This window comes from Rutidosis leptorrhynchoides, chromosome 2 (assembly GCF_046630445.1).
Source record: "Rutidosis leptorrhynchoides isolate AG116_Rl617_1_P2 chromosome 2, CSIRO_AGI_Rlap_v1, whole genome shotgun sequence".
Classification (NCBI taxonomy): domain Eukaryota; kingdom Viridiplantae; phylum Streptophyta; class Magnoliopsida; order Asterales; family Asteraceae; genus Rutidosis; species Rutidosis leptorrhynchoides.
Window position 1 is genome coordinate 375,314,393 of NC_092334.1, and position 72,089 is coordinate 375,386,481.

At 33.9% G+C, this 72,089-nt stretch overlaps 3 protein-coding genes across 3 annotated transcripts; all 3 read right to left on the minus strand.

Moving 5' to 3' along the window:
- Positions 1 to 21,498: 21,498 nt before the first annotated feature.
- On the minus strand, positions 21,499 to 25,604 carry LOC139892074 (uncharacterized). The gene is made up of 2 exons (XM_071875108.1): positions 22,940 to 25,604; positions 21,499 to 22,007 (listed from the first exon to the last, which is right to left on the minus strand). The coding sequence occupies exons 1-2, from the start codon at positions 25,602 to 25,604 to the stop codon at positions 21,670 to 21,672; spliced, it is 3,003 nt and encodes a 1,000-aa protein (XP_071731209.1). The 3' UTR covers positions 21,499 to 21,669.
- A 1,838-nt stretch (positions 25,605 to 27,442) lies between these two features.
- On the minus strand, positions 27,443 to 33,933 carry LOC139894456 (actin-related protein 2/3 complex subunit 2A-like). Its single transcript, XM_071877767.1, has 10 exons — positions 33,627 to 33,933; positions 33,168 to 33,234; positions 32,885 to 33,092; positions 31,419 to 31,588; positions 31,236 to 31,313; positions 30,224 to 30,356; positions 30,049 to 30,140; positions 29,733 to 29,789; positions 28,200 to 28,268; positions 27,443 to 28,114 (listed from the first exon to the last, which is right to left on the minus strand). The coding sequence occupies exons 1-10, from the start codon at positions 33,686 to 33,688 to the stop codon at positions 28,079 to 28,081; spliced, it is 972 nt and encodes a 323-aa protein (XP_071733868.1). The 5' UTR covers positions 33,689 to 33,933; the 3' UTR covers positions 27,443 to 28,078.
- Positions 33,934 to 39,267: 5,334 nt separating this feature from the next.
- LOC139888996 (uncharacterized) lies at positions 39,268 to 39,906 on the minus strand. Its single transcript, XM_071871972.1, has 2 exons — positions 39,709 to 39,906; positions 39,268 to 39,597 (listed from the first exon to the last, which is right to left on the minus strand). Exons 1-2 carry the CDS (start codon positions 39,904 to 39,906, stop codon positions 39,268 to 39,270), a joined length of 528 nt encoding a protein of 175 aa, XP_071728073.1.
- Positions 39,907 to 72,089: the final 32,183 nt, after the last annotated feature.

Below are 72,089 nucleotides of genomic sequence, written 5' to 3' on the forward strand. Positions count from 1 at the left end.
ACGATAATGAAATTGTGAATAATAAAAGTGCGATAAAAAAAACTTGCGATAATTAAAAAGTACGATAATTAAAAGTGCAATTAAATACAATGACAATAAAAATGCGATAATTAGAAGTGCAATTAAATATAAAATAAAGGAAATTAAATATGAAATAAAAGAATTATGCTTATTTAAACTTCCGTAATCATAATGTTTGACGTGTTGATTTTTGTTTTATGCCCATGGGTTAATTGTCCTTTGTCCTGGATTATTTAATATGTCCATACGGATTTGTCCATAATAGTCCATCAGTCATAAATATAAAGAGCGAAAGCCTTCGTCAAATTATTCTTATTCCCGAAGTCAAATATTCCAACTAATTGGGGACTTAAACTGTAACAAGATTTTAATACTTTGTTTAATAATTACACCAGGATGTCGACTGAGTGTAACCCAAGGTTTTAATATTTTGTTATCAATTATACCAAGTGTCCTTGTACATAATTTCACCCCTGTTTTAATTATTCTAGTGGCTATTAATCCATTCTCGTGTCCGGTTAAATGAACGATTATTCGTACATATAAATACCCTGCCCATCGTGTCCGATCGAGTGTATATGGTAATTTATAGGGACGCCCAATTGTAAATCTTTATATTAACATTAACAAACTATCATTTAGTTAAACAAATATAAAGCCCATTAATAGCCCATAGTCTAATTTCCACAAGTGTCGTTCTTTTGTCCAAACCCCAATTATGGTACAAAGCCCAATTACCCAATTTTAATAATTAGCCCAACATCATGATTACTTCGTTTTAAATAAGCATAATAATAACTTAGCTACGAGACATTAATGTAAAAAGGTTGAACATAACTTACAATGATTAAAAATAGCGTAGCGTTACACGGACAGAATTTCGACTTACACCCTTACAACATTCGCTAACATACCCTTATTATTAGGATTTAAAATTAAAATTAAAATATAAATTATAAATATATATATATATATATATATATATATATATATATATATATATTTTACGTATGAATGAGGAGAAGAAAAGATTAAGAGTGTGAAAAATGATCAGAATTCGGTTGGCTTTATAGGGATTTTCGACTTTTGGGGCTCCGCGACTCGCGGCCAATTTTGCCTTCAAACTCCGCGAGTCACTTGTAAATAGACTGAGTGTATGTTAGCAAATGTTAATTTTATATTTTATATATATGTTAGCAAATGTTAATTTTATATATATATTCATACGTAAAATATATATATATATATTTATATTTTAATTTTAATTTTAATTTTAATTTTAAATCCTAATAATAAGGGTATGTTAGCAAATGTTGTAAGGGTGTAAGTCGAAATTATGTCCGTGTAACGCTACGCTATTTTTAATCATTGTAAGTTATGTTCAACCTTTTTAATTTAATGTCTCGTAGCTAAGTTATTATTATGCTTATCTAATCCAAAGTAATCATGATGTTGGGCTAAAAATATATAAATTTGGGTAATTGGGCTTTGTACCATAATTGGGGTTTGGACAAAAGAACGACACTTGTGGAAATTAGACTATGGGCTATTAATGGGCTTTATATTTGTTTAACTAAATGATAGTTTGTTAATTTTAATATAAAGATGTACAATTGGACGTCCTATAAATAACCATATACACTCGATCGGACACGATGGGCGGGGAATTTATATGTACGAATAATCGTTCATTTAACCGGACACGGGAATAGATTAATAGTCACTAGAATTATTAAAACAGGGGTGAAATTATGTACAAGGACACTTCGCATAATTGATAACAAAGTATTAAAACCTTGGGTTACACTCAGTCGATAACCTGGTGTAATTATTAAACAAAGTACTAAAACCTCGTTACAGTTTAAGTCCCCAATTAGTTGGAATATTTAACTTCGGGTATAAGGATAATTTGACGAGGATACTCGCACTTTATATTTATGACTGATGGACTGTTATGGACAAAAACCACACGGACATATTAAATAATCCAGGACAAAGGACAATTAACCCATGGGCAAAAAACTAAAATCAACGCGTCAAACATCATGATTACGGAAGTTTAAATAAGCATAATTCCTTTATTTTCATATTTAATTGCACTTCTAATTATTGCACTTTTATTTATTGTTATTGTATTTAATTGCACTTTTATTTATTGTTATTGTATTTAATTGCACTTTTAATTATCGTACTTTTTAATTATTGTAATTTTATTTTATCGCACTTTTATTTATCGCAATTTCATTATCGTTATTTACTTTACGCTTTAAATTAAGTCTTTATTTATTTAATATTTTATATTAGGTTTTAACTGCGACTAAAGTTTTAAAAATCGAAAAACCGGTCATTAAACGGTAAAAACCCCCCTTTATAATAATAATATTACTTATTTATATATTTGTATTTTTATAAATTAAAACTAATATAGCGTTAAGCTTTGTTTAAAAGATTCCCTATGGACGAACCGGACTTACTAAAAACTATACTACTGTACGATTATGTACACTGCCTATAAGTGTTGTAGCAAGGTTTAAGTATATCCACTCGATAAATAAATAAATAACTTGTGTAAAATTGTAGCATATTTAATAGTATTTAGATGTAAAAATTAAGCTATTTCATATACACCTCTGCGCACATCAACGATTATGACTGTAAGATGGAATATCATCCTTGCAAGGCAAATGTAGTTGCCGATGCCCTTAGTCGAAAAGACGATGTTAAACGTGTTCGTGCCTTAAACCTGAAAATCAAATCAAATCTTATATCACGAATTTGCGAAGCTCAACTGGAAGCTATTAAACCAACACTTATCGAAGGTGAAGGACCTATAGGTTTTGAAAACTAACTCCAAGTGAAAGCTAATGGTACACGGTACTTTGGCAACAGAATTTGGGTTCCTTACTTCGGTAATCTCCGTGAACTAGTCTTGGATGAAGCGCATAAGACTAGGTATTCTATTCATCCGGGTTCCAGTAAGATGTACCACGATGTGAAGGAATTCTACTGGTGGCCTAACATGAAAACCGACATTGCTACTTATGTTAGTAAGTGTCTCACTTGTTTAAAAGTCAAGGCTGAACATCAAAAGCCTTCTGGTCTGTTGACACAACCCGACATTCCACAGTGAAAGTGGGAATGTATCGCTATGGACTTTATTACTAAATTGCCCAAGACTTCTAGTGGAAATGATACTATATGGGTCATAGTAGATTGTCTTACTAAATCTGCTCATTTCTTACCGATCAAGGAGACCGACAAGATGGAAAGATTGTCACAACTGTATATCAAAGAAATTGTCTCTCGTCATGGTGTTCCTATATCAATCATATCCGATCGCGACAGTAGATTCACTTCCAGATTCTGGAAATCCTTACAAACTGCTCTTGGAACTCAACTCGATATGAGTACTGCTTATCATCCGCAAACCGATGGTCAAAGTGAACGAACCATTCAAACATTGGAAGATATGCTTCGCGCTTGTGTTATCGACTTCGGCAAAGGCTGGGATAGACATCTGCCTTTGGTTGAATTTTCTTATAACAACAATTATTACTCTAGCATTAAAGCTGTACCTTTTGAAGCTCTATATGGACGGAAGTGTAGATCCCCTCTGTGTTGGGATGAACTTGAGGACAGACATTTAACTGGTCCTGAAATTATTCACGAAACTACTGAAAAGATCGTTCAAATCAAGCAACGTTTAGAAACTGCCCGTAGCCGACAGAAGAGTTATGCTGATAAGAAATGAAAGGACATTGAATACCAAGTTGGAGATAAAGTCATGTTGAAAGTATCCCCTTGGAAAGGTGTTGTCCGTTTCGGTAAACGAAGTAAACTCAGTCCACGATATGTTGGACCTTTCACAATCACTGAAAGAATTGGTCCCGTGGCATATCGATTAGAACTACCAACCGAACTCAGTCAAGTACATGATGTGTTTCATGTCTCAAATCTTAAATGGTGTATTGCTGATGACACTCTCGTTATTCCTTTGAATGACATTCGCATTGATGATAAAATGCACTTCCTAGAGGAACCCGTAGAAGTCATGGACCGATCTGCTAAACGCTTAAAACAAAGCACCATACCTATTGTTAAGATCCGTTGGAATTCACGACGTGGCCCCGAGTATACCTGGAAACGTGAAGACCAAATGAAACAGAAATATCCCCATCTCTTCTCAATCGCTGATGCATCCGAGAAGTCTACCTAAAACTTCGGGACGAAGTTTTTATTAACGGGGAGGTACTATAACAACCATCACTTTTCGACTTCTAAATTTACTGAATTAACCCTAGGGTTATCTGCCTGACTATATGTATTAAGGGTTGTTATATACAATTAAATATTAACCGGATAGTAATTTTTAGTCAACAATGTACGCTTAAATAAATAATATATTATTAATTTATATAATTTGACATAATTTAACTAAGTATATAAACTTTGTATCACTTTTATTATTTAGTTAATGTATTATATATTTAACTATATAATAAATCCAATTATATATAAATGTAATAATATTTACAAACTTACTAAAACTATAGTTTAATAATTAAAATCATAATTATTGTTAAAAATACAAAATACGGAATTATTTATTATTTTTATGCAAAATTTGTATTTATTAATTAAATAAAATAAAAAAAATATTGACAAATATTCTTGGAAAAGGCACTAAATCAATTTGTTTATTTATATAAAAAAAATCCTTAAAATAAATGAATTTAAAAAAAATAAATAAATAAATAAATAAAATACTTTTTAATTAAAAATTATAATGGAAAAACTACTTTTATTATTTTATTTTGTGCATTATCCCATGACCTAACATTTAATACTTTTGAATTTTAAAATCCCATTAAAAATTAAAATATTTCTTTTTCTTTTAATTATTTTATTCTTTTTACCTAATTTTTTTCAAGTATAAATACCCCTCATTTCTCATTCAAACTTACACCAAAATTTCTCTCATTCTCTCTTTGAAGAATTACTACTAGTAAGTATTCTTTTCTTACTTTTTACTTTTTACTTTTTACTTTTTACTTTTTACTTTTTACTTCGGTTTATTATTTTATTTTTTACCAAAACATGTAAATAATGTTATAAATTATATGCAATTAAAAATAAAATAAATAACATGTTATAATTAGTAATATATGTTACTAAAAATTATAAAAGTATTTTTATGAATTAATATATATATATTGGAATTATAATTAAAATCGAATTAATGAATATATATGTATATACGCACCTAACGTGAAGGTTATAATTAAAGATAGCGTACAAAGACTACAAACATCACCGCTACTTGTGGCCTAGGGTGATCCTTGTTACCATTATGGGACGCTTGTGGATCTCGAATGCCAAGACTTAGATTGTGGTCAAGAGATCCTGGGCCACTCGGTAACAATAGATCATTCGAGTGACTTGCATGTTAGCAACGAAGTTTGGGCGAGATTGTACAACATCTTTATTAAGAATTATAACCCGAACATTTTTAAACTAGAATCTTACTATAAGTGGAAGCTTTCCATAAATAGTAAGTTTTCAAAAATAGAAACTTTTGAGAAATAGGAACTTTTCTCGAAAATCGTCACTATCAAAATAGTTGCTATATTAATAAACATACTTTATGTCAGTTAGACATTAACTAATCAAACGTTATACCTCTAGGTTGATATCCAGATCACTTACTTGCTTTACTTTCCTTCTTGCGTGGAATATTCAACCGCTATTTAAGGTGAATTCATAGCCCCTCTTTATTTCTAGCAAACTTACTTACTTTATTTGGGGTGAGACACATGCTGTTTTTTACTTTTTACAATTTAGACACAAGTACCAAACTGTTAAACTATGCTATACCCGGCTATGTCCGACTAAGTCCCTACAGTGATATTTTTAATTGCTGCTGCATGCTTAATTATTGGGGGTAGGCCTATCGGGAGTAACGTCCCCAATACATTTGACTAAGTCTTTGTATTACTTGATAATGAAATTAAACCGACAAGGACAGACACAACTTGTCATGGGGCAAACTTGAACATTTAGTCTAAATATCACGCTTTGGCATAACTTTTTGTGACGATCGCTCCAAATCCATATGGACGAACACGTCATTCATTGATTTCATTGCGAGGTATTTGACCTCTATATGATACGTTTTGTAAGCATTGCATTCTTTTGAAAACGCACACCTTAAATGAATATTTAAAACAAAGGTTTTCGACATCTGATGATTTCTACATATAGACAATCACCATAAATAATAGTTTACAACAGTATTTTCGTTGACAATGCAGTCAAAATAAGATACATGGTGATGATTTGGTGAATGCAACGTTTCCTTGAAAAATATGTCATGTAAGACTCCATGCACATAGCTTGTCTAACATCTAAGCAAACAGCGGAAGACTTCTAGGAAACCTGAGAATAAACATGCTAACAAGTGTCAACACAAAGGTTGGTTAGTTCATAGTTTTAATGTTGCGCATAATCTGTATATAAAGGTGGATCACAAGATTTCAATTGTTTCATTCAGAAACGTTTATCAAAATATTCTACGAAATTGAGCACCCTGGTAACTAAACTTAACGTATATATAATTTGTACCCTTTGTATAATCATCTTAATAATACACGCAAACCAATGTTTACGCTTCTCAAATAGCATACGTCCGTTAAAAGGCTAGTGCTCTAGCTCGGACGGGGATATCAAGCCCTATGGATCCATATACTACTACTCGCGCCCACCAGTTTTTATAACCGGCAGTTACTAGTTACCAAAGCTAAGGGATTTTCGGTTCAAACTCGGTGTAGAATTTAGTATGTACTTGTATCCATTGCGTTTAAAATAAAGTGCATGTATTCTCAGCCCAAAAATATAGATTGCAAAAGCAACTAAAAAGGGAGCAAATGAAACTCACGCATATAAATATTGTAAATCAGTTAATAAAGCATTTGTATGTATTCTCGGCCCAAAAATGTAATGAGTAAAAGGGGATCAATGAAACTCACCTTAGCAACATATAAAGTCGTTCACCAAAATGTGATCGAAACACGGATTACCAAATAACCGTAGATCTCAACATATCAATATTGAGATTCAATATTGTAGAAAAGTACGTAGACGTAACGGAGATGATAACACTAGGTTTGACTTGCAAATAATACCCATGAATATTACCCATAACCTCCTTGGCAATAACCCATAATTTCCTTAGCTTTATCCGGCTCATAAAACTATTTTGAAAGTGACACGCTCATGACCTCGTCGTAGTATTTTATGTATAATACTAATAATAATACAAATACTACTAATAATAATAAGATTAATAATAAGATTAATAATAAGATTAATCTTAATAATAATAATAATAATAATAATAATAATAATAATAATAATAATAATAATAATAATAATAATAATAATAATAATAATAATATAATTAATAAATATAATACGGAGTAATTTTTAAATTAAAACAGAGGCAGATATCTCGAGCTTTATAGGTGTGGCCTGTCCAGGACTACCATGCGATCGCATGGCCTCCAAGACCATTTCCCATGCGATCGCATGGGATGGATTTCCAGCTCATGATCTTTTAAGTTCTAGTTTGTCGACATATTTTTTTAATTATTAATATAATATATTTAATTTATATAATTAATTATATATTATATTAAATTCACATGCATAGTTGACTTGTAATTTTCGTTCCGATAAGTCGTACGTCATCACTCGACTTATGTCCCAGTTCCGGTTTTTCGAACGTCCTATCGTATACTGAGAAAACTTGTACTTTACGTTTCGTGAATCGTACCTTTGTCAAAATATAGTTTTAAATTATCATTTTTACTGTAGCAATTTACTGTAGCAAATAGTGATTTTCAAAAACACTGTAGCATTTTGGGTACTGTAGCAATTTGAAAATGTTACTATCGTTTACTAAATAACTTGAAATTATATATATGTATATATCTTTTTAATATACATAAATCAGTTTTTAAATAAACATTGGAAGTTATTTATAAATAAATTTTAATAATAAATATTTCAACTTATCATATATATTCAAATAGATATTTAAACTAATAAGTTTAATGTACGGTATCAAATAATTAATACATTGTTACCTTTTCAAGTTATAGTATATATGTATCTATTTACATATAATTGTTCGCGAATCGTCGAAAAAAAATTGAAGGGTATTTAAATATATAAAAGTAGTTCAAAAATTTTGAGATTCAGTTTTACAGACTTTGCTTATCGTGTCGGAAATGTTAATCATACAAAGATTAAGTTTAAATTTGGTCAGAAATTTCCGGGTCATCACAGTACCTACCCGTTAAAGAAATTTCGTCCCGAAATTTGAGTGAGGTCGTCATGGCTAACAATAAAAATGTTTTAATGACGAATATGAGTTGATAATAGAGTTTTATCTATGTTTGAATAATATGGATAAAATAATCCAATTACTCGAAGCGTATGAGAGAAGTTATCGTAATCAAGTGAAATGGAGAATAGAGATGCGTCTTATCTCTTGATCTAGTAACGATTGATTTCCGGATTTCAAGGAATAGAAAATCTTCATAATTTAAATAAGATTTGATTTTTCGGAATTTGCAGAAATTAGGATTTTCTTTGATTAAATGCGTAATCAGCCTCTATTGCTGCGTCCGATATTTTGCTATAAATTGACCTCTTCCGTTTCATTTATTTTCAACACTCCTATAATCTTCTTTATTATTTCATACATCCCAATAGATTGTGAAAATGCTTAATCCAGTTCTGATTCTTGATATTTTCCTGGCTATCGTATCCTTCATTCTTCTTTTTCATTTGCCACCAGAGAAAGTTATTTTCTTCTACTATTACCTTGGGGTTATAGTGTTTTTCATTCTCCCGTGTCTTTATATTGCTATACGCATTGATATACACGGTTTGTAATTTTGGGGTTGTTATCGGGCTTTATATTCTCCATTATATTTCGGAGCTTCATGCTTTCGTTTTCTCTTCCCGACCTTAAGTCAAGCGGATAATGGTCCAGAATTCGTAGGTATGAAGTTTCAGATGAACATAACTAATGTTCTAAGAAAGAAATGGTAATAGCACAATCTGACTTGTCAAATTACCAGAATACCTCAAAAAAGACCGAATCATTAAGAAAATATTTTCTTGATATTTTTAGAGATTATATAGAATGAAAGAGTTATGTAACATGGTTCATGATGAGGGTATGATATGTGAACCTTTATCACGTTCCATTAGAAACTCAGTATGACTTACTGTAATATAATCACGTTGATCAAGTGTCATTATATTATATTAACTCGTGCTTCAATTCCCAACATTACTTCAAAACATTTATATTTTAAACTTGAAAGTTTCAGAATTTAGAAACTAAAATAGTTTCTTTTATGGTGTAACACAGATATCATAAAGAGAAAATTGATTTTCGATAAGAATGATTATGAAATTATCTCCAGAAATATGGAGGATATTTATAATGAAAGATACGATGATATCTTAGAATTTCTAATATCAGAGGATGATGAAGAATATTGTCCGCAAGGGTTTAGATTTGGAAGCAAGGTATTAGTTAATGGCTTTAGCAGATACTGAATCATTTGGATTCTTTGAAGACAGGTTTCGTCCTTGTGATTTATCCACAGTCTCTTTCATACTTTGCTCAATCCGTTTTCCAGTTCCAAACTTTCTCTTTTTCTCAGCTTTACCACCATACTATTCTTTATCATCAAACTTTTGACTGTTAAGGTCGTTTACAGTTTTTGCTGCTTCATCAACATTTTTCCAAAATTCGGAGAACTAGTTTCGTAGTTTGGGGTGTTTTTCGGAAACTTCACATTCGAAGTATGTAAGTCCATGAGGTAGACGTTATATGTACACATATAACTGTTGGCGTAGACGTGCTACAAGATTTCAAAATACTGATTATTAATTCCCGATAGTTGGTATGGCAATTGCTGTTACAAGATGTGGATGAGTACATGATACGGTTTCAATGAATATAAGGATTTTTCGGAAGGTCAAAGATCAATGAAGTTGTTGGTAAATTTACTGCTAATGTGGTGGAACATGAAAGGTTCCCCAGTAACGAAAACGTATATGCCAAAATTACAAGTCTGAAAGGTCGTCGTTGACTGGTTGAATGGTTGATAATACTGGATACTTTGAAAAGGAATTGCAAGGTTATTTTCGGTAAAAACAATTTTAAAGGATCTTGCATAGTTTTGAAGTCAAAGTATAGCTTTGAAAGATGTAGAGATCTAAGAATGATGTCACCGGTCCAGAGTTATGGCTTGGATTCTGATCCGTCGATATCAGAATATGTGATTGAATTTGTATGAAATGATTGTGTATCATTGTGAAGATAGTGAGTATAGTTAATGATTTTTTAATCAAAATTGAAGAATGTACAGTATAACATATTAATTGTGAACTTAAATATTTCTCGAGTAGTACCTACCCGTTAAAGATTTCACAATTAATACTTTGTATAAAAGAACTTTTTTATTACCGTCTTTATGAAAATATATGTATGTATATTTTTTTTTCAAATCTAATACAGATTTAATGAGTTAATATCATATTAAGCTCATTTGATTTTCGACTTGACTTAGAAATGATTAATCTCTAAAACATTAAAGATTACATAATCTTTGCGGAGTATTTCGCTAATGTAATCGATACTCCATTATTTATTCTTATTTCTCGGTGAAGGATGTTGATGCTTGTGGAATCTTTGTGAACCTTACAAGGCACAGATGATGTTTTCTGGAAAGTTTCGAGTACATCGAAAATGAAAATGTAAAATCAATTATGTAATTGAATAATACACTTGGTTTATTATGAAATGGTATTCATTAAGTTGAAACAGAGATTGTAGTTAACAATGGTTAAGTTGTTAAGGAATGATGTACATCATTGCATATTAGTAATATGAACTAACCGAGTAGTACCTACCAGTTAAGATTCACACGTAATAGCTTAGTACGAAAAGATTTATTTTGATTTCAAAATTCATATATATTAAATATACATAAAATTTCTTCAGGGGAAATAAGTTAATACTTCATCGGTTATTGTTGCTGGTATTTCTTGGTAATTACGATGCGTATGACGTCGATGTTTAAAGTACATATTGTGATGTTGAGGCTTGCGGTGCGGATGTTGTTGGTGGTGGTAATGGTACTGTTGGTGTTGTTGTCGGTGGTAGTGTTGATGCCGGAGATTCTGCTGGTGCTTGTAACCTTTGCACCATATTCTCCAAAGCCACTACCCGAGCGCGAAGCTCGTTGACTTCTTCTACTACACCGGAATGATTGGCGGTTCGGACGAGCGGATGAATAAGATCCATAATTTGAGAGAGTATATGATCATGACGAGATATTCTGGAGATGAGAGAGAAAATGGTATTACGAACAGGTTCGCCGGTAAGTGCTTCAGGTTCTTCGCCAAGAGGGCAATGTGGTGGATGGAAGGGATCGCCTTCTTCTTGTCTCCAATAATTAAGTAGGCTACGAACCCATCCCCAATTCATCCAGAATAGATGATGGCTAATTGGTTGATCCATTCCGGTTACACTGTCTTCGGAATTCAGGTGAATATCCATATCAGAATAGCTGTCAGAGTTTAAGGAATTTGAACTAGATACGGGATCCATCTTGTATAATTAGGGAGATGCTTTTTTTTATATGAATTAGATTATAGAATGTAGTTTGGTATTCTTCAATACATAATTTACATATGTATATATAATACCAAATTCCATAAATCACGGAGAAATTTTCGGAAGATGTCAGGAAAAGTTTACAGTAACAGATACGCTAAGATATGAATTTTGTCTATATGCTATTCATGCAATCAATGCAGTAAAACGTGTCTAGACTAGGAATGATAAGCAGGTAATTTCCGACAAAAATGATAAGCAAAACTTTTGACATGCAGACACGGTCGAAGTCCAGACTTACTAGTGCATCCTAACAACTATCAGTTAGACACACTCATGCAAGACCTGGTTCGCTAGGACCAACGCTCTGATACCAACTGTGACGATCGTTCCAAATCCATATGGATGAACACGTCATTCATTGATTTCATTGCGAGGTATTTGACCTCTATATGATACGTTTTGTAAGCATTGCATTCTTTTGAAAAGGCACACCTAAAATGAATATTTAAATCAAAGGTTTTCGACATCTAATGATTTCTACATATAGACAATCACCATAAATAATAGTTTACAACAGTATTTTCGTTGACAATGCAGTCAAAATAAGATACATGGTGATGATTTGGTGAATGCAACGTTTCCTTGAAAAATATGTCATGTAAGACTCCATGCACATAGCTTGTCTAACATCTAAGCAAACAGCGGAAGACTTCTAGGAAACTGAGAATAAACATGCTAACAAGTGTCAACACAAAGGTTGGTTAGTTCATAGTTTTAATGTTGCGCATAATCTGTATATAAAGGTGGATCACAAGATTTCAATTGTTTCATTCAGAAGCGTTTATCAAAATATTCTACGAAATTGAGCACCCTGGTAACTAAACTTAACGTATATATAATTTGTACCCTTTGTATAATCATCTTAATAATACACGCAAACCAACGTTTACGCTTCTCAAATAGCATACGTCCGTTAAAAGGCTAGTGCTCTAGCTCGGACGGGGATATCAAGCCCTATGGATCCATATACTACTACTCGCGCCCACCAGTTTTTATAACCGGCAGTTACTAGTTACCAAAGCTAAGGGATTTTCGGTTCAAACTCGGTGTAGAATTTAGTATGTACTTGTATCCATTGCGTTTAAAATAAAGTGCATGTATTCTCAGCCCAAAAATATAGATTGCAAAAGCAACTAAAAAGGGAGCAAATGAAACTCACGCATATAAATATTGTAAATCAGTTAATAAAGCATTTGTATGTATTCTCGGCCCAAAAATGTAATGAGTAAAAGGGGATCAATGAAACTTACCTTAGCAACATATAAAGTCGTTCACCAAAATGTGATCGAAACACGGATTACCAAATAACCGTAGATCTCAACATATCAATATTGAGATTCAATATTGTAGAAAAGTACGTAGATGTAACGGAGATGATAACACTAGGTTTGACTTGCAAATAATACCCATGAATATTACCCATAACCTCCTTGGCAATAACCCATAATTTTCTTAGCTTTATCCGGCTCATAAAACTATTTTGAAAGTGACACGCTCATGACCTCGTCGTAGTATTTTATGTATAATACTAATAATAATACAAATACTACTAATAATAATAAGATTAATAATAATATTAATCTTAATAATAATAATAATAATAATAATAATAATAATAATAATAATAATAATAATAATAATAATAATAATAATAATAATAATAATATAATTAATAAATATAATACGGAGTAATTTTTAAATTAAAACAGAGGCAGATATCTCGAGCTTTATAGGTGTGGCCTGTCCAGGACTGCCATGCGATCGCATGGCCTCCAAGACCATTTCCCATGCGATCGCATGGGATGGATTTCCAGCTCATAATCTTTTAACTTCTAGTTTGTCGACATATTTTTTTAATTATTAATATAATATATTTAATTTATATAATTAATTATATATTATATTAAATTCACATGCATAGTTGACTTGTAATTTTCGTTCCGATAAGTCGTACGTCGTCACTCGACTTATGTCCCGATTCCGGTTTTTCGAACGTCCTATCGTATACTGAGAAAACTTGTACTTTACGTTTCGTGAATCGTACCTTTGTCAAAATATAGTTTTAAATCATCAATTTTTACTGTAGCAATTCACTGTAGCAAATAGTGATTTTCAAAAACACTGTAGCATTTTGGATACTTTAGCAATTTAAAAATGTTACTATCGTTTACTAAATAACTTGAAATTATATATATGTATATATCTTTTTAATATACATAAATCAGTTTTTAAATACACATTGGAAGTTATTTATAAATAAATTTTAATAATAAATATTTCAACTTATCATATATATTCAAACAGATATTTAAACTAATAAGTTTAATTTACGGTATCAAATAATTAATACATTGTTACCTTTTCAAGTTATAGTATATATGTATCTATTTACATATAATTGTTCGCGAATCGTCGAAAAACAATCGAAGGGTATTTAAATATATAAAAGTAGTTCAAAAATTTTGAGATTCAGTTTTACAGACTTTGCTTATCGTGTCGGAAATGTTAATCATACAAAGATTAAGTTTAAATTTGGTCAGAAATTTCCGGGTCATCACACTTTTTGATCCTGCGGGAGATCAACTTTACAAACTAAATCTTGTGGTCTAAAACAACGGTGAAACTTTTGTTAAACCTATGAACTTCACTCAACCTTTTTGGTTGACACTTTAGCATGTTTTGTCTCAGGTGCTGTTTGATTCAAGCCTACTTATCTACTGCTTATGTGATGCTACTTGGACATAGGATCAAGAGATTATCGCATTTATTACTATTGTATTTAAACCTTTACTTTACTCCTTTGTAACGACATTTCATTTTTCGCTGCGTACTCCATAAAGTTTAACTTTCTCATTTAGTATTGTTCTCGTTATTATAATATGTTGGTATATTTTGATATTAAGTCACATTTCGCCCAGGCCCTAACTGGGGGTGTGATACAAGGGTAAGAAGTATGAATGGACAGAGTTGCATGAAGCTGCATTTCAGTTGTTAAAAGAGAAGTTAACGACTGCACTGATTTTGTCCTTACCTGAAGGAACCGAGGATTTCGTGGTTTATTGCGACGCTTCACGGCAAGGTTTTGGTTGCGTGTTGATGCAACGTACGAAGGTGATTGCGTATGGATCGCGATAATTGCAGATACATGAGTTGAATTACACGACTCATGATTTAGAACTTGGTGCTGTAGTCTTTGCACTGAAGATGTGGAGACACTATCTGTATGGTACTAAGTTTACTGTTTTCACGGATCACAAGAGTTTGCAACATATTTTTGATCAGAAACAGCTTAATATGAGACAGAGGCGTTGGATCGAACTATTGAACGACTACGACTGCGACATTAGCTATCTTCCTGGTAAGGCTAATGTAGAGGCGGATGCTTTGAGTTGGAAGGAGAGAGTTAAGGCTATTCGAGTTAGAGCATTGAACTTGACTATTCGAAGGAACCTTACTTCTCAGATACATGACGCACACTTAGAGACATTGAAAGAAGAGAACGTTGCTGTCGAATTGCTTCGAGGAATCGATAAGAAGTTCATTACTCGATATAATGGAACCAGATATTTTATCGACAGAATTTGGGTACCGAAGTTTGGCGGATTAAGGGAACTAGTGCTAGAAGAGGCACACAAGACAAGGTATTCTATTCACCCTGGATCCGACAAGATGTACCAAGATCTTAAGGCACTGTATTGGTGGCCTAATATGAAAGCTAATATCGCTACTTATGTTGGTAAGTGCTTGACTTGTGCTAAAGTTAAGGCAGAGCATCAGAAACCGTCAGGATTGTTGACACATCCAGAGATTCCACAATGGAAGTGGGAGAATATTACAATGGATTTTATCACTAAGTTGCCTAAAACTGTAGGAGGTTATGATATGATTTGGGTTATCGTTGATCGTCTTACAAAGTCTGCTCATTTTCTACCGATTAAGGAAACGGATAAGATGGAGAGGTTGGCACAAATCTACATAAAGGAAGTAGTTTCTCGACATGGAGTGTCGCTATCCATTATTTTAAACAGAGATAGTAGATTTACATCTAGATTCTGGCAAGCTATGCAAGATGCCATGGGAACTCATTTAGACATGAGTACAGCATACCATCCACAGACTGATGGTCAAAGCAAGAGAACCATTCAGACATTAGAAGACATGTTAAGAGCGTGTATTATTGACTTTGGAATTGGATGGGATAGACATCTACCGTTAGTAGAGTTTTCTTACAACAATAGTTATCACGCAAGTATAAAGGCTGCGCCTTTTGAAGCACTGTATGACAGAAAGTGCAGATCACCTATATGTTGGACTGAGTTAGGAGATAGTCAGTTAACTGGTCCTGAGATTGTACATGAAATGACTGTGAAGATCGCGCAGATACGAGAGAGAATGAAAATAGCGCGAGATCGTCAAAAGAGTTATGCCGATATTAGAAGGAAAGATTTGGAATTTCAGGTTGGAGACAAAGTTATGCTCAAAGTATCACCCTGGAAGGGTGTAGTGCATTTTGGCAAGAGAGGAAAGTTAAGTCCGAGGTATATTGGACCGTTTAAGATTACCGAAAGAATTGGTCCAGTAGCGTATAGACTAAAGTTACCGCAGGAACTTAGTGAGATTCACGATACATTTCATGTTTCCAATTTGAAAAAATGTTTATCAGACGAAAGCTTGGTAATTCCCTTAGACGAAGTGTAAGTTAATCCTAAGCTTACTTTTATTGAAGAACCTGTTGAGATTATGGGTCACGAGGTTAAGCAACTAAAGCAAAGCAGAATTTCGCTCGTTAAGGTTAGATGGAATGCTCGTAGAGGATCAGAATTCACGTGGGAACGTGAAGATCATATGAGACTTAGGTATCCACAACTGTTTCTTGAGGAGATGACTACGGTGGATGAACACTAAAATTTTGGGACGATATTTTTCATAACAGGTGGGTAATGTAACAACCCGACTTTTTTCGTTTACCTTCGTTACTTGTCCGTTAAGTAGTTAACGGTGTTTACTTAGACTTGTGTGTTTAATAGAATTAAATACATGCTTATTAGAGAGATTCTTGAATTAATAGGTTATATTAATTTATGAATTTATTTCGGAAGGTGAAATAACTAGAAAACGTTACGATTAAGTTAATCGCCTAGAAATCTTTTTAGTTTACTGAACTCAGAAAAACGACGGAATAATTATTTTTAATAATTATTGACTTTAAGAAAAACTAATTTAATTTATTATTTATTTAATGAATTAAATTCGATGATTTTGTTTCAACGACTAGTTAACGTTTCGGAGACCCGGTACGGTTAACGGCATTCGAAACGGACCACACGCGTACCAAGAGTTAAGCAAAACGAGTCCGAACACCCATTAAAGGGCCATTCGGCCGAACCCTCCCCAACACCCCTTGTTGGACTTATTTTGGACCTTTGCTTTGTTACTAGTGGCCCTTTAGTGTGTATTTAGGCCCTAACCTAGGTATAAAATGAAATTTTTAACCTGTAAACTCTCACAATTGCACAATCTAGTCGACTTTTTGCTCCCTCTCCCCCCTTGGTTGGCCGTCGACATCACCACCCCACAACCACCATCACCACTCAAAATTAGAACAAGTCTTGAAGATCAAAGTTGTTCCTTTAATCGTTCTACACGTGATAGTATATGCAATTTAATCGTTTGAGGTATAAACGCTAACCCTAGTTTTTATAAATCTGAATTTTGTTCAATTACATAGTGTATTAGATTCTAGTGCTCAATTAATGGTGTCTTGTGTTGTTATTTATCGTTTGATTGCTTAATTAACGTTGTTTACATGAAAAATGAATTTGTTTCTTGTAGATCTGATAAAATAGACATGATAACTAATCTTTTAATATGTTTAAATAGAAATATATCGAAAAGTTATTAATTTTAGACTCCAATTTTGCGTGATTTCGTTATCGTATGCTTAAGATATGCTTAATCAAAGATTTGACTAGGTTTTGTTCATAATCCGAATTTTCTGAGTTGCATGCTTTGTGTTTTAGTTTATAAAAAGTATACTACTGTATTCCTTATCAAAAGTTATGCAATTTGGACTTAAGATTTGCGTCAAAAGGTTATGTAATGCTCCCGTTATGTCAAAACGAAGATTTGGTTCTTAAAGTGAGCTGAATCGGTTTTTAAAGTTACATAAAAATTGCTAGAGTGAACTAGGAGTTGATCAAGACTTTGATCTTATGGAATATGTTAGTCTAAGTGTTCCTTTACATGTTTAATTTGTATGCAAACTTGCGAGAACGTGATTTGCCATGAGATATATGCCCGTCTAAATGATCTGTCCAGTTGATGATTAAAAACTGATGAGTCTGTAAATGTTTGTGAAACTGTACAAATTGGATAACGCAATGTTTCTGATTATTTTATCACTAAAACTTTGAGATGTTTTAAGATGACTCCAATTGGCCATTCATCAAAATCTATTTTCTATATTTTTTGAAAAATGTTTAAAAACTGACGCGCGGGCAGAAATTGATGTAAAGAACTATGATTATACCTTCTCTGATATTGGACTTTTATATATTGTATGAGGCTTTGGCCGGACTTTTTGGAATCGATTTTAAGTTTAGTTATGATCTGGAGTTGTTCATAATTTAATGATTAGTGTGCTATGAGCTATAGTTGGATCTTTCTACGACGTACGAATTTCTAAGGCATGCTTTAAAATGCAAAAGTGCAATATGCCTAACTATGACTTGTAATACTTGACCTAGATTTGATATGTTGACCATGTTTGCATGACCTACTGATATGTTTGAATTAGTTGACCACTTTGACCGAGTTGACTTTAGGGTTGACTTTGGTTGACTTGCTTGGATTAGTTGACTTTTACTTGTTCGTTGAGTCAGTCTGAGCACTAGGACTTTGCATACACTATGGGTTGACATGGTTTGACTTATAAGTGTATACTTAAGATGATTTACTTGTTTAGGTTGCGTTGTTCAGTCGAGATTGTTCGACAACCGTACGTTTTGCTAAGAAATTTACAAGTGCTTTTGCTAAGGTGAGTCTACAGTCCCTACTACATTTTTACAGGGATGAGATGCATGCTTTTTACAAATGTTTTACATATTACGCACAAGTAACTTACCAAGAATATACATATGAGTTCAGATCAAAAATCTCTTAGCTTGATTATATTAGTTACTTTGTAAGCTCGACTTATAGGAACGGTACCGTTAGGTTTTACAAACCTCACCGCAACATAAACTGGTGCTTATTTTGTTGTTACTCGTACACTTGATCGGCGTATCGCCATGATAGGGTAAACTAAGACGTGTGGCTCGGCTCACGCAAAGGTTAAAGCTTTATAATCAAGTGTATTAGTTGCTTCCGCTGTAGAACATTGCTGTTATGTAGAAATCAAGCCAAGCATTGGGACTAGAGTTAATACGCCGTTAGTGGATTCTGACGGGGTATTACACGGTAATTCCAATCTTGCTTCTCGTTATAATAGACTTATGCATTTGGATTCGAACAGTAATGAATTCATAGCGGATAAACGTCGAAAGGGTAATTGGAATTTGGTTTGGTTGAGGGAGATTAAAGGTGGCCGGAATGAGATTCTTTTTAATCATCTTTATGAGGAAATAGGGACTTTGGTTGCGCATGATCGTGAAGATACATGGGCATGTTCTATTAGAAAAGATGGTTCATACACGTGAAGTCGACAAAGGGATTATTTGGACCGAAAAACCTTACATTCTTTTAATTTGGAAACTCTTTGCTATAAGTTTGTCCCGCGTAAAGTTAACATTTTCATTTGGCGTTTTCGATTAGATTCGCTTCCCGTTAGCTGGAATCTTTCCGCAAAAGGTATAGATGTTAACTCCATTGTTTGCCCGATTTGTAACAATGGGGTTGAGTCTCGTGATCACTTGTTTTTTGATTGTGAATTGGCTCGGGATTTATGGCATAAGACTCGTGTATGGCTAGCTCGTAGTCTTCCTTGTTTCTCGAATTGGGATTCTTTCATTGTTTGGTCGAAGGTGTTCGTTTACAAGTTTCTTCCAAGACCGAATTGTTGCGGTTTTGACTACTATGTTATGGGCGATTTGGCGTTATCGGAACGTAATTGTTTTTCAAGAACCATTTTGTAGTAAATGTAGCTTATTTGATTGTATTAGATTACTTTCTTTTCGTTGGGCTAAAAATAGATGTCATCTAGTTTCCAATTGGAACTTATGGTTGTCTATGCCTTTGTAATCATCCCTTAGCGTCTTACTAGGGATCGTTTCTTTTTATTAATTTTATATATTCTTTGGCCGTTAAAAAAAAAAGAAACATACACACACACGTAACTAGATACATACATACAAACGTACCTACATAAACATAGATACATACATAAACATACATACATACCAAAATGTGGATTGAATTTGCATCGATAAAATGTGGATTGAACAGTAATCGACCGCTAGATTAGCCAATGGGAAGACATCGACATTTTTACTATGTATAAGTTTACTTGATAATACAATCTTCTATATGTAATATCGTGGAGCTTAAAAGGCTGCAAAGTAAGATTTTATAAAGTATGTGGTCTTTCACAATACTACTAGAATAACGATTTTTTTCTGAGGTATTCTCGACAATACAACTTCGTTGAGAAAAGCTACGCTACACGATAACAGTTTAGCTTTTTCATACTGTATCTTGTCACCTTTCTGACCGAAGCTATTACCGACGATTCATCGCTACAACCTATCGCCAATGATCGTCGGTGGTAGCGTTTGGGAAATCACTAATACGACCATCCCATAGGATCGATTATGAGTGCTAAATTTTGAGGCGTGCAAGATGTGCAATTTGCACATGCCCCCCAAAATGAGAATGGGCTAAAATATGTAACCATCAATTTATTATATACTCCATTTATGTATAAAAATTTAAAAATAGTATATGGTCCATTTACCTATAAGGTTTTAAAAATATTAGATTTTTTTTGCATTTTTTGAATAAGCTATTAAGGTTAGAAATCGACGAAATAAGTTCTGAAAGTGAATCAGATTTGGGCTCTGGGCTGTTCGGGGGAGTTGTACAAGAGGGAGCTGCTGACCTAGTCGAAAGTTGAAGCTGTTAGCAAGGAGTTCTCTTTGAAAGAAGCATTGTTCCATTCTCCGACCTATGTCATATTTACCGGTTCACTAACATTAGCCTCCGAAGACATGATCCTTGGTCATTGAGATTCATGGGCGATTTAGATATTTATTTAGGTTTGGAACCGTAGATTTTTTCACCGACTCAGGCATTATTCAATAGAGGTGCAAGGCTTACAGAAGTATTGAAACTACCACAATATGCACCATATCTAATTGAAAAACAATCAGCAAATTTAGAAACTTGCCACCAATGTCAAATCTAGCCATGTCCCGTGGATCTATAGAATTCACCCGTTCCTTTAAACCGTTGGGCACTACAATCTATAGCGAGAATCGCAAGGCCGGTCAATAGGGAACAACCTAGCAAAGTGTCCTGAGATAATAAGGCGTCAGTGAAAACGCCCAGTGACGAAAGTGGTGACATGTAAGTAGGCAGAGAATAAGTAGTTTCAAACAGAAAATGAAGGATGAACATATCTGTCCTTTGGTTGAATTTGAAAGTAAACATAAAAAATACAATACTTTTATAACATTTTTTAAACGGTGTGTTTTTTGTCTGAAGACAATTACCTTAAATTAATTTAATCTCTTAAAGACAGTTATGAACATGTTTTCTAGAGTCGCAATGATTCTGAATCCTTTGTCGATTCTTTCATACCTAGTACATTCATTTCAACTATTACTCATCATCAACAGTTTTAATTTACATACTCAACACCAATTAAATCTCTCAAACTACACACAAAATCAATGCATTTGGAAAGTATTTGGTTGCTTTGCTTGTGCAAGCATTTGCACCACCTCTCTCATTGTTGGTCTTTCAACATTGTGTTCTTGCACACACAACATTGCTACGAAAAACATCTCTTTCGCTTCATCGATAGGAACTTTTTTAAGCCGTTCATCCAAGATCTTTTCAACTGCTTCTTTTTTCCCGTTTGTTTGCATTCTCGACCATCGAACAATGTCTAATCCGTCTTCCCCAAAGTCCCCAACTGGTTTTCGCCCCGTGATTAGTTCCAAAAGTACCACCCCATAACTATAAACGTCACTTTTCTCATCAATCTTTAATGTGTACGCATATTCTGTTACCACCAAACAAGTTAAGTTAGATTATAAACAGTACTACTATTTCTTTAACTTAGGTAAAGTACAAGTTAAAGTGAAAAAGAATCAATATATGTCCATAATATACCATACAACATCATCTTTATTGAGTTGAGAGAAAGTAACTAAAGCTTTGGATCCCAATCTTGATACTTTCATTTAATGGACAGGTGGCAACTAGACATTACGAATGGCTCGATTCAGGTCAATTGCTCAAATGTGTTGAATAAAATTCCAAGAAATAGGTCACAAAACCATTAGAAACAATTACTCATTAAACATGTTACCCAAATGTAGGATGTTTCCCTTATTCATGTTATCCGGAGACGCAAGTGTCATTTTTTTACTCAGATATGTATGCGGTCTAACTATAGTATATCGTGACCGTTTTCAACCCTTTCTCTGACTACATGTTCATGTTCCGACTTGAAACGACAAAAAAAGTTACTTTTTTATCAGCTTTTCTGAAAAGCTTGACCGAACCTTTTTCTGGAAGACATCCGTGAAGGGGTGGTCTAAAAGGTTGACGAGGCTGATTGTTGACGAAAATGACCTAGGGAAATTCGGACGACGTCCAGAAAGGATAATAATATAATTTTATTTAATTAACTTATTTTTAAATATTTAATATTAGTTAAAAAAAATTGTAGACGGCATGTCGTCCGGAAGGGGTCATCAGTTCTTGACCAAGAAAGTAAATGTGAGTCCCTCGTTTGTCCGAAAAATATTCATCATTTCATGCGGAAAAACTTTCTGCCACGAACTTCTCGGGACGTCATGTCCTGGACGACATATCATCCGAAAAGGTTTATTGGGACAAAAATTCGTCCATTTATCGTCCGGAAAAGCGTGTTTCCCTGTAGTGTATGTATATAAAATCATAAAACTGAACATAAGATGATTCAAGTACCTGGAGCAATATAGCCATATGAACCAGCAATAGCAGACATACACTCTGATGCACCACCATCTTGCAAGAACTTTGCAAGCCCGAAATCGGCTACATGTGCTTCAAAATCCGAACTAAGTAAGATATTATTAGACTTAACGTCTCGATGAATAATAAGAGGTGAACAATCATGGTGCAAGTAACAAAGACCCTTTGCAGCTTCTATAGCTATTTTAAGCCTTATATCCCACTTAAGAACACAACCACCTTTTTTACCATGAAGTAGTTCACCTAAACTACCATTCGGCATGTATTCGTAAACCAACAAATTTGTCTCCTTATTCGAACAAAGCGCCATTAATCTCACTATATACCGATGCCTAATTCTTCCTAATGTTTGAATCTCTGCAGATAAACCACTATCATGTGAACCAGCATTATTATTGTTGCCTTTACTTGTTCCTAATTTCTTTATTGCAACTTGCTCTCCATTTGGCATTGTTCCACCATAAACAACGCCGGCCCCACCTTGCCCTATGATGTTATTATCCTTCAAGCATTCCAAAATATCTTGACTTCCAAATTCGAGTTTTTGAAACGCCGTGAGCTTCCATTTTGATTTAGAATGCGTCGATGATCTCATCTTTCGAGTCTTGATAATGGCTAACACAACGAATGCAAGTGAACAAACAAGAAGTCCCAAAGCAAAAACAAGCTTAAATCGAGCGGGAACCTTTGTACTTTTGTTATCAACTTGATGGTTGACTTGTTGAGCCAATGTAGACGATGAATCGTTGCATGGAAGTTTCAACAACGGCCCACAAAGATTTGGGTTGCCCTCAAAGGATGTGGGCTTAAAGAGGGAATACTGTCCAACGTTAGGCACCGAACCAGATAAGTTGTTGTACGAGAAATCTGCTGATGTGAGGCTTTTCATAGAGCCGAGTTCAATTGGGAGTGTTTGGTTAAAGTGGTTCCATGAGACATTAAGGTAATTCAGTATGTGAAGTTGTGATATTTGAGAAGGTATTGATCCCGAAAGCTCATTTCGGCTAAGATCCAAAAAAGTAAGCGATGAACACCGCGATATCTCTTGTGGGATTTGTCCAAAAAAACTATTTCTACTCAAATCTAACTTGAGTACACTCTTTAAACCTCCTATCGACGAAGGAAGCTCACCCGAGAGCTTGTTGCCGTTCAAGAAAAGAATCTTGAGGCCCGAAAAGTTCCCAATAGAAGATGGTAAAACCCCAGAAAAACGGTTATTTGAAAGATTCAGTTGAGTTAGCAAATTTGAAGGGTTTGTGTTTGATTCTTGTAATCTTCCACCCAAATAGTTGTTCTCTAACTCAACTAGTGACAGAAATGGCAAGTACAAAAACCCGCTTGGTAACGACCCACTTAGATAGTTTTGTCCCAAACGAACTCGGATAAGTGACTTGCACTTACCAAGATCATTTGGTAAAGGTCCGAAAAGAAAATTATCGAATAATATTAAAGTTTGTAACTTTCGTCCGAAACATAAAGATTTTGGGATCATTCCAGTGAGCTTATTAGAAGAAAGATCAAGACGGGTTAATTTACCGTTTTGTCCCAACATAGGAGGAATGGTACCAGTGAAGTTATTATCCCAAAGATTAAGTTCTTCCAAATTGGGCAGTTCTGCAACAAACATGGACACATCTCCATGTAATCTGTTGATAAAAAGGTTCAAGATTTTGACTTGTTTGAGAGCAGATAACTCTGGTGGGACCTCACCAACCAGCTGATTATTCGAAAGATCGAGACTTTTTAAGCTGACCAAATTGCTAAGTTCAGAAGGAATCGAACCCACCAACCGATTAGTCTGCAAGAATAAAGTATCTAACTTTGTCAAGTTCCCTAATTCTTTAGGAATTTCACCTCCTAATCCACAGTTTGATAGATCAAGATGAACCAAATTCACAAGTTTACCAAACTCTAATGGTATTCCACCATCAAATTGATTAAAATAGCCCAAAAGAAGATGTTTTAAACTTGTGAGGTTCCCAAGTTGGCTAGGCAACAAACCCTTCAAGTCATTACCACCCAAATGTAGAAAAGTTAGCATCTTTAGATCACCATAAGATGCCGGAATTTCACCGGAAAAGTAATTTCCACCAAGGTTTAAATGATTTAAACTTGTTAACCGAGAGAGGTTATGAGGAAGTGGGCCCGAGAAATTGTTGTTGTAAGCATCAAGAACTTGAATTCTAGTCAACATTGTGAGGTCAAACTCGAGACCACCGTTGAACATATTGTTCGATATGTTGAGGAACCGAAGTTTTCTTAACTCATGGATCCGTCCCGGGAATTCGCCTGAAAAACCATTCCCGGATACCGTCACATTTTCAAGCGAACGAAGTTGAGTTATAACGGGAGAAAGAGTACCCGAGAGGTTGAAATTCGATATGTCGAGTGAGCTTATTGATAATGTGGTGTTGTCACAAGTGATTCCGCTCCAATTCGAACAAAGAGAAGTGTAATGCAAGATGTTCCAAGAAACCAAAGAAGGGTGATTAGTGACATCAAAAGATTGTTTCAAAGAAACAAGAATTGAGGCTTGGTTTTTGAGTGAGTGATTTCTAATAGAATGACAAGAAATGAACAAGAGAAACAAGACAAAATACAAGATTGGTAGTAGCTTCATTTTGGAAGCAATGAACATAGTGATCAAGTCTTGGTGAAACTATATGTGATCTGTTGAAGTATTCAAGACAAGTTTTAGATGTTGTCGAGTAATGATAGCACCATTTGCTTTCATGCTTACAAATGGGACTTTAGTCAGTATTATTACCGTACAGAAAATTACTAGTAATAATCATTGTATTTTGTACAAGGTAGTAAAAAATTAAGATTTTGTGTGATGTGTACTTATATTCTTAGCCTATTGTCTATTTTATTTATTGGATTTAGGATCATCTTTTACTTTATGAGTTAAAGTAAAAGCAAAAGAAGATGCACTTCATCTGCCAATATACCTTTTCATCCACCAAAATTCCCTCATGATACTATTATCTTCACTCTATTGAACTCACTGCTAGAGTTGTCCACCAAATATAATGTAAATGTAAATTTTTTAATTTGAACAGATCTGTGGTCAACAACATTAGTAAAAAAATGTTGAAAATCTCAAAACAATTGTTAACCTATGTATATTGTCATGATTATCATTATTATTAGATATATGGATGATGTGTATAACTATTGTTGGTGCATAAACGTAAGGCCCTCGTTCATGTGGACTCGGTGCGAAATCAAAATTATACTGCCAGAGTCCATTCGTACGGATAGGATTTATATTCGTATGGATAAGAGTACTTCTGCAAGGATAAATTATATACATACGGATGAAGGACGCATCCGTACGGATACATCTGCAGACTCTATAAATAGGTGATTTCGGGTTCATTGTTAAGGTCACGGACCCTAACACCTCTTAGCCGATTCCAGTAGTTCAATAGCAAACCCTAATCGATTCCTAATCATTCAAAGTCAGTTCTTCTTAAGGTAAATCGATCTAAAAATCAAGTGTTTTTGACTAAAAACACTATATCGAAGATTCCACACTCGATATAGCATTACACGATTGTTTAATTATGTTTAAACGATCCAACAACTATCTTGGCCTAGTTATTTGTATTACTCGGAATATTCAAATATTACTAACAATGCATCTTACACATCTTATAGTAGTAAAATAAATGGTCAAAACAATCACAAGATAAGTTAGACCCTATATATGTAAAAATAGTCGCGGAGTCGCCCTCTCTTTTTATATGGATTATGTATTATGTATATACCCTCCTAATAGAAATAACATTTTGACTATATTTAACTATGTAATAAAAGGAATAATATATAATATATGGAGTATGTTAAATTTAACAATTTTGGAGAAGGCTCTTGTCACTTTAGGCCACTCAAAAAGAAAAAGAAAAAGAAAAAGCAGCAATGTCTTTATTCTACTACACTTTGTTGGGATTCATTCTTGGCATGGCCCTGTGTCTGTGTGAGCTTAGGAAACTAATATTATGATGTGGTCAAGGGAATGTCAAGACAGAAGCACCATGTATCTGAAAACTTGCAGAGCATATATCAATTTGGTCCCATTGAAGTCTTTTTCACTTTGGACAATGATACAAACAAGCACATTTATTATTTTTTGTAAACGGGTATACGGATGAAATTTTTCCTATTAAAGATATCACGAAGGGATACACAATCTAACTATGTTCGTTTCCGGCCCTTTTCTACCGTTTAGCTTTTGTATTTTTAAAAAAAAAAATTAATATATACTTCCTCCCATATTGATAGTCCATTATTCAATTTTGATTGGTTTAAAATTAATAGTCTACTTTCATAAATAGAAAAATAAATAATAAGATAAAGTTGGTTTATACCCAGTAAAACTTCAAAGTAAAAGAAAATATACAGAATTCTTAAAGTGTGTTTTTTGTTAGATGACCATTAATATTTGATAAGGAGTATATAATAAAACCCCGTAACAAGCTTGTTTGTTTACATGCATGCTGCAAAAGGAGAGTTGTTTTGAAGATGAACAATTATAATTCAAAGCTCCCTTTAAGTGAAGAATAACAATAATAAATACAAAAGAAATGGCAAAGGTATGCATGCTTTATGATGAAATAAGTAATACTTTCAGTGGCAACTAACACTATGATCCCATGTCTGCAGACCATATAATGAATCATGATGATGATTATAGATACTCGACCAGTTATCGTGTAAAGAAATTTCCATTTGCAATCATCAAATCTTGCATGTGTGCATACAACATCATCATCATCATCATCATCAAAATTTCAGATTCATCATCTTTTTGGTTATCTACACAACCTTACTGTTTGTTTAAATTTTGAGATATCATTGGTAACTCTTAACTATTTCATAAAAGCAATGTTGAAAAATAAGGAAGAAAAAAAAAAGTGGAAGGATTTTAGACTAAAAGTATAGTTGCATTACTTTCAACCTTAAGCGAAGAATATACCCCAATGATAAAAGAAGAAAAGCATGTTGCATTCAGCCGAAATGTCTATTCTTGAATAAGCACAACAACTGCATATGCAAAGTGCAAGACAAATGATGCACTATTTAGCATTTCATCTAGTGGACCCCGCGCTACAAATGTGAATTGCCTCGTGACTCTTCAATACTCTACAATAAATTAGGTTAAATGAAGTTGAAATTAGCAAAGATGTGACCATAGAAGCTAATAATAGTATAGAAAGAGATCAATTACCATTTTTTTGAATGATTTGCTTTGGGCTACTATATTTGCATTCTCATCTGGTTTCGCACGATCCAGAGCCTGAGTAACAATGTTTACATGTTTCAGCAGAAATTGTACATGTATGTGATAATAGCAATCAAATCTCACCTCCCCATACACCACTCATGTGTTATTGGGTTTTGTTGTTGTAGTACATATAATTATCAATTGATCATTACTACAGTACCATAACTATAATTATCATTACTTTTCTAGCAAATGCATATTACTTATAATTATCAGCTCCGTCACTCTAATTAATTAGACACGGCAAAGCAGGTGAGGCAAGGTCAAGTTGGGAAACATGTCAAATCATAATGGGTTATTTCAGATTATGGGTCAAACTGGTTGGGCTGGGTTGAACCATTTGTTAATATTAAGTTGAATTATTAATAGCCTATAAAATAACTGTAGTTGTGAGTAAATTTCAAAAATGAAACCAAAAGATTTTTAACTAATGTTAGGAGCAAAAATAAATTCTTGAGCAAATTCCTACAGTAGCATAACATTTAGTAGTTTCAAAATTTAAATCAGAAAAATAGAAAACAGTAACAGAGTTCTCGAAAAAGATTAAAAGAATGTGCGACTTTGTGAAGCAAAAATCACCATATTTAGGATTTTGGATTCTCAACTATTATTTGTATTTTGGATTTGGATTCCTGATTTTTTAGTATTGACTTTTAAGTGGTTATTTGAAAACTAAATTAAATCAAATCTATCCTTTTCTTTAAATGTTATGTCACACTGACAAAAGGAAAAGAGTATTCTTGAACCACAACTTTTTATTTATTGTCATGGTCTTCTGGGGACGAACCGGGGAAGACCCGAATTCTCACCTGGGGACGAACCGGGGGTGAGCTCGGACTAGCCATAAGCCCAAGTGTAGAACTCACTCCCAAAAGCTAGCTTGAAGGAGGAGGGAACACCTTGACTTATAAGCCATCACCCAATCTCATACTTGGGCGATGTGAGATCGTAACAATACCCCACTCTTAAAGAACCAACGTCCTCGTTGGTCACGGCTATGTTGGTCACGGTTGGCACCCTCTCTTCGGGTCCAAGCCACCACTCCATAGGCCACCACTCCGAGGTGTCGGGTCCCGAAAGGCGGGCTAGCTCTGATACCAATTGTCATGGTCTTCTGGGGACGAACCGGGGAAGACCCGAATTCTCACCTGGGGACGAACCGGGGGTGAGCTCGGACTAGCCATAAGCCCAAGTGTAGAACTCACTCCCAAAAGCTAGCTTGAAGGAGGAGGGAACACCTTGACTTATAAGCCATCACCCAATCCCATACTTGGGCGATGTGAGATCGTAACATTTATTTTTTACAAAAGAAATTCAACAAAATGAAATACACCAATAATATAAAGAGGGAGAAAAAAAAGAGATCAACTACCCCATTTTATGAACTTTCTTTTGTGAAATTTTGGCGACTCTAGCATTGTTTGAAAGAATAAGAATAAATGTAACGATTAATGGTAATGAAGAAGAAGTGTTTACCTGGATTAGTGATTCCACTCGCCGTCTCATCCGCGTATGCATAAAACCTTCTGAACACTGTTATTACCAATTGTAGTAAAAAGATATGAAAGGTTGATTAAGGGTGTATTAGATATCTGTTTCTTATAACTAAATTCATATAATACTTTCCAGCTTAAATTAAATTACAGCTAGAAATAGAAACTATGTGATACTCTGTATAGTGTTCAAAATCACAATCTAATCACTTTAATGACTAAATTTATTAAATATATAAATATAAATAGGCAGATTATATAAAGTGCTTAGAACAAAACAAAGAATATAAAGCGTCCACCTTCACGTGATAGTTCACATATGCATGAAATGTTGACAAACTCCAAACGGTTTTGTCAAGTTTTTTTCCTTCTACATGGCGTGGATAGATAACTGCAATCGTTAAGCATCAGAATCAGATATAAAAAGGCTTACAAACATCTTAAATGAATAAAAAATCACGCTTTTGCCATTACCAAATGAAACAAAACCAGCATTAACTGACAATGCATGTTCAGGAGCTTCCTTCAGTTCGTTAGGAGGGGAAGATGACCATAAACATGCTGGAGCATTATTAAGTCCAGCTGTACGTCTTGCTTCCACAAACTCCTACAATTCGGGAACGAGTTGGACGTTGACCAACATTGACTAACGTTGACTTTTAGTAATAAATAAATTGAACATATATATAACACATAAATATATCAAACATTAAACATAAATATTTTCAAACATAGATAAAGGACCCAAAATCTAATTTTAAAAATATCAAAAATTTGACCAACTTTGACCGACTCTGACCCGAATTTGACGTGACTTTTTATTTTTAGTGTTAGACCGACTGGCCAACTTTGACCTGACTTTTTACTTTTAGTGTTAGACCGACCTTTTAGGCATTTATGGGTGAAACGGAATAGGTTAGTCCCCATGGCCATCGTTTACAACAGTGACTATACTAGGTCAAGAACAATTACTATTGTCCATATGGTAACCCCACGAGTAGAAGATATACGATAATCTATACCTATAGTTCAATATGTTATTGTAGAAGATAAATCATATATTTAGAATAGAAGGGTTAAAGGAGGGCCTAGAGTTAATTCAAAAGGAAATAAGACATAGGAAGAGATGGAAACGTGGATTTAAGCTAGGTAACTTAAATAGTTGGAAAAAGTATAAAAATGTGAAATACAATGATGTTTAATATATAGGGGTTGATCCGTACACCACATCAAATTTGCCATACACCACCAAATAAATTATTTAGACATTTTGGCCCTTCCTTTTACACCATCAAATTTGCCATACACCACCAAATGAAGGGTATAAATGTCCAAATAATTTATTTAGTGGTGGCAAATTTGAGGTGGTGTACGGATCAACTCCCTTAACATATAGGCCATAGTTATCTTTTTATCATCACTTTATTACTCAATTATTTTTTTTTTAGGTAGCAGTGGTGAATTAAAAAATCCATATTAGGTTTACCTGTAAAAAAGATGCTGCAAGAACAGTATCAGTGGAATCATTAAATCTCATTGGAAAAACCACAGTCACCTTTTCAAACTGTCACAAAAATTAATAAACTAGTCAGTCAAATTATAAGTACAACGTTTACAAATGATACAAGAAAACATGATTGTAAGGTCATAAATGGAAAAATGAAAGCACCTGAGGAATGAGGAAGAAGGATTCATTTGGGCGATGTACAAGTGGAACAAGCATCCCGGCATTGGATGGTGCTGACCTGGATGAAAGGCGTTTCAAGATTACTCGTAAAGGGGCACCCATTACTATCTCTCTTACAGATGCAATCGTTACCAACAAAGCTTGTTTATTCTCTGCAAGTAACAGTGTCATATCACCATCAATGTTCTCTGAACTACACAATATTTGCATTACTTTTCAATAACCAACATACTGAAAAATCATAAAAAATGAGTGATAATACATATATGTGTAGTACATCATAACCTGACATCTGACACGTGTGATATCACAACAATAGATAATCCAATTGCAAACTGTTAGTGTACCAAAATAAAGGACATGAACGGCTTTAAAGATATAATAGGTCTCCAAGCAACAATCGGTCAAACGCTTACATCTATTAAACCAAACCTTGACTAGACACATTATGTTCTTGACATCTCATTTGTATGTATAGGTTATGTGATGTAGAAACTGTAGTACGACACATCACACGGGACGTAGCCTAATGACAATAATAATACTAAAGGATCTTTAGTACCCTTGGTGTACAAAAGATTGTACACAATTAGGTTCTTACAAGACAACAAATCTACAAGCTCAATTGATCAAGACATGAGTTTTTAAATTAATCATGAATGGATAATGTAATTTTCTTAAATTCCCTTAGTTTGTAAAATCATTTAGGCCATGAGTGAAAGAAATATGGGCTCTTGATGCTAAGATGTGAATGAATAAGGTTTCATCATTAAGTTAAAACCTAGATAACACTTGCGCCTAACTTGCAACGTATAAAGGCATCATGAAGTTTCTGGAACGTTTCATCTTAGTAAGTTATTACTTGCTCTTATGTGGACAAAATCCACACATCATTGTACAATGCCATATGGCAATTAACCTCAAAGTGGTTAGTGCGTAACTAAAAGAATTGATGCTAAATCTTGTGGAAGGGTTACCCAGCTGTCTATCATCAAAAGTTATGGGACCTCGTAAATCAACTCCATACTCTTCTCGGATAAAACAGAAACAATAAAAAGCTATCATCGGTACACACATAGTGAAGGATCACATTATACGAGCAAAATATAATTGTTATGCATACTGAAGGTTTACATGTTGATCTCATGAGCCCTCTAACTTTATGTTATGCATATATAATGGATCTCTAATGCTGCTAAAATGTTCACTTTAACAATCCTACCCAAAAAGGAACAGACAAGCGTAACTAAACGAGACTGATAAAGGAAGCTGTGTGAACACAAGAAAACAAACAAAGAAAAAACTGTTCTAAGCCATAAATAACCAACACCAATTCCAACAAAACCCAATCCCGCCTTTGGGTAATACACATTTTAGGTAATTGGTAGATAAAAAAATACATGTGGATGCAAACTTGATCTGAAAACAGAAAAATGAACTCGCCAAACCTTCATTTGGAGGAAGTTTGGACAGGTTAAGTTTAACGGTGAGATTAAAGCAATCTCTGGGAGGATCAAGAATCTGAACAACGTTGCCATACGCTGATTTAATAGCCTCAATGGCTCCAAGTGGAAGGCCGTTTGAGAAAACAGTCTCTGGAGGTGGAGTAGGAAGTGATACTGATAGATGTAGAAGATGTGGATTCTTTATTGATGCCTGCAATAATTAATTACTTAAGTCAGGTCATAGACCAAATTCATTCTTTAGACCAAATTCATTTAAATGGCTAACCTGAATATGGTAACGAACATCATCAAATTCAACCCAATGGCAATCCAACTCGACTCCTTTATCAATACTGTACAACCAAGACAAAAACAACGTTACTAAAGAGTAGGCAGTAAAACTATTCTAAATTAGCAACCTGTAAGTCCATCTTCACAATCGTTGCACATGAGTAGTCTGTAAACATGATTCCTATCATTAACATATGCAATGTCATTTGGTAACTTGATATCTTAACTTACATTGAGCTTTTCAATATCATTTCATTCTTAACACAATCAAGCTTAAAATAAATCTAAATCAACACTCAAGCTAGGGTTCATGCGTGCAGTGTGGTAATTAATCGAAAAATTGGTAAAATAGAGTTCTAAACAATAACATTATCATGAATTGAACTAAAATAAACCTAATTATACGATGGATAAAATCAAATTACATAACGCTGATGAATCGATTAAAACTCACTTTTGAACGCGGTTTGTTAAGATCTGTAAAAGGTATCTTGACTGAGATTGAAGTAATATCATCGTCTATCTGTGTATGGCTTTGTGCGCTTACGCATATCTCCGCAGCATCTATATCTCTATATGTGTATCTATATCTGTGAGATGGATGTTTGTTTTGAGTTGACGTGAAGATGAGGTATTACAAATTACAGAATCTTTTGGTTTTAGGGGCAATCAATCAATTAAATCAAACTGGAATGAATTGAAAACAGAGAATGGGATGGTATCTGATTAATTGGTCCCCAATTCCCAAAATCCTGGTTTTTGGGTCCCTTTCCTTTGACACCCTATACAAGTCATTTGTGATTTTAATTACTCCGTAATTAATTAATTAATACAATACAAATAAAAAGCTAAACGAATGATGTGTATTGGTGAACATTTTTACTGTAGTTAATAGGTTACTTTTGTTATCGTTTCTTCACCCTAAGATGTACGAAATTCACAAAAGTTAACTAGTTTCACTAAAATAACTCGGTCACTAAGACCATCGATAGTGCAACGTGATGGCCAAAAAAAACCACAATCACGCCTCTATCGCGCCCCTGTATGGCGTGATGAAGCAAAAATTCGACCGGCGTGATGGGTTGATCACGGGGAAAGTTTCTGACATTGCTCGCGTTTGATTGGCTGCACCATTTCGACCGTTTTACATTTCGACCGTTGCCCACAATTTAAATAAAGTGAATTTAATTTTATAAATAATAAATTTTATATACCTCTATAAATACAACACATCTCATTCATATATTTTCACATAACATTTTCATTTCTATCACTTTTATTTACAAAACACTCTCTATAATATTTCAAATTCATAACCATGTCTCAAAATCCCGATCATAATGAGCCCGGTTCCGGTAATCTCTACAACTTTGGGTCTCCAAATATGTCCGGTTCGAGCTCAAATTCGCCTCAAAACGATCGGGGTAATCGGCCATTTGACAATATCTCGCAACAAAATCTTCTTAATGATTTTAATAATGCTTTTTTTTCTCAGTTTCTACAACAACAACAATTTCCATCACAATTTCAACAACCATTTCTATCACAATCTCAACAACCATTTCAACAACAATTTCCATCACAATTTTCTCATTACTCGCAACCCGGTATTATACCATTTCAAGTTCCAAATGCGCAACCATGGTCACAATCACAATAACTTTTACACCTCTAAATAACGAAAAAGTAGAAGAAATTCGTGGTGGAAGTCAACAACCACAAGTTCGAGTTCGTACAAGTCATAAACGAAAAGGAAAAGAAGTTGCGAAAGAACCCAAAATAAAAAATTGTGGATTTCACCCGAAGAAATTTGGTTGGCGTCATGTTGGATTGTTTGTTCGGAAGATGGTGTTTATGGTAACTCACAAAAAGGTTCGGCATTTTGGGCTAGAGTTCGTAATAAGTTTAACAATAATGATTCCGGTTATTTAAGAAACGACGATCAATTAAGTGGGAAATGGCGTCATATGGATAAGGGGTGCAAAGATTTCACGGGCTTATATAAAGAATAAGAATGTAAACCAAGGCGTAGCAGTCGAAACGAAGAAGACGTGTATAACTTAACGGTGCAAAGATGGCAACAACGGGCAGCGAAGCCATAGGCTTACAAGGATGTTTGGGAATTCTTGAAGAAGAAACCGAAGTGGTATACACCACCTGCAGTTGGTGGAAGTGGTGTGCGTAGAAGAAGATGTCGGCAACTTTAGCTCGAAGATGAAGACGATGATGTGGTTGGCGAAAACCAAACAATCAATCTCGGGGAAGATCGGTTAAGCAACCTTCAGGAGCTATTTGGAGACGATGCGATTCAACGTCCAATGGGAAGAAAACGATTGAAGAAGGCTGCTAGAAAATCCAGTTCGTCAGTTGTGGGTACTTCATCACGTGGTACGAACTCTTCAAACTCTTCAAGATTCGAAGAGTTGGCTTCGCAATGGTCTGACAAAAAGGACAAAGAAGTGGAGAGGCGAAACAGTGTTATGGATGCAATTGTAGAGGAAGAACGAACACGATCAGCAATGAAAGTTCTAAAATTATTTAAACTTAATTTAGACGATATCGCCGATCCGAAAGAAAGAAAATCCGCTTTAAGGTTCAAGAAAAAGATGGCCGGGAAATACAAAAATTATATCGAGCTTTCAAGTGACGACAAGTAATCTGTTATATTTTATTATAAACGTACATTTTAATTTCTAGAATTTTAATAAAGTAATTGTATTAGAATTTTATAATTATTGTAACTTTTCATTTTTAGGACTTTTATAAGTTGTAATCGTTTAATTTTTATTAATTTAAGTGTGTTTTTATAAATTTATATCATTTATATATGTAATATTTTTTATTAAAAATAAACAAGTTAAAAAAAATAACTCAAAATAATATGAAAAAGAAATTAAAAATGTAGGACCAATTTAACCCATTACACAACCATCACACATACCACTACAAACTCCATCACGTCATCACATTTGCCAAATCAGCACTATACCCCACAAAAACACCCCATCACGCCTCATCACCCCGTCAAAACTAAAAATGGTCCAAGTAATCAAGCTACATGTAGTTAAGCATAAGTAGGAAAACAAAGCTCTTTGACGTTTTAGTTAAACCAACACATACAACTTTTCAACGGTTGGCTATAACTAAAGACTGGAATTGATCATATTTATGAAATGTGAAATTATGGGGCTTAAATGTTAATAAGATAGTTAAAAACTATATCCGTACATTAGAACAAAATATTGTGGTCTAATTTCACGATAAAAGAGCTATGTTTTTAAACATATTTGTCCATTGAGAAAAGAAGTACCAAACGTGAGTATTTTAAATATATAATCAATATGCACACTTGGAAAAAAGGGTTCAAAATGAATGTGATAAAATAGTTGATGAACTAAAAAACAAAAAACATGTGGAATGGTTGATGCATGAAGATGAAAGAGATTAAAATGTGATAAAGTAGTTTAAAAACACTAGTTGGGAGAAATACATAGGTATATGGGTTGAACTCCATGAGATGGGGGTGATTAATAATGGTTAAGCTTATTTTGTAGTTGATATAGTTATTTAGATAACATTGAAATGATGATGAAATAGGTTCCTAATTCAACTCTAAGTGAATGCTCAAGGACCATCACTAATGCTTCTGATTGAGAGAGGAATGTTGGAGTGAAGAATCTTAAACAAAAACAAAGGAACGGGTGCAACTCGTGACTGCGAGCGTCAATATCGCGATCGCGAAGTTGGTGTGGACACGACACGTGATAGGGAAATTATTGTTCGCGACTAGAGATTATGTTCGACATGGCTCTCTCGATCGCGAAAGAGAAGGCATGTGGATTCTCGCAATCGCGAGTGGGGGTCTGACGGGCCAAACTTTCAAAAACCGAGTTTTCTTGTTCGTTAAGTTGTTTCCTTGTTGAGTTTTGCCTATATAATTACCCTATTGTAAACTATACATTGTATCACCAATTATATTAATTAAAATGTTACTTAAAGTTTGACTAATGTATTGTTGAATTGTTGTTGATAGACGACTTGATTGAATATGACGTTCGGATGATTCATTTTAAGTTAAGAACGATGATCGTTAATTGTATTGTATTCCTATTTTCAAATATTGGGTTGGAGATAAATTACTATAACACCGGCCATTTTTTTATTAGATCACAGCAGAAGTCATCATAACAAAATACAACAATAATTACATAAATCCACGTCATCAAGTTAATATTTACAAAGTGGTGTTACTTAAATATTTGTTTAACAAAATACAAGCCACATCAGAGTTAAGTTTGTCAAACACGTCGTCACCATCCAGCCCATCTTCACGTATACCAAAATACCTAATCTGCATGGGAGGAATGTGGGGGAAATTAGCACGAAGCTAAGTGAATGGAATCTATCTAACAGACTAAGCATAAGCATCAATCACGCAACAGCAACAAACAAATGCTAACGTCCTGAACTAGCATACAAGCAAAGACAATACGAGGATCGACAGCTTGTACGAGCACACGACTCCTAGCTGATCGGGCTAGAGTCTACCGATAGCCTTTCCTGCTGATTCAACTGCATAACAATCCAGACGCAACGAATGCGTCCTTCTATGTTATACTGAACAAACAGCAGATCCTGACCCAACCTTCCTAAGACAGGGTTGACCTCATACGAACCGGTACCTTCCTGAGACGGTGGGTCCCCAACCTTCTTGAGATATGGTTGGTGTCAAACAATAAGTGCACATAAATCATACCACAACAAAATCTGCCAAGGTCTAATTAACATAGCAATCCATCATCTAAGCATGGAAATCATATAATAACAACATGGTATTAACAATATCATGGTAATATTAATAAACAACAGTAGCATGGCTCGCTACTTAAACTTTATCCGGAGATAGACCCACTCACCGAATACGAGTAACAGAAGGTTCTCAGAGGTCTAATCTTTCTGAGCCTTCTCTTTGTCTTTACCACCTGAGAATAATACGTACCAAGTCAGTACACTTATCGCAATCACCTTTTGTCAAACTAAACAGTTTCAATCATCAAACGTTTAGCATAACCAAATCATAATATATATATATATATATATATATATATATATATATATATATATATATATATATATATATATATATATATATATATATATATATATATATATATATATATATATATATATATATATAACTATATCAATTATAAATATAAACAACATATATCAAGATTTGATCACTACCTTATTAGTTATCATAACTAATAAAAACTAAATACTAATTCATATAACATAATTTTACACTTAGAATCATCTATTTTATCATATATAAATACCTCATATTCATATAAATCAAGTTATATATATATATATATATATATATATATATATATATATATATATATATATATATATATATATATATATATATATATATATATAAACCCATAAAAACCTCATTATCGTAACTAATAAAATTCATATAGTTACCTTGATATAGATTTGATTAAGTGTAGAAGCTAATAATCACCACAAGACTTGATTAAATCTCAAAACTTCAAAAGCTAAGAATTATGATTCAATGTATTTTGATCTTACATATATATAGTGAATGAAAATGAGAATGGAAGCATGAATCAACAATTAAAAGCATGATAATATGTCATGTGTCCAAGTCTATGCCATATGACAAATTCTATCATGATAACTTGCCATGTGTCTAAGTCTATCATGATAACATGTCATGTGTCTAATTCTACCATGATAACTTGTCATGTGTCCAATTCTATGTCATGTGTCAAATTCTATCATGATAACTTGTCATGTGTCTAAGTCTATCACCCTATTTATTACAATTATATTTTAACGGGTATTTTATCAGTTATCTGGAATACTACGCACCTCATTAAGCAGTCCTAATGAGGCCTAATTTAAATAAACAGATATTCGTCGTCACAAAACGAATCTAATATTTTCAAATAATTATTAACACATAACTAAAATGCAGCATATAATATCACAAATAAAATCCTAAGGGCAAAAAGGTAAGCTTACGTCTAGACCCGGATTTAGTCTGTACAAATCTACTCCCCTTAAAGAGATTTCATCCTTGGAATCTGGTCAAAGTTAAACAGATTAGGGTAACGAGTTTTCATCAACTCTTCGGTCTCCCAAGTTAGATTTGCACCCAAGCTGTGTTTCCATTCTATCAACACCATGGGTATCTGTCTCTTCCTTAACTTGGTCACTTTTCGGTCTACAATCCTAATCGGTTCTTCAAATAACTTCTTACTCATATCTACCTTAAAGTCCTTCAATGGTAGAATCTGATCTTCATCTTCCACCTTACACTTACGCAAGTAACATACATTGAAGGTATTATGAATACCAGCTAATTCTGGCGGAAGATCAAGTACAACAGTCTGATCATTTAGAATTTTACTAATCTGAAACGGCCCAATATACCTCGGGGCTAGTTTACCACGTTTACCAAATCTGATGACCCCCTTCCACGGTGAAACTTTTAGGTATACACGATCACCCACACCAAAAGTTACCGGACGTCTACGCGGATCATCATACACTTTTTGTCTGTCTCTAGCGGCTTTTAACTTTTCACGAGCGATAGCAACCTTTTCAGTTGTCATCTGAACAATTTCGGGACCCGCAAACTGTTTCTCCCCAACTTCTAACCAATAAGTCGGAGTTCTACAACGACGGCCATACAACATTTCATAAGGCGGCATCCCTATACTTGAATGATATGAATTGTTATACGCGAATTCAACCAACGGCAGATGTGAATCCCACGAACCACCGTATTCTAATACACAAGCTCTTAGCATATCCTATAGAGTCTGTATCGTTCTCTCACTCTGACCGTCTGTCTGAGGGTGATATGTTGTACTCAAATTTACACGCGTACCTAAATTTTGTTGTAGACTGTTCCAAAAATTTAACACGAATCTAGAATCTGTATCTGACACAATTGATAACGGTACACCATGTCTGCTGACTATTTCATTCACATACAACTCGGCGAGTTCACTTAATGTAATAGACTGAAACCCGGGCCAGTTCTAAGTTGTCTATTTTGCCCTTAGGGTTTGTGCTTAAGTTTTAAGTGCTTTTATTTTAATTATTTTATTAGTGTTTTATTATACTTTTGTTGTGACCAGTTTGTGACAAGGGTCCCAGAATAGGTTTGTTTATTTATTTTGGACTCCGTTAGGGCCGCCTAACGAGGTACGAAAGATATCAGATAACTGATAAAATACCCGTGTGTTGTACAGTGTGGGAATTTAACCCAATTAAGTGACTAGGGTACTGTATTTTCTTCCCATTTCTAGAAAATTCACTAAAACACCGTACCTTCATCCCTCCCATCTACCAAACCCTAATCCTTAAACATTGATCTTGAGCTCAATTTGGTGTTAGAATCGTGTTTGTTATCGTTTACTGAGTCTATCAAGGTAAGTAACATGTATTTTTGTGTTCAATTCGTTGTTAAATTCATGGTTTTGTGTGAGTTGTGTAAAAAGCTTGAATTTGTGTCAAAACAAGTGATTTAAGTGTTGTTATGATCAAATTGTTGTGGGTTTTGAGTCTATAACAAGTAGTGAACAAGTTGTGGTCGATTTTGGTGTTTAAAACGAGCTCTAGATCGAGATTTGAGGATTTCATCGTGAAGTCCATAGCCTTTGTTCAGTTTCTGATGAAGATGAACACAGTCGGCTGACTGTCGGTTGACAGTCGACCAACTGAGGGTTGAACCGACCGATTATTGAGTGAACCGACCGACTGAGATTTACCTTCGACCGATTGATGTAATACCAGGTGAATCGACCGACTGGGAAGGTCAGTCGACCGGTTGTGTCGACAGTCTACCGACTGTCAGTGTCAGTCGACCGACTGTGTGTCCAGGGCAGAATGTTTTACCAAAGTGCCTTTTTCTAGCCGTTATGCTGCCCGTTTGTATTTTGGTGTTCAGAATGTAAATTTTGAAAGTGCATAAGTGTTAAGTAGACCTTTTTGTGGCGCTTTTTGTGACTGATTTTCTGTACTGTGTTGTTTTGTGTTAACGGACAGAAACTAACTTGATTTGCCTTATGTTCAGGTGATAAGGATAAGGAAGCCACTCAGTGATAGATTATCTGAGCTAGTTATTGGTATTCGGTGAGTGGGTCTATCTACGGATAGAGTTTAAGTAGCATAGCATGCTACTGTGGTTGAATCTTTTACCATGCATAGTGTAGGAATTGCCATGATAGAATAATATCGTTTGCCTAATGTTGTATGTGAATTATGTGTACACTGTGTGAATGACACCAGTCGGGCCTAGGGAGACTGGGGACTCGAGACCGTGCCTAGGAGAGGTTAAAGTTCGTATGAGTTCAACCGTGCCTAGGGGAGGTTGGGTCCATAGGCTACTGATTGTGGAGTATAGTGTGAACGATGCATCCCCTGCATCTGGATAACTATACTGTGAATTGAGTAGCAGGGACTATCGGTAAACTCAGGCCCGATCAGTTGAGAGTTGTGTGCTCGTACAAGCCTTCGATCCTTGTATTGTCTTATTGTATGTTAGTTGGTAGTTAGTAGGTGTTGTTGTTAGTATATAGCTTGTGTGTGGCTTAAGCTATATCTGTTAGATAGATTCCATTCACTTAGCGGTGTGCTAATCCCCCACATATTCTCCCCTTGCAGGTTTAGGTACTGCTAGTCGGGATGGGTGCTGTTACAGAAGACATGTTTGACAACCCTACTCTGATGTGGACTTTTGTTTAAATTATGTTTTATAATAACGTAACACCGTTGTGTAAACTTAAACTTAATTACTCAGATTAATGTAAAGACGTGACTTATACTGTGTTTATTAATAAAGTATTCTGCTGTGTTTAAAAAAAAATGGCCGGTGTTACACTTAAGGATGCCTTTTCACGAGTAGCAAGAAAATGAGCCCTCTTGGTCAAACTATCTAACTACTACCCATATCATATCATGATTTCTCTGAGTTCGAGGTAAATTGGTTACAAAGTCCATCGTTATGTGCTCCGATTTCCACTCTGGAATCTTTAACTGACACAAAGACCCATATGGTTTCTGATGTTCAGCTTTAACTTGTGCACAAATATGGCATTTTTCCACGAAATGTGCAATATCTGTCTTTATTGTCGGCCACCAATAAATTGGTTTCAAATCATGATACATTTTAGTACTACCTGGATGCACAGTCAATCGAGATTTATGAGCTTCAGTCAAGATTAAATCTCTTAATCCTCCTAACATAGGCACCCAGATTCTATTATTAAAGATCTTAAGTCCACGAGAATCATCAAATAGATCAAACTTTCGTTTAGTCATCAGTTCAGATTTAAGGTGTTCATCTTTCAAGCCATCAAATTGAACATTTTTCAAACGGTCTATCAAATATGAAGTTATCTCTAAACGAAAAAACTTCACATTCTCTGTAGACTTCTTACGACTCAACGCATCCGCAACCACATTTGCCTTAGCAAGATGGTAATTAATTTCACAGTCATAGTCTTTAATTAGTTCTTGTCACTGTCTTTGATGCATATTCAGTTCTTTCTGAGAGAAAATATATTGTAAACTCTTATGATCGGTACATATCACACAGTGCGTTCCATACAAATAGTGTCTCCACAGCTTTAAGGCGAATACAACTACAGCCATCTCCAGATCATGCGCGGGGTAATTTCTCTCATGCTCTTTCAGTTGTCGTGAGGCATAGGCAATAACCCTATCTCTCTGCATTAAAACACAACCCAGTCCGGCTAATGACGCATCACAATAAACCACAAAGTCGTCTAAACCTTCAGGTAACGCTAACACTGGAGCCTGACATAGTAGGTGTTTCAATGTCTGAAATTCCTTTTCCTGATCATCACTCCATCGAAAGGCTATGTCCTTTATAGTCAATTTGGTCAACGGACCTGCAATTTTCGAAAAATCCTTGATAAACCTGCGGTAATAACCGACCAAACCCAGAAAACTTCTTGATCTCGGTAGGAGTTTTTGGCGAACTCCAATTCATTACCGCTTCAATCTTTGACGGATCTACATTGATACCCTCAACACAGATGACATGACCAAGAAACTGGACCTCTCGTAGCCAAAACTCACACTTGGAAAACTTGGCATACAATTTCTCACGCTTCAGTAATTCTAAAACCTGTCGTAAATGTTCCTCATGCTTGGCCTCTGTCTTAGAATATATCAGAATATCGTCAATGAATACGATTACAAACTTATCAAGAAATTGACGACACACTCGATTCATTAAATCCATGAAAACTGCCGGTGCATTCGTCAATCCAAACGGCATTACAAGAAACTCATAATGACCATACCTACTTCTGAACGCTGTCTTAGGGATATCTGATTCTGCGACATGAACCTGATGATACCCAGAATGTAAATCAATCTTGGAGAAATACAAAGCTCCCTGCAACTGATCAAACAGATCGTTGATTCTGGGTAACGGGTATTTATTCTTTACGGATCTCTTATTTAATTCTCGGTAGTCGATACACATACGCATTGTACCATCTTTCTTTTTAACAAACAATACTGGGGTACCCCACGGAGAAGAGCTCGGTCGAATAAATCCACGATCTAACAGTTCTTGGATCTGAGACATCATCTCTCGGATCTCAGACGGAGATAAACGATACGGGGCCTTTGCAACTGGAGTAGTTCCTGGAACTAATTCAATCTTATATTCGACCTCTCTTACTGGCGGTGTGACGACCCGGAAATTTTCGACCAAATTTAAACTTAATCTTTATATGTTTTCGATACGATAAGCAAAGTCTGTAATATTGAAATCGCAAAAACTTTGAACTGTTTCATATATTCAATTGACCTTCGACCATTCCCAACGATTCACGAACCACTATTTGTAAATAGATACATATATATTTAAAATATATGGATTTGAAATATGAATTAAAATATTATATGACGTAATTGTTAGAATTAATAATGTAAAATAAAATAATATATAATAACTATTATTTAAAATATAACTATATATGTAAATAATGTATAATGAATATATATATATATATATATATATATATATATATACATATATATATATATATATATATATATATATATAGTTTTGAATTTATTTTTTAAGCAACAATAACGATCAATTGTCATTCGATCGATAATAAGTGAGTTAAATTCGAACTTATGTGATTTTAAAATAAACGGTGATCCGAAAATGATTTATATAAGTTATAGGCTTATTAAAATTATATTTAGGATCTAATTATTTAATTTTAACACTTTTTATATTTTACCCATAAATGAGAGGGACAGTTGATGTAATTTTTATTTATTAAATTAATGACCGAATTTTATACCATAATGATCAAAATAAATAAATATAGTTAACTTAAAAATATGGAATTTTTTCAAAGACTTTTATCCGCCACTGATTAACAACGGGGTACGATATAATACAGTCCGTGAAAACTGTCGGCAGATGAATATAAAATTTAGGTTGCTTTACTATTACTCATTCGATTATTTTCTGTGATTACTATTTAAGTGACTATTTAATTACTGTTTCCTGTTTGCTTTTCTTTCTCCACTGAACATACATTATATGCATATTTAATATGCATAATCACATGCATAATAGGATATAAGTATCATTTCTGTATCCTTGACTAAAATTACAAGTGAAAGTGAATTATTTCAATTAGTGCACTGTCCAACATCAATCATCATCCAATAATATATATATATATATATATACATGATACTTTCAATATGAAAAACCAACCCACTTGCATTTGTGTTTCTTTCCTTCTTTGTCTGATCGACCCAACAACACCCTACCATCACCTTTCTTATGTATTATTTTTTTTATTAACAATCCATATCTCTTTCATGTTCTCTGCTTTCTGGTTCAAATACTAGAACACAACTGGTGCATCTTTTCTTTTCTACTTTTAATCAAATAAAACCATGGACAACCACCACCTCTATATATTGATATATACATAAAACCATATAGATATAAACACAACTATTGCATATTTTTCTTTGCTTCGTTTGCTAGTAGATATCACCTTCCATCACAACCACACCCATTTTGATATTGCAGCTAAAACTCTCTACTGTCTCCGTTGTCTAATCAAAACTCCATCACCACCATATGGTCACCAATTCCAACCGCCGCCAAAGACCATTCCATTGTTATTTTTCTTTTTGTTGGATGATCATGTACGTACGATGAACAAAACAGTCGCAAGTCACCATAACCCATGATAAACCCATTTGTTACTATTGAACCGAGACCCTTGTTTAATTTTCGATCATTACCAACTTCAAGCTCATACAAACATCATGCCTACAACCTTTGTTTAATGATGTGCTATTACTGCTGCTGTTTTTCTTCGTTGATCAAAACCATCATCAATTTATCCTCTCTAAACTCCCACCCGTTTTTGTTTGTCCCATCAAAACCATCACCAATTTAATGCAGCTACTTACAACCTTCATTCATGATTTGTCACTACTATATCCTCCTATTCAAGCCAAACAACTAAGAGTATTAATATAGGAATAGATCATAAAAAATGATTTAAGATGTTTAATTATCCGACAAATTTTAGTGGAGGGGAGCACTTATATTTGATTTTTATTTTTGGATGCAAGTTGGGCGACTTTTATTCTGATAGGGTCGAATTATACATGGCCCACGATATATTTTTTTTTACTCATTAGTCTTCTGCTTCTTGTTCAACATCAAAACAAGAACACCCACAATATTTAAGCGGCGATGATGATTAGGATCATGATAGATTATTACAATAATGATAGATAATGATGATTAGGTTATGACGAGGTGTAGGATATGAGATAATAATGATGATGATCAAACGATGAATGAAGATTGATGATGTATGATTTTATGTATGATGATTATGATAATGATGATAACGTTATTGATGATGTTAAACGTAAGAAGAAGAAGTATTAAGGACAGAGAAATGGAGATGATGATGAATCCGTTTTTTTATATTTTTTCTTTGATCGAGACCTACTTGTGACTTCTATGTTGTTTAAGAATTGGGCCGGTAACAATCCATTTTGGGTATGGCCGTATATGGTTTATATGGGTTTACAAAAGTGGGATTTAAGTTGATTGGGCCGAAATAATATAACGGGTTATATACTTACGGGTCTGGGTTATTTACAGAAGACACTAATGGAGCCATGGTTAAGGAGTGTTGTGTGTGAGCGGGAGGTCTCGGGTTCGATTTCGGGCGGTGACATTATTTTTAGCCTATTTCTTTGAGGTAGTCATTTGTTTATTTTTATTAGTATTATTATTATTATTAGTATTATTATTATTGTTAATATCATTATCATAACTAAAGGTTATTAAAATGTTAAGATTATGATTAAAATGTGAAAATATGACTAAATTTATGATTTAAAAATATGACTTATGTAGTATTATGAACACTAATGTATTTTGATAAAAGTTATAAACTTTAATACTTATATTAAGATTTTAAATATAGTTTGATATGGATATGAGCTTAGAAAAAGAGATAAACTTTACCACTTATGTTATGATTAGGAATAACAAGTTTTACAAATTTGATTAAAGATAAACAATATAAGTATTATTATTATTAATATCATTATTATTAATATTATTATTATTAGTAAAAAGTATTATTAGTAAAAAGTATTATTATTAAATATAGTATAGTTATTAGTATTATTAAAATTATCATTTTTATCATTAAAACTATCATTATTATTATTAGAGTTATCATTATTTTTATCATTATTATTTTATGAAAATTACTATAATTATTAACTTTATGAATATTATAATTATTACTATTATCATTATTATTTTAACATTAAAATTATTATTTTTAGCATTATTATTATTACTATCATTGTTTGTACTACTAATATTACTACTATATCATTACAAACAAATATTAATATAATTATTACATATAAAATAACAAAATTAATATTTTTATTTATACATAAAATGAATATATGAAAATATAAGTTATTAATATAAAAATGATATAACTAATAAATTTATATATATATATATATATATATATATATATATATATATATATATATATATATAAATTTGTTCGATTATAATCATGTGTGTTAATATATATATACCTAATATAGGTTCGTGAATTCGAGGCCAACTTTACGCTTGTTCAATGTCGTCATATGTATTTTTACTACAAAATACAGTATGGTGAGTTTCATTTGCTCCCTTTTAAAATGCTTTTGCAATATATATTTTTAGGACTGAGAATACATGCGCTGCTTTTATAAATGTTTTACGAAATAGACATAAGTAATCGAAACTGCATTCTATGGTTGGATTATCGAATCGAATATCACCCTTTTAGCTTGGTAGCCTAAGAATTAGGGAACAGATACCCTAATTGACGCGAATCCTAAAGGTAGATCTACGGGCACTACCTCCCCCCATACTGGAAAATGGTATGCTTTAGTACTTCGAGTTTATATTATACAGATGGATTTCTGTTTTGGGGATATTCTATATGCATGATGTTAATGTCAGTTACCAGGTGTTCAATCCATATGAATGATTTTTAAACACTTGCGAGTGTATGATTATTGAATAAAGGAAATCTTGTGGTCTATTAAAATTATGGAAATGATTGATTACAATAAACTAATGAACTCACCAACCTTTTAGTTGACACTTTAAAGCATGTTTATTCTCAGGTATTAAAGAAACCTTTTGCTGTGCATTTGCTTATATTAGAGATATTACTTGGACTCATTTATGACATATTTCAAAAGACGTTGTATTTAAGTCGTCGAGTTCATCAAGATTATTACTAAGTCAATTATAGTTGGATATATTATGAAATGGTATGCATGCCGTCAATTGTCGATGCAATGAAAATTTGTTTTTTAAAAACGAATGCAATGTTTGTAAAATGTATCATATAGAGGTCAAGTACCTCGCGATGTAACCAAATGTAATGTATTCGTCCTGATGGATTAGGACGGGTCGTTATAGTTGGTATCAGAGCGGTGGTCTTAGTGAACCAGGTCTTGCATTAGTGTGTCTAACTGGTAGTTGTTTAGATGCATTAGTGGGTCTGGACTTCGACCGTGTCTGCATGTAAAAAGTTTTGCTTATCATTTAGTGTCGAAAATTATCTGCTTATCATTCCTAAGTCTAGACACGTCCTACTGCCTTTATTGCATAGATAGTGTATAGACAAATCCATATCTTAGCGTATCTGTTACTGTAAACTTTATCTGACACGTTTCCTTAATTTCCTCCGTAATCTACGGGATCTTCTGTACTATATTAGATATTCTATATAATTAGAATATTATCCGATAACCGAAAATCATTTCATATCGAAAATCCTCTAACTGATCATAAGAGATGGATCCTACACCTAACTTGGATTCCATTAGTTCTGGAAGCAATTTCGAGATGTGTATTGAAGTAGACTCTGAAGTCAATGAACCCGAAGTGTCTCCACCGTTTAGCTATTTTTCTTTCTGGAGGAGATGGGGTGGGTCCGAGACTTACTCACTCGATGGAGAAATGAAGAAGGCAAGCCCTACCATGAACCAAACTTACCTCCTAACATCGGAGAAAATGATGTACTCACCGGTGAACCTATGCGCAACACTGTATTCACCCTTCTTGCTAAAGTTTTCCACCTCGAATGTCGCATTACTGCAATCTCAGAAAATATTCAACCTCTACTTTCGAATACCAATCGAAGGAGAATATTAGAAGAAGTTAGGGAACTTCGAATTGATAATCAAGATCTATCGAATCAGATGAGTGGGTGGATAGAAATGATAGATTGTAGGATAGAAACCCTGACAAGAATGGTGCGTGATCTACAAGCTATACTTACTACACCAACATAATCACCAACCTCGGCACCAACAACACTTGTAGCACTGACAGCAACAGTACCACCATCAGCAGTACCAGCAGCATAACCAGTACCAACAACAACAACATCATCACACGTCTCAACCTCGCAATCTATACCTCAAGCATAATCATCGTTCTACGAATCGTTCTATATAAACTATCTTCGTCCTTCATGGCGATTATGTAATCTCTAATGTTTTAAAGATTATGTACTCTAGTTCTAGTCGTAAATCTGATGAGTTTAATATCACATTGACTCATTAAATCCATGATTACGTCTGAAGAAAATATATATGTATATATGTTTTCATAAAGATTGTAATTAAAAGTTTTATTGTACAAACTGTTAATGGTGAAAATATTTTAACGGGTAGGTAATACCCGAGGAATATTTAGATTCCACATTAATAAGTTACACTGTACATTCTTCGAATCTGATTCAACGATCATTTACTATCCTACTTACATCCACAGACATACGTATTCGTTCACCACAGAATAACCATTTTCATTCAAATTTCATATTTGGATTTTGACCTATCAGAATCCAACAAGTGGCATAATGAAGAAAACATTGGACAAAATAAAATTTGTTAGAAACAAACAAATTAACTATGAGAAAAATTTTGTTAAGGATCCACGCTAACTGTTCCTAGTTAACTGATTACATTTTATTTATCGCAATTTATTTATCGCAATTTATTTATCGTAATTTATATTCTCGCAATTTTATTTATCGTCATTTAATTTCTGTTATTTATTTTACGCACTTTAAATATCGGGACATGTATACAAGGTTTTGACATATCATATCAACGCATCTATATATATTATTTGGAATAACCATAGATACTCTATATGCTGTAATGATTGAGTTCACTATACAGGGTTGAGGTTGATTCTCAAATAATATATATACTTCGAGTTGTGATCGAGTCTGAGACATGTATATAACGGGTCACGACACGTATTAATTAATTCGAATATAATATATTAAACTATATATGAATTATTGAACTGCTAACTGTGGACTACTAGCTGTGGACTATCAACATTGGATAATTAAAATGAATTAAAATATTGATTATAACATATGAAACTAAACAATTCTTCAAGTTTGCCACTTGATTTCATCTTAAACCTCATTTTTATCTTGACAATTACAATCTGTGTTCAAACCTTTCATGATTCTTGAAAACACCTCAATTGAGAGGATGAACCAACCGCACTTCATCTACAGAAGAAAAGATTGATGCATATAGCTATGCACCTGAAAACACGCGGAACCTGAGTAAATGTTTAACACGTATCTGTGCTAGCTCCTTTGGCGTTGTTATTCTTGAAAATCACTTTACAATACCTTTCCAAAGTAGCCAATTTTGTCACAGCTCCAGTAAATCAACTTCGACTTTTCAGTCGGATTAGCCTTAGTATAACCTTGTTATATAAGTTGCCTTCATCATCGTTACCGGGGAACCGTTTATATGCCACCACACTAGCAGTAAACTTACCAGCAACTTCATTACTCATTGGTTTAAGTTATCCAAAGAACCATTATATTTGTTCATTAAAAACCATATCATATACTCATCTGCATCTTGTAACGAGAATTACCATGCTAGTTACCGGAAATCAGCAATCAGTATTTTGAATCTCGCAATGTTTCTGCATCAACAATTATATGTATACATATAACATTTATCTCTTAGAATTACGATCTTTCATTCTGAAATTCTGAAAAGCACCTATTCTGCGAATCAGTTCTCGAAAATTTTGAAAAATGCTGATAAAGCAACAAAAACTGTAAACGACATTAACAGCCAAAATTTTGATGATAAAGAAGGATACGTTGGAAAAGCTCAAAAGAAAACTTGGTACTGAAAAACGAATTAAGCAAACCATGAAGGAGGCTATGGACAAATCACAAAGACTAAATCTGCCTTCAAAGAATCCTGATGATTCTGTTTCTGATGAAATCTTTAGCGAATACCTTACTCCTTAATCGCTTTAAATCATCGTGAATGAATTTCTTCATCACAATTTGATTCTAAAATTCTAAGATATTATCGTATCCTCTATTATAAATATCCTCGATATTTCTGAAGATAATTTCACATCTATTCTTATCCGAAGTCATTTATATCTTTGCGATATCAGTGTTACATCAGAAAGGAAACTGAATTAGTTTCTAATTTATGATAAATTTGAACTTAAAATATGAATGTTATTGAAGTAGTGTTGGAAATTGATGCATGAGTTAGTATAATATAATGACACTTGATCAACGTGATTATATTACAGTAAGTCATGCTGAGTTTCTAATGGAACGTGATGATTCACAGACCATAACGTCATCATATGCCATGTTACATAACTCTTTCATTCTGCTTAACTTCTGAACATATCAAGAAAGTATATTCTTGATAGTTCCATTCTCAGTGATTCAGGTAATTTGACAAATCAAATCGTGCGATTAAGTTCTTTCTCGTTTAGAATATTAAGTTCATTCGAAACTCCATACTTACGAAATTTGGACCGTTACTCGCTTTACTAGAGGTCAAGAAGATAATAAAAAGGCAAAGAGCTCCAAAATATAAGAGAAAATATAAGGGCCAATAACAACATGGAGGTTACAAACCGTGAATATTAATACGAATAGCAATATAAAGACACGGTATAATTAAGAATAGTATCACCCCAAGGTAATAATAAAAGTGAATAGATTCCTTCGGTGGTAAATGAAAAAGAAGAATGATAGAAATGATAGTCAGAAAAATATCAAGGATTAAAACGGGATTAAGCATTTTCACAATCTTTTGGTTGTACGAACTAAGAAAGAAAGTATAGGAATGGTGAGAATAATGGAACGAAAGAGTTTAATTTATAAAGGAAAAATCAGACGTAACAATCGAGACAGATGACCGCATTTAACTAAAGAGATCCTAATTCCCTTAAATCCCAAAGAATCAAATCTTTTAGATTTCGAAGATTTTATTTAAATCTCTTGAATTTCGGAATTCAAACAAGACAACGTCAAAAGTTAAGATGAAACTTTATTTCTTCAATTCACTCTTTTATGATAGCTTCACTCGTACTCTTCGCGTAATCGAATTGTTTTATCCATATTACTCAATTATGATAAAACTATATTTATAAACTCATATTCGTTATGGAAACATTTTTATCGTTAGCCATGACGACCTCAATCAAATTTTGGGACGAAATTTCTTTAACGGGTAGGTACTGTGATGACCCGGAAATTTTCGACCAAATTTAAACTTAATCTTTATATGTTTCCGACACAATAAGCAAAGTCTGTAATATTGAAATCGCAAAAACTTTGAACTGTTTCATATATTCAATTGACCTTCGGCCATTCCCAATAATTCACGAACCACTATTTGTAAATAGATACATATATATTTAAAATATATGAATTTGAAATATGAATTAAAATATTATATGACGTAATTGTTAGAATTAATAATGTAAAATAAAATAATATATAATAACTATTATTTAAAATATAAATATATATGTAAATAATGTATAATGAATATATATATATATATATATATATATATATATATATATATATATATATATATAGTTTTGAATTTATTTTGTAAGCAACAATAACGATCAATTGTCATTCGATCGATAATAAGTGAGTTAAATTCGAACTTATATGATTTTAAAATAAACGGTGATCCGAAAATGATTTATATAAGTTATAGGCTTATTAAAAGTATATTTAGGATCTAATTATTTAATTTTAACACTTTTTATATTTTACCCATAAATGAGAGGGACAGTTGATGTAATTTTTATTTATTAAATTAATGACCAAATTTTATAACATAATGACCAAAATAAATAAATATAGTTAATTTAAAAATATGGGATTTTTTAAAAGACTTTTATCCGCCACTGATTAACAACGGGGTACGATATAATACAGTCCGTGAAAACTGTCGGCAGATGAATATAAAATTTAGGCTGCTTTACTATTACTCATTCGATTATTTTCTGTGATTACTATTTGAGTGACTATTTAATTACTATTTCCTGTTTGCTTTTCTTTCTCCACTGAACATACATTATATGCATATTTAATATGCATAATAGGATATAAGTATCATTTCTGTATCCTTGACTAAAATTACAAGTGAAAGTGAATTGTTTCAATTAGTGCACTATCCAACCTCAATCATCATCCAATAATATATATATATATATATATATATATATATATATATATATATACATGATACTTTCAATATGAAAAACCAACCCACTTGCATTTGTGTTTCTTTCCTTCTTTGTCTGATCGACCCAACAACACCCTACCATCACCTTTCTTATGTATTATTTTTTTTATTAACCATCCATATCTCTTTCATGTTCTCTGCTTTCTGGTTCAAATACTAGAACACAACTGGTGCATCTTTTCTTTTCTACTTTTAATCAAATAAAACCATGGACAACCACCACCTCTATATATTGATATATACATAAAACCATATAGATATAAACACAACTATTGCATATTTTTCTTTGCTTCGTTTGCTAGTAGATATCACCTTCCATCACAACCACACCCATTTTGATATTGCAGCTAAAACTCTCTACTGTCTCCGTTGTCTAATCAAAACTCCATCACCACCATATGGTCACCAATTCCAACCGCCGCCAAAGACCATTCCATTGTTATTTTTCTTTTTGTTGGATGATCATGTACGTACGATGAACAAAACAGTCGCAAGTCACCATAACCCATGATAAACCCATTTGTTACTATTGAACCGAGACCCTTGTTTAATTTTCGATCATTACCAACTTCAAGCTCATACAAACATCATGCCTACAACCTTTGTTTAATGATGTGCTATTACTGCTGCTGTTTTTCTTCATTGATCAAAACCATCATCAATTTATCCTCTCTAAACTCCCACCCGTTTTTGTTTGTCCCATCAAAACCATCACCAATTTAATGCAGCTACTTACAACCTTCATTCATGATTTGTCACTACTATATCCTTCTATTCAAGCCAAACAACTAAGAGTATTAATATAGGAATAGATCATAAAAAATGATTTAAGATGTTTAATTATCCGACAAATTTTAGTGGAGGGGAGCACTTATATTTGATTTTTATTTTTGGATGCAAGTTGGGCGACTTTTATTCTGATAGGCTCGAATTATACATGGCCCACGATATATTTTTTTTTACTCATTAGTCTTCTGCTTCTTGTTCAACATCAAAACAAGAACACCCACAATATTTAAGCGGCGATGATGATTAGGATCATGATAGATTATTACAATAATGATAGATAATGATGATTAGGTTATGACAAGGTGTAGGATATGAGATAATAATGATGATGATCAAACGATGAATGAAGATTGATGATGTATGATTTTATGTATGATGATTATGATAATGATGATAACGTTATTGATGATGTTAAACGTAAGAAGAAGAAGTATTAAGGACAGAGAAATGGAGATGATGATGAATCCGTTTTTTTTATATTTTTTCTTTGATCGAGACCTACTTGTGACTTCTATGTTGTTTAAGAATTGGGCCGGTAACAATCCGTTTTGGGTATGGCCGTATATGGTTTATATGGGTTTACAAAAGTGGGATTTAAGTTGATTGGGCCGAAATAATATAACGGGTTATATACTTACGGGTCTGGGTTATTTACAGAAGACACTAATGGAGCCATGGTTAAGGAGTGTTGTGTGTGAGCGGGAGGTCTCGGGTTCGATTTCGGGCGGTGACATTATTTTTAGCCTATTTCTTTGAGGTAGTCATTTGTTTATTTTTATTAGTATTATTATTATTATTAGTATTATTATTATTGTTAATATCATTATCATAACTAAAGGTTATTAAAATGTTAAGATTATGATTAAAATGTGAAAATATGACTAAATTTATGATTTAAAAATATGACTTATGTAGTATTATGAACACTAATGTATTTTGATAAAAGTTATAAACTTTAATACTTATATTAAGATTTTAAATATAGTTTGATATGGATATGAGCTTAGAAAAAGAGATAAACTTTACCACTTATGTTATGATTAGGAATAACAAGTTTTACAAATTTGATTAAAGATAAACAATATAAGTATTATTATTATTAATATCATTATTATTAATATTATTATTATTAGTAAAAAGTATTATTAGTAAAAAGTATTATTATTAAATATAGTATAGTTATTAGTATTATTAAAATTATCATTTTTATCATTAAAACTATCATTATTATTATTAGAGTTATCATTATTTTTATCATTATTATTTTATGAAAATTACTATAATTATTAACTTTATGAATATTATAATTATTACTATTATCATTATTATTTTAACATTAAAATTATTAGTTTTAGCATTATTAATATTACTATCATTGTTTGTACTACTAATATTACTACTATATCATTACAAACAAATATTAATATAATTATTACATATAACATAACAAAATTAATATTTTTATTTATACATAAAATGAATATATGAAACATATAAGTTATTAATATAAAAATGATATAACTAATAAATTTATATATATATATAAATTTTGTTCGATTATAATCATGTGTGTTAATATATATATATACCTAATATAGGTTCGTGAATCCGAGGCCAACTTTACGCTTGTTCAATGTCGTCATATGTATTTTTACTACAAAATACAGTATGGTGAGTTTCATTTGCTCCCTTTTTAAATGCTTTTGCAATATATATTTTTGGGACTGAGAATACATGCGCTGCTTTTATAAATATTTTACGAAATAGACACAAGTAATCGAAACTACATTCTATGGTTGGATTATCGAATCGAATATCACCCTTTTAGCTTGGTAGCCTAAGAATTAGGGAACATACACCCTAATTGACGCGAATCCTAAAGGTAGATCTACGGGCACTAACTCCCTCCCATACTGGTAAATGGTATGCTTTAGAACTTCGAGTTTATATTATACAGATGGATTTCTGTTTTGGGGATATTCTATATGCATGATGTTAATGTCGGTTACCAGGTGTTCAATCCATATGAATTATTTTTAAACACTTGCGAGTGTATGATTATTGAATAAAGGAAATCTTGTGGTCTATTAAAATTATGGAAATGATTGATTACGATAAACTAATGAACTCACCAACCTTTTGGTTGACACTTTAAAGCATGTTTATTCTCATATATTAAAGAAACCTTCCGCTGTACATTTGCTTATATTAGAGATATTACTTGGAGTCATTTATGACATATTTCAAAAGACGTTGCATTCGAGTCGTCGAGTTCATCAAGATTATTGCTAAGTCAATTATAGTTGGATATATTATGAAATGGTATGTATGCCGTCAACTGTCGATGTAATGAAAGTTTGTCTTTTAAAAACGAATGCAATGTTTGTAAAATGTATCATATAGAGGTCAAGTACCTCGCGATGTAACCAAATATAATGTATTCGTCCTGATGGATTAGGACGGGTCGTTATAGGCGGTAACCCTGACAACTCATCTGGAAACACTTTTGGAAATTCAGAAACTATCGGAATATCGACTATAGTTTTCTTTTCTCTCTTCGCATCAATCACATATGCAAGAAATGATTCACAACCCTTGATTAATGACTTCTTCGCTTTCATCATTGAAATCAACGAAAAACCAAACCCGACTCGTTCCCCTGGGCCACGATACGAGTACCCCGTCAAACGAAAGGTTATGATTTTCCTATCACACTTAATACTAGCCCTATGTGGGCTCAGCCAGTCCATTCCTAACACTACGTCAAAGCTAGGAATAGGCAATACTAAGCAAGTCACAGGAAAAAGACTACCGTCAATCTCTATGTTAGCTCCAGATACAGATGTTGTGACTGGAACTGTCTTACTATCAGCTACTTCTACCTTTAAAGGCTCGGTCAACACGATGACGGGCAACTTAAGCTTAGCACATAAATCTAACGACATAAAAGTCCTATTTACACCAGAATCAACAATACACGAGCAGGTATTGAGTTGATTAGGAACATACCGGTGATCACATTGTCAGTTGAAGTAGCTATCTCAACTGACATCTGAAAAACTCTGGCCTCTGATGTTGGAGGGTTCTTCCTCTTTTGCCTGCTCGAGGCAGTAGACCCTTCGGTTGATGTAGAACGCACACCTGACCATGCCCCAGAACTCACACTTTTTGATGATGGACAGTTAACTGAACGGTGACCTATCGGATGACAATTCCAACATACATTCCCTGGGAATGAACACGCTTGGGACTCATGCCCTAAAATACAACATCTTAAACATCTTCTCGTCGCCTCTGAGCATGGACCACCATGTGAAGACTTACAAACTTGACACCACTCTTTCTTACCTTATCCAGACACCGACCCGCTCTGATTACTCTTACCCTTCTGTCTATACCTAAACGATTTCTTTGACTTTGTACTTGACTGACTGGTAGCCTGACTTGCTTGGGACATCATATTCCCCACTACCATACTCCTCGCAGCCTTAATATTGCTTTCAACCATCTTGTCCATAACAAAGGCCTGAGACAATGACGTTGTTGTTCTCACTGAGGTTCTGTACTCTGGTAAAATAATATTGACAAAATGCTGAATTCTTGATGGTTCGTCTGGTACCTATTGTTGTACAAATCGTAACTTATCCATGTATTGTCCAATTACCTCATCAATCGTCATCTGAGGTGTCATCTTCATCTCTTAAAATTCCATCTTGATTTGATTCATATCAAAGGGATTACAGTATTGTTCACAAATCTTTCCAGAAATTTGTTCCCATGTGACTTGACTAACTTGCTCCTTTTGAATACTAGAGATAAGAGCATCCCACCAAATCATAGCCCTATCTTTCAATAACCTACTTGCATATGTAACTCGCAACTCTGGTTCGCATTGACAAGCTTCTAATTCTCTTTCAACTTCCTTTAACCAGTTTAAGGTTTCTATCGGGTTAGGACTTCCTAAATACTCAGGAGGTTTACAGTCAAGGGATTGTTTATAAGTACATTTCTTCTTGGGTTGCATAAACGGTTATTGGAACATTTGCATTTGATACGGATTTACCATCATCGGATTTTGGTAAGGAAAGGTATACTCAGGTGGCATATTGTACTGTGAAGGAATTTGGTTCTGATTTGGGTATAGAAACTGGGATTGAGTATTGTTCACATTTGGTACAGTCTGTGATTGTGTAGTTGGGAATCCGGTGGTGTATCATCATTTTCCGCGGGATGTGCTAACTCAAGTTCTGCCACTCTATCCTGAGTCTCTTTCAGTTTACTTTCTAAATCATGAATATATTCCTGCTGGTCATTTTCTGACACATCAACTTCATCAGGTGCTCTAAACATTCCAGGGTTCGAAGGGTCAGTAGCGTTCACATCCCTGATATCGGCTAAATAGTCACATTTTTACCCCCGATATTAGCCCCATTTATGATAAAGTAAATGACTTTATCATCTAAATAAGAATTTATTTGCTTCATTTGGTATATTATGTCATTATGAAGGCTATGTTTCAAGAATCACTAAAAACGGATGAAAAATGAGGAAAAACGAGCAAAACCGGCTAAGATGATTAACTCGCGTCTGAATAACTTATTTTATAATTTTTGGAAAATTTTATTTACTTAATTTCATGTTGTAGGAGATTCAATTATGAACGCGTGGGCGCAAGAATCGTCAGAAACGGAGCTAAAACGAAGATTCTAGAGCAAAAACGGTGAAACACAAGAAATCAAGTTACGATTCAGCAAATCAGCAAGTCAAACGGCCTGCCAAATGGCTTGCCTGTATGTCAAACGGCCTGCCACATGGCCTCATCAAACGGGCACCTTAAACGAGCTGGCTTGGCAAACGGCCTCACCAAACGGCTTGCCAAACGGCCTGCAGCCGTTTGCCAACCATTTTTTTCAACGAAAATCCTACCTGCCGTCCTACTTGCCAGGGGTTTAGACATACCCCCTATGCAAACCACCTGCCAAACCACTTGCCAGGGGTTTTTCAGCCATTTATTTACAACTTTGCCATCAAGCTTTCCTATAAATAGGTGGCTCATCCTACCATTTCAACACACACCTTTCTCACTTTTCTCTCTAAATATCTCTCTATTGTCGCTCTCTAGTAATCAGTAGGATATTAGTTCTCTCTCTACTTTCTCTCTCTAGATTCTAGAGAGAGAAAAGTATAGAGATTAGGAAAATAATTATCTCTCTATTGTCGCTCTCTAGTGATCAATAGGAGATTAGTATGTAGTTAGTAGTAGAAGCTATCAAGCATTATAATGCTACGGATATTATGAAGAAATACAAGTGTTATTCTGTCGACATTATTCGGTAACATCTATCCTTTCTGTTATTAGTTTATTATAATATTCTTACTCGATGTTTGTGATTTATTAATATTAGAAATGCTTGTTGCAATGATGTGTGGGTAATTGCTTGATTGTTTGCCGTGATTTAATAATGCTAGTTAGGGATGATTATCGTTTCGTACTCGCTTTCTGTCTATGATATTAAACCTCGTTATTATCGTCCTTTTACCAATAAACGTGATTAAAACCTTTTATGAAGTCGACAATTATTGTGATGCCCCGTTCAAAACCATCATAGTACGGATCATCAACGACAGGTCCATTACACGGTATAACACTATATGCTGTTTTAAAACAAGTTTTGCATTCATAAAAAGATAACGTTTCTCCAACGACAAATGTTTAACAAGATGTGCTTCTACGAATAGAAAGCATTAACAAAAGTACGTGACACTTAAGTCATTACAAAATCATAGTTCGAAAATAACATAAGTAACGAATGCAAAGTAAAAAGTTCCATGATTGTGACATCTCTAACAATGCAGCGGAAGTCTAACACAGCAAGTCTAATAAAGCAGAAGCAATTTCATCTAAGCAACTGAGAAATAACATGATTTAAAAAGTCAACACGAATGTTGGTGAGCTATAGTTTTATTGTAAACAATAATGAAATGTAGACCACGATATTTCGTATTCAAAACAGTATGAAAAGTATATGCTTAACCATGGGCACTTGGTAACTAACTTAACAAGAAATACAATATCACCCCCTAAAAGTACACTTGGCGAGTGCGTAAAAATAGACGAAGTATTAAACACCCGTTAAATGCTAGCGCGACTAGCCCGAGTGGGGATGTCAAATCCTATGGATCCATATCTAAGATTCGCGTTCACCGGTTCATAAACCAATGACTAAACATTACCAAGCTAAGGGGAAAATTTGTGCCGTTATGTCACCCACACATATATAAAGTTAAAGTACTCGCATCTAGTACGTAAAACATAAAAAGCGCATGTATTCTCAGTCCCAAAAATAGTTAAAGTAAAAAGGGAGCTATAACTCACAGTGAATGTGCGGTAAAATCGGTACGAAAGTGTAAGCAAGTAGTAAGTCAGTCCGAAAGGTCCTCAACCTAAGTCAAAGGTTACTAAGTCAGTAAATCGCCCCAAAAAGTTTAAAAGTAAGTAAGTTAAGTCTTAAGTATCATCATTATCATCATACGTAAAAGATAAAGTAAGTTTTCAACAAGAATAGAGATCGAAATAAAGGGCTGTCTTCGGACTGCCGCTACGACCTCTATACAAACTGAAATGATGCGCGACCAGTAAAATCAGATCCTAACTCGATGTCGTTTGACCGTGGCGACGGTTCAAACGTGAGTAGGTCAGAAATTTCAGCACGTCGTTACGAAGGCGTGGTGAACTTCGGAAGGCTATAAATCCTATACCGTATATCGGATTTAGGCGAGTCTTAAACGAAAAGTCATCTAAACAAACTGAACTATCTGGAAATCAACTTTTCAGAAGCTCCAGGAGTCTGATCAGACCCTGAAAAATAGAAACAAGTGCTCCGGTAGGTTTCTTGGTGTTTGATGCTTATCACGGTTCTCATCCTTGATGCGTTTAAGCCTCAAGTGTACAACTATTGATGTTTTAGCATCACTTTGACCAAGTTTTAACCATCAACACACAATGTCAAGACTAAGAAAAAAATACAACTCACTTAGGAGTTTTAGGAGGATGATGAACCAAAGTTACATCAAGTTCTTAGTTTCGATACAAGTACAAATGATATTTGAAATTTAAAGCTACAAACTTGGATTCAAACCAAGCAAGCAAGACCTTAAGTTATAGAACTTATCTTCACTAAATATTGAAGACCTTAGACTAGAAAGTCTAGATCTTATAGAACTTAGACTTTCAACTTTTACAAAACCTTAAGTTATAAAACTTAGATCTTTGCAAAGTAAAATGAATATAAGCTAATGAGCTTTTGTTTTAACAAGTTAGATGACCATAAGTTACATAACTTAGATCAAACAAAATAATGAAACCCTAAGCTAGAAAGCTTGGATTTCTTAACAACACTTATGAGACTTCAAGCTAGTAAGCTTGTATCTTTGTTTAATGAAAACACAAGTTACAAATTTAAAGTACAACAAATTAAAGAAGATCATAAGTTAATAAACTTGATCTTTTAACAAACTTTTTGCAGAAACCTCAAGCTAGAAAGCTTGGATTTCTAAAGTTCTTGAAGATCTTTAAAGCAAAAAAGTTAGATCTACAAGTTACATGAAGATCATAAACATAAGTTTTGATCTTTTAATAAAAATAAAGAGATCTTAAGATATGAGCTTAGATCTAACAAAGGTAATGAAGATTCAAAGCTAAAAATCTTGAATCCTTCATGTTCTTGAAGATTTTCAACTAAAGTTTGAATCTACAAGATATATGAAGATTCAAGTTACAAAACTTGAATCCTTTAACATGATGATGATGATGATTTCGGTTTTAAGGAAAGAAAAAGAAGAAGAAATCAAGAAAACTTACAAGTTTGCTTAAGCTTTTAGCGTGAGAAAGTTAAAGAGAAAACTAGAGAGAAAATGTGTGTGTGTTTTGAGAAAATGAAATCAAAGTTTAAAAAAATGAAGGTGATGGTGGTGGATCATATGGCCAACAGTTTGGGGAGGCATGAGGGGACCATTTGGCTTGGCTTGGGTTGGGTGTTGGTACAAGGATGATGTGCACATGTTGGGATCTCATGTAGCATGGTGTAAGTAATGGTACATAAGCATTAACTAGCCCATTAACTTATGATGTGTGCATGTTGGGATCTCATTTTGTCTTAATACTTGATGGGTTTTGTCTTTAGTTAAATGGGCTAACTAACCCATTAACTAGCCCACTAAAATGAGTCCATTAAGTTGAGTAGGGTGGGCCTTTGATAAACTAAGTCCATTAAGGTGTTAAGTCCATTAAGACTAACTAGTGTGCATTAGTAAAACACTAAGCGTAATTAAGCAACCGTCAAGCTAAGTAATTGTCATTAAGAAACAACAATTGGAATAAGGTAGTCATAACAATTCAATTATGACAAAAGTTTAACGTGAAGCAAGTACGTATCTCGTTCTAAACGACAAGTGATGCTAACGGTCATAAAAGCATTCAAGGATCAAGTTAAGTGATTAAACACTTATTAACATGTTTTAAGAATTTAACGAAAGTAATTAACATGGATAATGATCCCAGAATATTATCTACCTCAGTACGCACATATACGCAGTTTCGTGAAAGTTTAAAGTATAAATATAAGTCGAAAAAGTCGGGTCGTTACAATTATAAGGTAATTAATTATCTGTGTTTATACATTGGTCAAGGTATGAACCCATCGGAAATACTATAAAGTACATGGGGAATTACCATAGGACCAGATCAAGACATTGGTCAAGAGTATAAGACTCGAGGAAATACTGTTGCAATAGTAGAGTACATTGTTGATGTACTATAGGACTACTTGAGCATTGTCAAGGTTAGAAGCTATGGAACAATTATAAGTCTAGTACATGGTGGATAACTAAGGGATTTATTGGGTAGATTTAAGTAAGGGCTGGTTTAAATCATAAATGGGAAATTAACACACTACAATACAAACTAAGCTTATAAATCTTTAAGGATGACTGAGAACTATCAGAGGTTCAAATTTGTCTACAAACCCTTAGATTTTACCAAACCATTAACAGAAAGGAATTCGAAACACAATCATAACCACTCATTTGGGTGATACACTAAGGTGTTAAGAAAGGTTGGATATTATATGTATATGGCTATGCTACTTTATTCGTGTGTCCAAGGTATGCATTGCATCCAAGAAGGGCTGCTTATATCCTTAAACCGGATAAAGTGTCAGGAGTTGAGCATAGTCCATCCGATCAGAATCTTAAAAGCCTAGTTCCTCGTGACATGCTAATCGGGAAACCGCTTAGTAGGGAATCTAGTGTTCACACCAAAGTATATCTATCCAAGGAGTGTCTCATAATCATCCCGACACTACGTTATCTTAAATCATGGTGAATCACGTCTTCTCTGTCCTTAGCTGTTGCATGCTAGCTAGCTTATTTTAATTATATTGCTTTAATATTTTAATTACAATTATATAAACTATTTTTAACGACCCGTCAAAGTATACTTGACGACCATCGTTATCTTGATCCCACAACTTGATCATAACTCTATATGAATTTAATAAATAACCTTGCATTATTTATTTAAAAATGATTTCCTATAAAGGAAACCTATCAAAATATGTAAGTTTAGAAAACCCATACATTATTACTTAACTAAAAGTTGACCAAAACAAAGTCAACAGCATCCACTATTAAATGTATCAAAATAGAATGCAAGTTATTGTTTAACAAAAGCTGCCATCATAAATATGCAGACTCTCTAAGTACAGCGGAAGCAATCAATCATGAACCAAGAATCTCTAAAAGTCAAGAATGACGTTTTTCGGTTCAAAAACCAAAGCACATAGGCACGTAATATAACAAGAATGTTATATACCTAAACATAATAGCTGACATTGAAATGCCGAGCATTTAGAAGTCAAGAATGACATCTCGTGTAATATAATTCAAACGTTATATCCATAACCATAATAGATGGCATAGAAATGTCGAGAATTTCAGAAGTCAAGAATGACATCCCTCGGTTTCACTACCCGAGGTGTTCTTATAAGGATAAGTTCGCATGAGTCAGAGAATACGTTTAAATCGGAATGGGAGTTCCTCCCGGATTCAGAACATAATAGAGATGTATGTATGATAACAATATACATACCAATACGATACAAATAATCACATATAATAATATATTATAGGCCGGGCTGTACTCTAGACTCACTAATGCACCCTATTGACTCGGGTAACGACATCAATGCAGCCTAATTCCCTACAACCAGGGCTCTGATACCAACTTTAACGACCCGTTAAAGTACACTTGACGACCATCGTTATCTTGGTCCCACAGCTTGATCATAACTCTATATGAATTTAATAAATAACCTTGCAGTATTTATTTAAAAATGATTTCCTATAAAGGAAACCTATCAAAATATGTAAGTTTAGAAAAACCATACATTATTACTTAACCAAAAGTTGACCAAAACAAAGTCAACAGCATCCACTATTAAATATATCAAAATAGAATGCAAGTTATTGTTTAACAAAAGCTGCCATCATAAATATGCAGACTCTCTAAGCACAGCGGAAGCAATCAATCATGGACCTGAGAATAAAACATGCGAGTAACTGTTAACAAAAATATTGAGTGAATTATACGTTTAATATTGCAAACAATATTTAATAAAAAAACCATAAAAATTTATGTTTGAAAACATAAAATCTCCTATTTGGACCACAAAATTATATGCTAGAAAACATATAAAAACATTATTCCATTTTCCGTGAGCCACCTGGTAACCACTTAACCATTTATTTACCCTTGCCAAACACGATAAATAATATACACCGAACAAGTGTATCTACAACAAAATACGAAGTACTAAACATTCCGATTATAAATTGCTAGTGCGACTAGCTCGAAATGGGGTTGTCAAACCCGATAGATCTATCCGTAGGATTCGCGTTCACCAGTAGAAACCAGTTATTACAATTACCAGATTAGGGAATATTTTTGTTCGACTCACAATGAATAATTTAAACCAACTTCCACTTGTGTCCAATACGTAAAAATAAAATGCATGTATTCTCATCCCAAAAGATTTAAAATAGAAAAATGGGACTATAACTCACCTTAATAGTAACGAGGTAACCAACACAAATAAGCGAACAGCAAATGAAGTACAGTGATCAGAAATGATCACAACGCCGACCTATAAATAAAGCAGGTCGATATAAATAACTAACTTAGGTCAAGTCTTAGTATGATAGCTATTGTACATGTTGCAAGTAGTCATAGAACAATACTCAGCATGCATCGGTTTGATCGGAACAGCGTATGGACACACACTTTCTATTTTTAGAAAGTTTCTATTTTTAGCAGGTTTCCATTTTTGGAAAGTTTCTATTTTTGGAAAGTTTCTATTTTTGGAAAGTTTCAATTTTAGGAAAGTTTCAATTTTTGGAAAGTTTCTATTTTAGGAAAGTTTCTATTTTTGGAAAGTTTCCAAATTTAGAAAGTTTCTATTTTAGGAAAGTGTATAAGTTAGGAAAGTTTCCTTAATTAGAAAGTCAACAAAAGTCAATAAAAGTCATCTGAAAGTCAAAGTCAACCGAAAGTCAACTCAAAAGTCAACCTTGGTCAAACATAGTCAACGTTAATTTTAAAAGTGTAAGTTGTTATAATAATGTAAGTTATAATGTTTATTAAAGTTAAATATGTCTAATTAGGTCATAACATAAGTTTAATTAAATTAAAATGAATTATTAAAGTTAATATAAGTTTAAATGATATAATTAATATAACATAAGTAATTAATTAATTAATTAAATATTAGTCATAATATAAGTATTATTAATTAATAATAAATTTTAAATCATATCATAAGTATTATTAATTAATAATGAATTATTAATCATATCATAAGTTTCTAATTATAATTATTAAATCATAAGTATTTAATAATTAAATTATAATTAAATAATAACTAAGCCTTATAATAATTAAATAATTAATTAATCTTTATTATAAGTCTTATAATAATAATCTTATAATATAAGTTTAATACTTATCATAAGTATTTTTCATTAATAATAAAAGTATTATTAATCATAAGTTTAATTAAAATGTTAATTAAATCATAAGTAATAATTAAATGATATAATAAATATATATATCATAAGTCTTAAAATTTTAATAATTACTTTTTATATCATAAGTAAATTTTTTTTTTTGAACGGCATGTTAGTTTTTCATCGCACGGTTAGTGGTTAGATCGCATCGCATCGCACGTTCCAGGAGGAAACCGCCACCATCCAAACGGGCAGGTGGGGAAAACCCCTTGGTGAGACTCGAACCCGGGTCTCCTCGAAACCATGCAAGCATGGTTACCAATGAGGCAAAGCCCCATTGGCTATATCATAAGTAATTAATTGATAATGAAATTCATTATTTATATCATAAGTTTAATAATTAGTCATAAGTTTTAAATCAAAAGTTCATCGGGTCGTATCCTGAGCCCCGGGTATCGGTTTTCGGCGAGCCTTAAATATATCTCCGCCTAATCAAACTACCCGACACTTTGGTACACTCAAGAACACACCAAGAACAGCCCACAAGTCATGGTGATCAGCCATGACACCACTTGAAACTTTAATTCAATCAAAATCGTGTTTTAGACGTAATGGGTGATTCGTGGCTCGGATTTAGATGACCCGAACATGAAAGTTCGTCCCATCATTGATCCTAACACACTAACACACCCTAAAGTCACCAAACATGGTCACAAAGTTGGACCAAACCTGGTTCATACCAATATCACACTTCAATCTTAACAAAATATCATTTTGATCATATCTGGGGCTCCGGAAATCGAAACAACATGAATCCGGAGTCTAAAATCAATGTCTTGATGAGAAGAACTCATATAGATACTTTATTTTAACTTTTATATCAGTCACAATATCAGAAGTACACGAAATAGCTGCTGTCCCAATTTTATCAAACCGAAAACATGTGTTTTTGAGTAATTCTACGCATACAAACACCATTACAATAACAAGTAATCATCATTCTATTAAAATAGACATCAAATAAAGAAAAATAAAGAAAAGTTAAAAGTTCTAGGGTTAGGGTTTATACCCTAATCAATAATCAACAAGTATAATCGCGTAGAGAAGGGAATGAGGAACGTGTTGGTGTTAATTGTTTCTTGATCCACGCAATGATTTGATGAAGGATGATGATGATGGTGGTGGTATTGGCAATGGCAAGGGGAAAGGGAGAAGAGAGGAGAGAGCACAAAAATAATTAGGTTTTGAAATAATGTGTAAATGAAAAAATGAAATTTCTAAATGGAAGAATCAAGGGAGTTTACTCCCTCCCCCATGAGGCTTCGGCCGAATTTTGTAGTGGGGTGGGCCCCACTTAGCCCAAATTACTTAAATGTTATTTCCTTGTGGCCCAAAAGTCCGAACGAACCCCGAAACGCGAAAACACGCTTACGCGATTAAAAATTCGGATAGATAACAAATACGCGACAAAAAATAAATATAAATATACTATATATAATAATATGATCTTAAAATATCATATTTAAAATAATTAGGATTTAAATATCCTAAAAACTCGACCGTTGGTTTGAAAATCGAAAAGATTCGCCGGATAGAAGTCCGCGACACGTAGAAACGTATAACTTAAAATATGAATACAAATATTCACATAACACATAATAATTAATATATATATTGTTATAAAAATAATAATATAGGTCATAGAAATGACGTGGCACGAATAATAATTAACGGTCGTTAAATAATTAACGGTAAAAGATAACGAAAAAAGTAGGGTCGTTACACTATTTAACCCAACTACAGACTTTACACAATTTGATATTCCGGATAAAGTGGTGTCTAGAATAAACCGGTTGGACTTGGTTGTTGGATTTTCCGAACAGTCGCCAATTTATTGGGACCAAAAGGATCTTGCCTCTCCACACAAGGTGTACCTGGCCACTAGTCTTGGATATTAAATTGTGTATAAACCCATCTTAATTACTAAATTATCTGGATAAGCTATAATTCAAATTCGACCGCTCAAGGAACGACCCTAGGTCATATTTGCCCTTAGTAACCCATAGGAAGGAATAATAGATTTAGGCCCAGCAATATATAAATTAAATAATCAACTTCTTCTGTTGATATCCTGAATTAACGTTTTGCGACCCAACGACACCGCATAAATAAACCGTCGGATTCGGACATATCATAAGATTAATTAACTTTTGGCGCCGCTGCCGGGAAGCGGTAGTACGATTTGGAGCCTGTTTAGATTAGTTAGTTTTTAAGAGACCCTTTTGATTGAGACTAGCTTTATCAGAAGTTACTAGTTTACCGTAGTTAGGTTAGATAATATTAGCTTAATTTAGATTAAATTAAAAAATTTAAAATGTACTTCCTTATTAGTGAACCTTTAGGATGGTTGAATCTACTTAGACCGCTAAGAATTCTTCCGACACATCCTTTCTTCTATCCGATATCATACATTGTACCCATCCGACGAGATCCACACTTATCTGCCGATAGTTCGACGATGGCCGCATGCATCACTCTCGCTGACATCACCAAACCCTCATTAGAAGGACGAGGAGGACTGATACTCTATCCCGAGGTTAACGGAGCATCTTTTGTGCTTAAGCATAGTATCATACAACTCATTCAGAATCACTGTCTATTCCAAGGCTTACCAATTGACGATCCCAACTCTCACTTAGATAGATTCCTCTCCTTATCTAACTCATATAAGCAAAATGGGGTTGAACAAGATGTAGTTCGTCTATATCTGTTCCCCTATTCCTTAAATCTTCATGCAAAAACATGGTTTGAGGGGTTAGAACCCAAGTCTATCACCTCATGGGAGAAAATGGCAACAACTTTCTTAATCAAGTACTTTCCCCCATCAAAACAAATCAGACTTAGGAATGATATCGTAAACTTTCAACAAGCATACGATGAATCACTCTACACTGCATGGGAAAGATTCAAACACTTGCTTCGAAGATGCTCAAACCACCGTCTTAGGAGCTCTGATCAGATTTTGACCTTCTACAAAGGTCTGAATCAGAACAACAAGTTTACTCTTGATGCTGTTTCTCAAGGTAACTTCATGAAATTCACTACTGACGAGGCTTGGAGATTGATCGAGGAGATGACTATGCACCATCACGATTGGAACACAGAAGAGCACATTTCATCAGCAACACCACTTTCCGCCTCCGATCCTATCGAAAATAAAACCATCAAATTTCTCTCGGACCAAATAGAAAACCTCACCAAAGGAGTCGGAGAGCTAAAGAAACTCCCGCAACATGTGTCTCAAGTGCAATTATGCCAGAATTGTACTGAACCACATTCGACCAAGGTATACGAGGCTGAATGTGAGGACCCTGTTGTCTACTCCGATAAGATCCTAGCGCATCCACACAACCCACCCGCTAAACCCACTACACCACCAGAGACAAGTCCAGACGATGTCCCACTGCAAATCATCAACATGATCACAGCAAGACAAGACGCAGCTGACTTAGTCATGACTAATCACTTAAGTAGTCTTGAAAATCAAATAAGCCAGCTAAATCAACGTCTCGATTCTCTAGGTTGTCCTGATAATGGCTCAAAGGTAGCACATAGCCAACCTTTAGTTTATTCTCAGGGCAAGAAACTAACTAATACCCGTTCGGTAGTAGTCATTGAGTCATCACCTAAAACACCCATTCCATTCCCGGGCCGTCTCAAGCAAAGACAATACAAGATGAAATCTTTCAAGCTTGATGGTAAATTTTGGACATTGTGTCTAAAAAACCTCATAATAAGAAGTATTTTAGGAAACTCCTATCAACCAAGGATAAGGTACCCGAAGTACCCAATGTCCTGCTGAACGCGGATTATTCAGCCATTCTCTTAAATACTCTTCCTGAAAAACTAGGGGATACCGGATGATTTACCATTCCTTATTCTATCTACCAATCTGGTACTATCCATTCTTTCGCTGACCTTGGTGCCAGCATCAATCTCATGCCCTACTCACTGTTCCAGAGACTCGAAATTGGAAATCTTAACCCTACCAAAATGAGCATCCAGCTAGCTGACCAATCCACTAGATATCCTAAGGAAGTAGATGAGAACATCATGGTTAAGGTCGAAAAATTCCTTTTTCCGACCGACTTTGTGGTTATGGACTATAAAGAAGACATGAAAACCCCTATCATCTTAGGAAGGCCTTTCATGAATACAGCCAAAGCGATCGTTGACGTTTATTCACGGACTATCACCTTGAGAGCCTGTGGAGAAGAGGTCACTTTCACGATCGATGAGTCTGTATGTCCTTCTAATAAGAACAGCGAAATAAATACCATCTCCACTAGGAAAGTCACCTTCTATTCCAAGAATGAAAAGAAGAAGATAGAAGTAGAAGACAAGAAGAATAACTACTCCATACCAACCCAATCTTCACTCCTACCTTATTTTGATCTTTTAATGACTGGAGAGGATTTCGTTCTAGAAGAACTCTCTGAACCAATTATACTTGAAGCTCCCGACCGGAGTGACGAGGAGGTAGATGAAGAAATTGAAATGGAGAGCCCAGATGAGAAGAAGGAGATAGAGGATTCTAGCATCAAAGTAGTTGTTAATGTTACTACCACATTGGAGACGTCAATGGACATCGTCCCACCTCCATGTCTAGAATACAACATTACGACCAACCCGAAGTCACAAAGAAGAAAGACAAGTTTTGTGTCAGGGCTACCCTATAAACCATCACTCAAATACATAATGACATACATGTCATGGAGTGATGAGGACCCCTTTGACCATCCTGTTCCAATAAAGGAAGTAAAAGAAGTTGTTAGCTTTTTTATTCCTCAAGTTAAACAAAGCATTCACTTCAAACCACCTTCTCCTCTCATTGGACATACCTTATTCTATGTCCGCTTCAATCTCATCAGTATGTTCCAATATTACCTCTTGTGTCTACTGATAGATGTAAGGGAGCCGCCTAGATTTCCTGAGAAATAAGGCTAGAGTCATGCTCGTGACTCGAACAAAAACAAGCGCTTCTCGGGAGGCAACCCGTGTGTTTATTTTTCTATAGCTTTAGTAGTAGTTAGATTAGGATAATTAGGTTAATTGAATAAGTTAAAAGTGAAACTCAAAATAAAATTCTCAATGTTTCTTAGGACGAATTCAATTCTCCTACTTGTCTTGAGCTTAAGTGAATTATTTCAAAAGTCTTAAAATTAAAGGCAGTAAACACTCTAAGTATGGGATTAAGCTTTTTAGTCATACACTGATTTGTAGAATTTTCAAAACCTAATTTTGAAACCCTCAAGTTTTCAAATAACTTTTTCATCAAAACGTAAATCAGTGAGTCTATGGCCTAAAGTATAATCACCTGTCTAGGATTAATGTTTTCTATCTTTACAAGAAATAGGCAGTTATTTAGGCCTGTGGTGGAGACTCTTTGAATATTGATGAAACGACAAGGAAACTCGTTGATTATTTCATTTCAAGTATTGGTGGATGGTGTATGGAGGATGAGAACGCCCTAATGAGCTCGAGTACACTTCAAAAAGACTAATTTGGATCCAGCGGAAGATGGTTCCGACTCAGTCTACCTTCAGATCCTCAGCTCACAGCCGCACCCAAGGGGAGTAATTCGTTTCTTTCTCTTCGTTTGTTTATTTTGCTTCGTTATATCCGTAAACTATACCCTATCCTAAGCTTATCACTAAGTGTGGGATTCCAACCCAATATTGAGCTTAGATACATTTTCCAACATGTTCAAACTCTAAGTGTGGGATTTTACCTCTCTAAAATCTAAAAATGA

Excerpts from the sequence above, each read along its gene's own strand:
- LOC139892074 (XM_071875108.1), bottom strand. The coding sequence starts at position 25,604 with ATGTTCATTGCTTCCAAAATGAAGCTACTACCAATCTTGTATTTTGTC. Across the intron at positions 22,008-22,939 it reads ATATGGCTATATTGCTCCAG|AATATGCGTACACATTAAAG; the intron begins GTACTTGAATCA and ends TGGTGGTAACAG.
- LOC139894456 (XM_071877767.1), bottom strand. The coding sequence starts at position 33,688 with ATGATATTACTTCAATCTCAGTCAAGATACCTTTTACAGATCTTAACA. Across the intron at positions 33,093-33,167 it reads ATGTTCGTTACCATATTCAG|GCATCAATAAAGAATCCACA; the intron begins GTTAGCCATTTA and ends TAATTATTGCAG. Across the intron at positions 30,141-30,223 it reads TGCTGGTTTTGTTTCATTTG|TTATCTATCCACGCCATGTA; the intron begins GTAATGGCAAAA and ends TAACGATTGCAG.
- LOC139888996 (XM_071871972.1), bottom strand. The coding sequence starts at position 39,906 with ATGTTGTATGGCCGTCGTTGTAGAACTCCGACTTATTGGTTAGAAGTT. Across the intron at positions 39,598-39,708 it reads CTTTTGGTGTGGGTGATCGT|ACTGTTGTACTTGATCTTCC; the intron begins GTATACCTAAAA and ends CTAAATGATCAG.